Source organism: Tenrec ecaudatus, chromosome 17 (assembly GCF_050624435.1).
Source record: "Tenrec ecaudatus isolate mTenEca1 chromosome 17, mTenEca1.hap1, whole genome shotgun sequence".
Taxonomy (NCBI): domain Eukaryota; kingdom Metazoa; phylum Chordata; class Mammalia; order Afrosoricida; family Tenrecidae; genus Tenrec; species Tenrec ecaudatus.
In genome coordinates this window covers 69,105,912-69,178,000 of record NC_134546.1, presented here as the reverse complement: position 1 = coordinate 69,178,000, position 72,089 = coordinate 69,105,912, and the positions used below count along the sequence as shown (strand labels likewise).

Here is a 72,089-nt window from a genome sequence, read left to right as displayed (position 1 = left end):
CCATCCCCCTTAGTCAGTGTGTACAGTTGTGATCGGAGGAGAAAAGTATTCCCATCCATTCGTGGTTTCTTGCTGTGTAAACCAGAGTTCGAGTAGTGCGCTTGGGGCCCGATGGATTGAGCGCCAGCTGTTTCCTGGCAGCCAGCTCCAGTGAAGCTTTGCATTTGGTCCTTTTCTGTGTGGCCCTGATTAATCTTCAGACCTGGATATAACAGTTTCTTGGAACCGAATTCTAAGTGTGTAATTCTTTTTATCCTTTTTATTTACTTTTTTCATATGTTAACTCTTTCTTCAATTTGTTTGCATTTGCTGTTCAAGAACTGAGTCCTATTAATAGCTCCTCCTTTGAAAACTTGTGTCATGATTATTTCTAATACAAGGCAACCTCCAGATATATAACTCTTAAATATAGTAAGATAACATATTATTTGAAATAAGATACCATTTTCTCTATGCCCTACTGCATGGTAATGCTTGAATGTTCTAGCCTTTTATCCACGTGTTCTTGATCAGAGGCTTGTTTTGTCCACTGCGCTACAGTGGATCCTGTGAGTGATGCCACAATACCTTACACTCCTCCTTGGGGTTTCTAGGCTATAATTGTGTATTACCACATGGCCACCTCATGGAACACAACTGCTTTCATTTCATGGAGCTGCCAGTCCTTTAACTACTGGAGCGGTAGGGCTTCTTCACGGACTAATTTAGATAGGCCACACTGACATATTGTTCATTATAGACATGGTGATTCTTAATGGGAATTATGTTTATTTCTGATTTAGTTATATTTTCAACACAATATCCGTGTGCATACAGAGACATGATATACACTCATCATGCTCAATTTCCCCTTTGGTTAGGTGTCATGGAGTTAGTTCCATCTCATGGCTATGTCATGTGTTATAGAGCAGAACAGTTCCATAGTGTTTCTGGAGCATCATGTTTGTGGAGGCAGATCTGTTCTTCCACAGTAATGCGGACCCTATCAATGTTTACCCCATCAAGCCTCAGGAGAACTGTCTAGTGCAAGCTGTTTGTGCCACCTAGAAGCATTGATTGTCCCTAGTCCCCAAAACAAACTCATTGCCACACAGTCAATTCTGACTCAGTGTTCCTCCATAGATATCTCACATCACAATCTATACAGAAGCAACCAGCCTCATTTTCCTTTTGCAGATGTCCTGGTGGGGTTGAACTGCCAGCCTGCGGGGTAGCAAATGAAGCCAGAATTCATTCCCCGCCCTCCCCCCCCGCCCCCAAGGAATGAACCAAATCAAGCATATGCCATCAAACCCACACCAACTCCTGGAGACTCCATGTGAGTCAGAGCACAGGGATGTTGCAGAGGGGCTTCTGTGACTGGTTTCTCAAGTGCATCACCCAGGCTTTCTTCCCTGGAGACTGAGTAGACACAAACTTCCAGCCTTTCCATGAACACCTATCCATGTTAACCATTATCATGCTCAGGGACATCAAAAACTAAGCAAGACATACACGCATGCATGTACACACATGTCAGAACCTATGTAACCTGGCAATCTTTTGAAGAAGGAAAATTCAAAACTATACAATGAGGTTGAGTTTCTAACTATAACATGAGAAACCACACAGTTGAATTTTTAAAATTTGCAGAACACAGAAAAATAAAGTCATTCTGTAAATTTTCAGCTATCAAATTTTTATGTGAATCGTATAGATACACGGTAACCTAACTGGTATCTTTACTACAGCTAGAGAATAAAATTAATATCAGTTTTAATAAATGTATATGAGAGATGTTATATGTAAATAGCTTAATATTCTTTCTGACACTAATGTGATGGGGATCTGCCTTAGGCTGGGTTCTCTAGAAAAATAAAACTATAGACACTGAAATATGCATATGAAAGAGCTTTTCATCAAGAGAACATCCCAGCCCAGTCCAACTGAAGCCCATGGGTCCAATGCTACCTAGAGCCTCCATGACTCAGTGTGTTCAAGTCCCCAAACTTCAGTTTTTGGGTGAGCATCAATCCTATCTGCTGTCCAGCTTAATATATGTGTGTGTATCACATACATATATGTGTGTCTATATAGTCACTCTAATATTATATGTGCACACGAATGCCTTGGTTTAGTTTATTAATTCATCAGTATATGAGGACCTTCAACACTACAGAAAACTACAGGACTCTAAGTCCATGCTTTCATCACAAAATGGGTGGAAACAAATTCCCTGTTTCAGGGTTTTAATCTGAGTAAGTTTGCACTTCCTTTTCTGTAAGATAAATGCTATAATTTTGATCATGCTGTATTTCTTTTTTTATTAAATCACTTTATTGGGTCTTCTAAAACTCTTATCATAATCCACACGTCCATCGTGTCAAGCACATTAGTACATTTGTTGGCATACTCATTCTCAAAGCATTTTCTTTCTACTTGAGCCCTTGCTGTCAGCTTCTCATTTTTATTCCCCCCTCCTCATGAACCCTTGATGATTTGTAAAGTATTATTTGTTCATCTCTTACACTGACCGATGTCTTCCTTCACCCAATTTTCTGTTGTCCATCCCCTGAGAGGGAGTTATACGTAGATCATTGTGATAGGTTCCCTCTTTCTCCGCCCACCTTCCCCTTCTGATTAATAATTAATAGTTAGGGAGTTAAGTACCAAGAGTTATTTCAGCGTGTTTAAATGTAGCCTACAATGTTTTAGCATTTATTAGCTATTCATGGCATATTGTGAATATTTTATGGATATGATAATTAAATTATGATTAAAGGAATTTTTTATGTCTTTTTGGAAGCCTCTTCTTCCTTAAAAAAAAGTTAACCTGGTAGCTCTAGTTAGAACATACAGTCAATTTTTAATATCACTGGTAAAAGTGGACATTTATGGTTGTCCTTTTTCTGACGTGGGGTGATGTTTTTTCAAGTATGACTTTTTCTTTTTAGGAATGTATATTAGCATATTAACATATTGAACTATATCTGTTTTGTGTTAGATTTGTAGAGGTATTTTTCCTTAGCATGAAAAGTCTTTGACTTTGTTTAATAAGTTTTGTGTCTATTTAGATTATTAATTCTTTTTTACATTAATTGGTATATATTACAGTGCTCATTTTCTTATATTAAATCAACTTAGGATAGATTCTAATTAATTATCATATGTAATTATTTTCATGTGTTTTCTGACTCTATTCCCAATGTTTTCAAGAACTTTTTCATGTAGATCCATTATCAATATTGCTCTACAGTTTTCTTGAAGTATCATTATCTGACCTTGTTAACAGGTTATTACTGGTCTCATAGAAATATTAATAAGGTTACTCTGACAATCATTGTTATGTTTCACCCAATAACGTGAACTTAGACAAAAAGAATAAAGTGTTTATTCATATTGCCTGAATACTCTGCTGTATAGCTGCCAGAATCATCAACTTTAATCTGTCTTACAGTTAGCCTTGAAGTTTCTCATGGAATTGAATTGTGATTCAGTTGATGGTAAACTTTCTGAAAATCCTGAAAACCACTCGATTCTCATAGATCTCTTGCTCTGGCTGGATCCTCTGGCCTTGCAGCTGACCCCTCAGTATAGAGTGATAAATGATTTACACTCCTCCTGACAGACAAATTGTGACTCATACCTGAGACTATGGATGGGACATCCTTGAACCCAAGCCAATAAGCCCACTACTACAGTGTGTGTTGTTTGCCGTCAGTCAGCATTACCTAGAAAGCTTGGAATCCAGAATTTAGGTGAAGATGACAAAATGGTTTGATCAGTCATCTCTTTTCTGGATCCATCTTGCACTTTTAAGCTTCTTCCCTCACCTTGGCTCTTACCATGACCCCTTGCCATTCCATGACTGTAAGCTGCAGTCTTTCCCAAAGGCTTTAAAATCGGACATCTGTAAACACAAGAGCTTAAGAGAGTAGCAAATAAGGATTCCCCTGGCTTGTTTTCTTGTTTAGAATATCTCTATCTTGGCCAAGGTACCTCTAGGATGTGCTATTGGTATCCCTCTGTCTCCTGTTGTCCACCTGTACAAAAACTTTCTCTAGTTACTACACTATTGTGCATAAATGGGCTACCCAACCATAGGGATTTCTTCACACAATAGATATTGTAAAGAATACCCAGGATGCAAGGGGATTGGAGTAGGTTTTACTTAATGAGAAACTCAGCCTGAGTTGGAGTGGCATATATGAGCGTGATTCAGCTTGATCACTTTCACCAGATATGTCAAGGGTTTTGGTCTGAGGTGCAGTATGGGCTTTTAAAGAACATTCTTCATAAAATATTCTGTTCTTCAGTTAGATTGCTGGTGAAAAGAAGATATTTACCTTCAATGGAGCTTGAGAAATTTGAGGCCTTAAATACTTTCACTTTGTGGATCCAAAGTTGATCATGATATTTGGGAAATTAGTAAAATTGCTCTGCAAAGATAGAGTGGACCCTTGTTTAATGCAAACCCTCAGCTTTGAGCAGGATTTTGATCCCAGGTGGTGGGGGTGGTCACTATTTAGCGCAAGAAGTACAGGCCAAGAACATGATATGCCTTTTTCAACATTGCCTCCTCTTCTGTTTCAGAACAAAGATTTGCCACAGAGAAATACAGTCCAGTCTAGGGAGCTAGAAATCTGGTACTAGTGTCTTGCACATTGAAGCATGACAAGGAAGGATTTCAACTTCTGACTGGGTCGTGAACCAAATCCACTCACCTGACTCCAAGCAGGGTGGGTATCCCTGGGGTTCCTGGGGTCAGCACTGGGCAGAGGAGTTTGAGGGGAAGCAAGAGGGATCTGAGCTTTTTGGGTTCTGAACCCAGGAAACACCAGTGTACAAGAACCCAGGCTGCCCCACTGGTCAGGGTCCGAGCAATTTGCGCATCTCCCGGAATGATAGAATTTACTGGTAATGTAACCGTGTATAATTGTATTAGGACATAAATTGTGAGCACTCCAATTTGCAAAAGGCGGGTGGCATAGTGGATACAGATTGGACTGCTAACTGCAAGGTCAGCGGTTCAGTATTACAAGTCACCCCTGAGGAGAAAAACAAGGTTTCCAATCTTGGAAAGAGTTATCGTCTCAGAAATCCATAAGGGGCCATTCCACCTCCCTTTAAAGGGTCACTGTAATCAGAATCCACTCTGTGGCACTGAGTTGGGTTTAAGCTTTGCGTTGCTGATGACAACTCTGTCCATTTGATGCCTCCCCAGTTTGATTGATTAAGCTTCCATTGAATTCCTTTTGGTCATTAACCAAGAATGTAGATCATCTTCCCCTTGCGGAGAATGCCTTACAAAATAGATTGCCTGCACTCCTTTCCATCCATCCCCCTCCAAGGGCCTGCCTAGATGTATCCCACTGCTCTGTCTCAGGCTCTTGGTTCTGCTGCCACCATGTCTCTGTTGCTGCTTCTCCCCTTCATGTCCATCTTGTGTCACAGCTGCCTGTCTGCTGGATTGAAGAGTTTCTATGCAAGAATCTGGGATCCAAAGGCCCCTACTCCTGCTTCTTCTTCCTTTTTAAAAAGTCATTTTGTAAGGGACTCATACAACTCCTAGTACAATCCATACATACATCAATTGTGTAAAGCACATTTTTACATTCGTTGCCCTCATCATTCTCAAAATATTTGCTCTCCACCCAAGCCCCTGGCATCAGGTCCTCATTTTTTCTCCTCCCTCCCCACTCCCTCCTAACTCATGAGCCCTTGATAATTTATAAATTGTTATTTTGTCATATATTTCTATGTCCCATTTTTCTGTTGTATGTCCCCCAGGGAGGAGGTCACATGTAGATCCTTGAAATAGGTTCCACCTTTCCAACCCACCCTCCCTATGCCCTTCCAGTATCACCACTCACACTACCAGTCCTGAGGGGATTATCTGCCATGGCTTCCCTGCATTTCCAGTTCCCATCTGCACCAGTGTACATCCCCTGGTCTACTCAGACCTGCAAGTCAGGATTCAGACCATGACAGTTGGAGGGGGGGAGGAAACACCCAGAAACTTGAGCAAAGTTGTATTTTTCATCGTTGCTACATCACACCCTGACTGTTTCATCTCCTCCCCAAGACCCTTCTGTAAGGGAATGTCCAGTGGCCTACAAATGGGCTTTGGGTCTCCACTCCACACTCCCCTGCTGATTCACTATGGTAAGATTTTTTGTTCTGATGATGCCTGATACCTGATCCCTTGACACCTTGTGATTGCACAGGCTGGTATGCTTCTTCCATGTGGGCTTTGTTGCTTCTGAGCTATATGGCCGCTTTTTGACCTTCAAGCCTTTAAGACCCCAGATGCTATATCTTTTGATAGCCGAGCACCATCAACTTTCTTCACCACATTTGCTTATGCACAAATTTGTCTTCAGCGATCATATTATGGAGATGAGCGTGCAATGTAATGACTCTTCTCCATCTATCTTGATCGTTAATTTGGCTTGGTAGCGTATTCTTGGGTTTGCATTGTTTTCCTTCAAATTTTTGAAAATGTTACTCCACTCTCTCCTCTTCTTCATAGTTTCTGCTGATAGGTCTGATCACATTCTTATTTGGGAACCTTTATATATGATTGTTTGTTTTCCCCTAGCTGCTCTCATGATTTTCTCCTTTTTCTCAAAGTTGGATAATTTAACTATTATGTGCCTTGATGACTTCTTCTTGGGATCCAGTCTTGCTGGGATTCTTTCAGCTTCCTGAATGGTTGCTAGGTTTTAATTCACTAAGCTGGGGAAGCTTTCCTCTAAGAATTCTCTCACTACTGTTGCAGATGACTGCGTCTTCCTCCAGTAAGCCAATAATTCTAATGATGTACTGCTTCATAGCATCAGACATAGCTCTTAAGTTTTCTTCAGCTTCTCTGATGATCTTATTAGATTTTTGTTCTCGTTTGTTGAAGTCTGCTTGGCTGTCCTCCAAGTCACTGATGTGGGTCTTTGATTCTTCCAGTTACTTGTTGAGGTCCATGAGTGTGCTACTGGTTTTTGTTATCTCCTCCCCAAGCTCCTGAATTTCTCTTTGATTTATGGTTTTTACCTTTTCTATAATTTCATCTTTTTTCTGTATTGTTTCCCTCATATCCCCTGACTCCAAGTAACATTCTGAAAATTTCTTTCTGTGGCAGCTCAATGTCTGCTTCCTCTATGCATGGCATTACGTTCAGGACATCTTCTGGCTTTGCCTTTTGTTTCTCTCCTTTTTTGGTTGAGGTTGTTGGGGCTGATGGCTGCTTGTGTTGCGTTGTTTTAGATGAGCCAGGTGCCATTTTCCAGGGAGTCGAAGAGCACTGGCTCTCTCTGCGAGACTTTGAACTGCCTATAGCTTATTTCACTATGGAATTAACCTACCACTTTGTCCTCCTGTGGCTTTCCTCTCAGGGGAGTGACCCAGAAGGGTTGCCTGCTTTGGTGTTGCAGAGGTTGGGCAGAGGCTCCTGCAGTAACTTTTGTTGAGGAGTGTTGGCCGAGCTGCCTTATGCCCCCTAGGCACAAAGGCAAGAAGGAGTTCCCCAGTCAGAAGTTGAGCAGAGTATCCCCTGTTGGGGGTCAGCAGGTATTTCCCCAGCCTCACTAGCTACACAGGGTGGAGCTCACCTAGCTCAGTGTGGCTCAGGTGTAAATGCCCTAGGCTAAGGAGAGTGGTCTGGAGTTTAACAGTAGAGTGTGAGAGACAAAGAAAGAGGAAAAGAGGAGAAAAAAAAGTTAAAAAGCAAGCCAAATGAGCCCGTGAGGGGCGGGGGAGGAGGAATATAGTGAAGCGATGGATACAAAGCAACAATGTAGCTGAGCCCTTATCCAGGCCAGAGGAGCTGCAAGGGTTTAATCCTTGTTCAGAGGTGGTAGCAGCAAGCTGTGGCTGTGTTGAGAAAAGGCCGCTGTACAGCCCTCCAAGACTGATAGGGTGACAGAGAGGAGATGCAAAGGTCTAGTGCCTGCCCCAAGCCAGGTGGTGGCAAACTGTGGCTGTTTTGAGACCAAGCCGCCCTACAGGCTCCAAATGGTCCTGGCTCTGGCAGAGACAGTGGCGGGGCAAAGGTCAAGCCCTAGCCGGCCTCCACTGAAGTAAACCAAAAGCCCCCAGCCCCTCAAAACCCCATGGGTCTGTGCCTACTTGTCTTTATGATGCTCCTCCTGCATTCTAGCAGTGTTCAATTATCTCTAAGTAACTCTCCTGGGTTGAATTCTGTGGAGTCCCTCTGGTGTTTGTTACTCCTTCGCCATCTTGCCGGAAGTCCCCCTGGTTCTTCTTTTTTGTTGGTAGTGAGATCCCACTACTACTGTTATGAATCAGGCGACCCCTGTGAAAGGATCCTTCGACCCCCAGAGGGGTCTCAACCCTTAGGTGGAGAACCACTGATCTAACTGCATTAGGTACTACAAATAATGATACATTAAAAATGTTATCTCTATTGGGATTCAAAAGTGCACTCATTATTGGGGGATATATACTTCTTCATTTACATTTATATGTAATTTATATATGTATAGATATAAATTTCAATCTAATAAATGTCATATAAGTGTTTATTATGGAGCCCTGTTTTTGACATGTGTTAAGTGTTGGACTTCTATCCTCAAGGTCAGAGGTACACACCCATTAGCATCCTGTCATGGCTTTAGAATCTTGGAAGCTCTGTACAGCAGTTCTCCTGTGTCCTATCTGCAGCTTAGATGTCTAACTCTACTTGATGGTGAGTTTAAAAGTGTTTCTAAAGTGATTTTACAATTTATAGTTCTTCTATAAAATAATCTTTAGTTTATAATAGCTCTTTATATAGCCCATGTAAAATGTTTCCAGATGCTTTAATTAACATACTCATCTTAAAGGTTCATTGATTTGTCATTCTCTTTGAGAGTCACACAGTAAGGAATTGGTAGTTTGTATGCTGTGAGGTAGGGATCCAACTCTTTGTTTATTTTTTATATTTATATTTGATTGCCCAATCTCTATTTGTTATAAAGTAATCTTTTATTCACATGTATGCAAATTATGAGTTTTAGATTTTATTGCTCATGGTATAAGCATGTTTCCCATTACTCAATAAGGGCACCGTTAACAGTATTGGGGACTTTGGGTGTTAAGAAGAGGGAAAGAACAGTAACAGCATCTGGACCTACTGGTTATGTGTTACTTACACTGTATTCTCCCATCAGCCTGCCGATGGTGCATCACCAGCAGCTTAGAGGAAGGAGGAAGAGTGCCTTGTATTATTACTTTTGGGATTTCCTCACTAGAGATTGAAATTTGTGAGCATCATTAGAGCTGATCCAGATAAGACAGAGCATCCCAGTTGCCTGTAGTGTCCTAAGGACCAAAGAAAATGGCCAAGGCTCAGGTGCTTCTGATGTGTTTTATCCTTTTCTGTATTTCCTACTGGAATTGTAGGAGCCTGTATAATACTGATTCAGTTCATTGGAAAAGCAGAATTTTGAAATAGTAGAAGTTAGAGCTAAACTTTTACTCTGATTTCAACATTTGGCTGGAGAAGATTAGGAATATATTGATCATAGGATTAACAATAAACTATTGACATTGAACATAATATACCACTGAGGATTCTTTGGATGACATTATCTTCCAGCTCATAATTATTATTCTATGGCCAGCATATCATTCAAATGATATGCTATGCATGGTTTTTAAGGAGAAATAAAATCACTTCTTTAGGAGAGTTCAGCAGTCCATGGGATTTTTGTTTGAGTAAGTTTCTTTAATGCTTCTTTCTGAAGGTGATGTCCAATATTCTCCCACACAGCAGCATTCTCATTAATGCATCTAAAATCGGCCTTGTAGCACTAGTGGTTTAAAAATGGTTGACAGCATCTCAACTCCTCTATTTATAGATGCAGGAAAGATAATCAACCGTCAACATCAGCTCTGATTTGTATGAGGTAGAGCTAAACAGACCTGCACCTTCCAAGGGTTTTCGAGTTCTGACACCAGTATCTGTGCCACACTCCTCTCCTATTCAGCTCATTAATTTTTTGCAGTGGCCATGGACTAATTACAGTCCAGAGTCACAGGTACAAGTTTTATTCAGTAACAGAGTGTAATTTGGTATGAGAATCAATAGGCTACACATTGACTTTCATATTAAAGAACCATGTAGGCACATTTCCTCTTTTTCATGGAAGGCCTGTTTTCCCTATCCCCTATCAAACATTTTTCCTTCTAAAGATAGGCTCATTTCTTAGTTCCATCTTTATATGTTCCTCTCAACTCCTTTTGAATATCCTCTTTTGATATTGCCTTCCTGTCCCACTATCTTGGCTGAAAAGCCCTTTCTGGACCTGTCACCATTGGCTCTGTCACTGTGTCCCTTCTGCCCTAGTAATTGTCTCCTTTGGTGCAGTTCTTGACCCATGAATAGTACAGTTCATTTTGCAGGATTAGCTGTAGACCAATCCCTATGAGGTAGAGGTTCTAGATTGTCCATAATTTTCTCAGCAACATCTCATAATACTCAATAGTCATCAAGTAAATAAATCTCTCTTCAAGATGTTGAAAATGGTGAGTCCCAAATCTATATAGAGGTCAGGAATCAGTCTGAAGGGTTCTCCTCATTGATGTGTTTGCAAAGGCTGATGAACCAGATCATCAGGTCAGACAACAGTGCAGTGTCTCACAAAGTGAAGTTGTTGAATCTGGTCAGATAATAGTTTGCAGGGGCTGGGGAATATAAATGGGAAGGTCAGACAGCAAGCTGTTGACTCATGGAGTGGAAGAAACTCTCAAGTAAGTTCACACAGGTGGCTCGCAGTTGTCATTCAAAGAAATGGCTCATGAATTTCTGGAAGTTGCAAATCCCTAATCCATGGTTCATTCTGAACTGTGTGGCTTCAGGGGCTAATAAAACCAAATCAACAGTTCAGATGACAGGCCAGTGTCTCACTGTCTCTTCTCAAACCATGCCTGCAGGCAATTCTCTCTCCCCCTCTTAATATGATGGCTTCTAGGTCCAACCTAGCTCCTTCCCTGACTAGACAAGATTAGGAAGACTCCAGATGTCTACCCAACAGAACTAGGAGGGGCCCCTTGGGGAGCATGTGGTGAAAGATGGCAGGTTCAAGAGGACCTTGCAAGTAAAGTTAAGGTAATTCGGTCCAAAGGTGGCTGAGGAGAATTTGTCCTAAGGTTGTCAAGAGGAGCTTGTCCTAAGGTGGCCATTAAGAGCTTAGAAAGTTGTTCTGCACTCAGGAAGGGAGATAATGTCTGTGAACATTCTGATCTTGGTTCTGAGTTATAGCTTCTTGTTCCTGATCCCGAGTTGTACCTTGTTCATTAATAGACCACTTTGATCTATTGAGTGTTGTGAGACAACAGCAACAGATTATCAAACCCAGAAGTGAGACAGAGTGGTGTAGAAGGAATGACTTGTTTTAGAGTTGACAAAAAAATGTTGCAGAGTTGAGGTATGTTTGACCTCCCCCATCTGCACTGTTCCCAGTACTTACTGCCACTGAAGGTACTGCGCCTCTTATACTGGTGATGCTGGTAGAAACCCTTATTCCATTTAATAACAAATAGGTGTTTATCTACTTTGTGTGATTATAAAGCTGAGCTATTTCTAGAACATTCAGATAATGTCACTGGAACTCAGAATTCTCATGTTATGAGTGGGTGCATTATTTTCGGGCACTGGGGTCCCCAACACTCCAAAAGTGATCCTCAGGAGTGACATTGCAATTGTGGCAAATATTAAAAGACAGAGAGCAGACAGCCGGACACAGGGGCTCTCTTCCCATGTCAGGACTGAAAGAGTGAATATATTTTCCAATGGGTATGTATAATGGAGCTTACAGATCTTTCCATAAGGCGTTTATGTCATGTAGTTAGAATGTACGGAGTTAATGGGTCATATCATAAGTGGGTAAAATTCTAAACAAGCAAGATGCTGAGTTACCATCTCAACCTTGTGTTAATTGACTTCAAACCAGCCCTGTGCCCTCCCCAGGCGTTTGCTACATTTATGTTGGGATGGCTCTAGAACTTGATTGCTCAGATATACAGATAACCTTCAGGCATAGTGAAGTAGCCAGGCACAGAAATGATTCATCTACTATGGGAGCTCCTTTAAGTCTGCTCCTTAATGTAGAGCTAGCTATTGTGGGGGGCACATTATTTGACCTGGAGAATGTGTATTTGAAAACATTTATTTCTCAGAACACTGGATATCTTTCTAAAAATAGGGCTAGTTTTCTGGTTCGATGGTCGTGAATGTAGAAACAAGGTAAAATATTTTCTACCAAGTCCTCAATTAATGACACATTATGTAATGAACTACCACAATAGTTTTTATTACTGTTTTGCTTTCTTTACTGTAAGATATTTAAAAAAAAACTTCAAATGGAAAATACTTCATTAAGTAGACTCCTCTTACTACAGGAACCACTGACATTCAACGATGTGGCTGTAAAGTTCCCCCCGGGAGGAATGGCACCTCCTGAACCCTGCTCAGAAAACCCTGTATCAGGATGTGATGTTGGAGAACTATCGCAACCTGGTTTCCATTGGTGAGGAGAATTCTCAAGTCATTGACCTCGTCACTTGCTTTTCCTATCTTATGTGTTAAAAACTTTGCGGTGTTTGTGGTATTCTCAAAGAGGTAGATTCTCATTGCATTGTCTCATCCTAGGTTAGTGGGTTAGGTCTCCTACCCTTGAGAGAACACTATTTAATTTTTTCCTTTAAACATTATTTTCCTAAAAATACAAAATTCGGCAGGCTTTACAAATGTTACGTTAATGTTTGTGTCTAAGATTCTGTAATTTCTCATAAACAGGTTCTCTAGTTGTCACCCCAGAAGCTTTCTCTCAGTTGGAACAAGAGAACTGTGTTTGGTATTAGAAGCAAGCTATAAGGGAATTTTCCCAGATGCATGGTCAAAATACCTTAAGGGGAATTGGCTGGGGTAGTTGATTCAACAGGGAGAAGGCCTCCTATCTATGATAGGTGTCCAAAAATGCATAAAAGTGTGTGCTACTTTGAATATGAGAGTTCACTTGTCCTAGATGTTGGGGGAAGTATACCTGTAGCTCTTATGAGATTAGATTTCCATTTTCTTATTTTACACTATTGTATGTTTGCTTCCATAATTTTCTTTAACATTCTGAAATTTTCCCTTCTTTTATGTTTCCACTTTACTAAGAAAATCTGTCTTGTGAGCCTCTCTCCAAACAGAGAACTCTGAATTTGTAGCTGTCCTCTGAATACAGCACATTCCTCCCCTACTGAGTAAGAATGGATTGCCATTTGCAGTATGCAGTACCATCTTGCATCTTGAGCTCCCACCATAAACGGGTCTCTTTTGTGCTTCCTTAGCTTCCCCCCTTGGAGTGTCTCTAAAGATTTGGTGTCCATTTTCTCATTCGTTATCCTGTTCCTTTAAAGTTTTCTTCATGCAGGTGATATCAGTTCTTTCTGTTTTCTTAGAGAGATGGTCAAATTGCCTTTTCTGTTGAAATTCTTTAACAGACATGTTTCTCCATATTTTATTCCTCTTGTTGAAACACATTTAAGACTTCTGCTATTTTTAGCTATCTAAAATTATCTTCCTAGCAAGAATATTGTTATCAGCTTAGAAAATACTTTACACACTGTACCTTCAATATTTTTGTACCTGTAAGATTTTTATTTTAAGTTGTCTCTTCCTCCAATAATTTTCTAAGTGGAAAGGGCATTTTTAATATCTTATATTCTTGCTTTTTTCATTAAGCACATGTCTGCCGTAGATTCCTTAGTATACAGTGTGCCTTCCTTAGGCCCACGATTTCTTAACAGGTCCAATACATGAAAGATTACCTTTGCTGCTCTAAAGAACATTTTTGCAGTATATTCCAATAGATTTTATTGCTGTTATTCAAACAATGCACAGTATATTCAATATTGCTCTGTTTTCTTTTCTGTCTTTTGAGTAGCCTTTTCGTTTCCATATGTAAGTTGGCTTTCATGTCATCCCACATCCCATCTGTTCTCTGTCATTAGACTTCAGTCAGACTTTTATTCCTCAAGATTATTCTTTACATAGTCTCTAAGCTTTGTGCTTGCAGGCATATGAATATTAGTCTACCACTGACAAAATTATACATCAGGGAAAATATTGAAGTGGTTTTTTTTGGATAATGAATATGATGCCAATCTTCTTGAATTTGTCAATCTCAACCTTATAAACCACTTGATTATCTAATTAAAAATAGCCAGTACCAGTCTATTAAAGTTGAATAATGCATACACTATCAAATTTTACCATTCCATTTTGTTTAGACAACTTGCAGATTTTTCATGATAACATTGCATATATGCCATTTTCAATTACTAGAGGATATTTACAGCTATTTTTTCTCATTTTCAGTCATGCCATGTCAAGCACTGAAGGTCCCCAAAGCTCTTCCTTTATCCACATCATTACTGTTGACTGTACTTTGAGGATTTAGTACATCTTCAGTGTTATTTCATTGCCATTAAACCTGAGGGGTTCATGTACCAGAAGTCGATCACCAAGTCTTCCTCCCAGTCCCTATTTTTGGAGATTCCACTAAGACCTGTGCACCGTGGGTGGTCCTGCTTGTATTTGAAACACTGGGTGGCAGTGCTCCTGGCATCACAGCAACCTGCACGCCACCACAGGACAGCACTGTAAGATGAGTGCTGTGAGCTAGAATACAGGCTTCATAAAAATAAAGAATGTGTTTCTGTACCATAATCCCTTTCACATATACCTGTAAAAATGGTTTTCTCCCAAGTAGAACATTTGGCATGTTTCACATTCCCAACTTTGTCTAGTACTTAGTTGTTTTTCAGTTAGATTGATGCAATGAATACATCTAACCTCTACCAACTGGAATTAGCAAGTCTTATCACTCCTGTGGTCTATTGGTCTCAATGTCTTCCTTCTGTTATGTTTGTTATATGTTTTCATGTACTTCTTTAAGCAAATATCAAATCTGTGTCCATTCATCACTTTCACATCCAACCTGATATATATAATAACTATTTTTATCATTTGGATTGTTTACATGATTGTATTTCGTCCAATGGGTAACAAAAATCAAGCATAATGTTTTATTTATATTCATATAAGAGGGTTGTCACTAAAGATCTACTTTGTATCAATGCGTATTTTAAGGGCTGCATTGTAAACCAATTTGTTGAAAAGAGCCAATGTTCTGTTCTTTTATAGAAATCCAGAAAGATGATGATCATTTGCTTGAGCACTTGCAATGTGAAAGACGCGTGGACAGAATAGAACAATGCTATACATTTAATACATATTCTCAGCATAAAAATAATTTTCCTCTAAAGGAAACTTATGAGATGTTTTGATTACATGAACAAATTATAAAATCAGATTTAATCATTGTAGAATTAAATCAGAACAGAAGAAACAAAATACAGAAGTCAGTTTTGCTCAGTGAAGATGAGAAGGCTTTTTTCCACATTGAACAAGAGCAATTTTGTACTGAAATGAAATTCCCTGAGTGTGAACCACCCAGGCTCATTAAGTCACAATGCATTCAGCATCAGGAGTCTGATGAAATTGAGAAAACACACACAGGTAATAAATGTGGGACAACCTTCACTGATGACTCTGTGCTCTATGAGCACCAGATTATTGATATACTAGATAAGACCCATGAATGTAGTCAGTGTGAGCAAAATTTCAAGAAAGTGTTCAAACTCAATGAACATTATCAAAAAAGTCATGAAGGACAAAGCTATATAAATGTTTGCAATGTGGCAAAACTTTCCACAGTGTGTCATACCTCAAGGGTCATCGAGAACCTCATGTCACAGGAATGTCCTATGTATACAGAGAATGTGGGAAAGGCTTGACCAGGAAGAGTGATCTCACTGCTCATCAGCAAACTCATACTGGAGAGAAACCCCATGTATGTGGTGAATGTGGCAAAGGCTTTATCCAGAAGAGTTCTCTCACTTTTCATTGGCGAACTCATACTGGAGAAAAACCCCACATATGTGGTGAATGTGGTAAAGATTTATCAGGAAGAGTATGCTTAGTGTTCATCAGCGAACTCATACTGGAGAGAAATCCCATGTATGTGGTCATTGTGGAAAAGCCTTTCTCAGGAAGTATGGTCTCACTGTTCATCAGCTAAATCATACTGGAGAGAAACCCCATGTATGTGGTGAATGTGGCAAAGGCTTTATCCAGAAGACTTCTCTCACTGTTCATCAGCGAACTCATTCTGGAGGGAAACCCCATGTATGTGGTGAATGTGGCAAAGCCTTTATCCAGAAGAATGCTCTCACTGTTCATCAGCTAACTCATACTGGAGAGAAACCCCATGTATGTGGTGAATGTGGAAAAGCTTTTATCAGAAAGTGCAAACTTACTGATCATCAACGAGCTCATATAGGAGGGAAACCCCATGTATGTGGTCAATGTGGAGAAGCATTTACCTTGAAGCATGCTCTCACTGTTCATCAGCGAACTCATACTGGAGACAAAACCCATGTATGTGGTGACTGTGGTAAAGCCTTTATCACGAAGACTCATCTCACTATTCATCAGAAAACTCATACTGGAGAGAAACCCCATGTATGTGGTGACTGTGGAAAAGGCTTTATCCAGAAGTCTACTCTCACTGTTCATCAGCGCACTCATACTGGAGATAAACCACATAAATGTAGTAAATGTGGCAAAAGCTTCATTCGTAAAGGAAGTCTCAAAAGTCATCTACACATTCACAGGAGAAAATCCGTATGTATGTGGTGAGTGTGGCAAAGGCTTTATTCAGAAGAAAAATCATACTGGTGAGAAACCCCATGTATGTAGTCAATGTGGAAAAGCCTTTCTCAGAAAGGATGGACTCACTGTTCATCGGAGAACTCATACTGGAGAGAAATCCCATATATGTAGTGAATGTGGCAAAAGCTTCATTCATAAAGGAAATCTCAAAACTCATCTACAAATTCACAGGAGGAAAACCTCTATGTATTTGGTGAGTGTGGTAAAGCTTTCAGCCAGATGCAATGCCTTACAGCACATCAGAGATCTCACACAGGCTAGAAGCCCTTTGCATGAATTAAATGTGGAACATCTCATATGTGGACGTCAGATCTCATTAAACATGAGAATTTTCAACAAGAACACCTTTCATTGGTGTTAGTGTAACAAAGTTTTCAAAACTAAGGAAGAGGTGCTGGAGTTTGGCCTGAGCCAAGTGTGTGAACGGACAGTTGTGGCTTTCCACATGGGTACCCATGTTCTGTGTTGCTGTCCCTCTACTGACATGGCCCCCCATTTTGGGGTCAGATGACTTTCCAGACTTCCACAGAATGTATGCTCTTCCAGCTTTCAGTGCCTGAAAGAGAGCTGAACCTGGTGTTTCTGGTTCACAGATGTACCAACCAGTAGAATGCCCACCTAGTTGCCAGTTGTGCCTGCCACACTTGCATTCTCTTTGTTACCTCCCGCTCCCACCGGAGACAGCACAGAAGTACCATAAAATAAAAATAAAGAAAATAGAAGATGTGTGGGAACAATTCATCCTGGGGATGAATGGACCACAGTGAGCCTCAACATCCACAACCCTGAGAGAAGAACTAGATGGTGCCCAGCTTCCACTGCTAATAACTCTAAAGGGATCACAAAAAACGGTCCTGATTTGAGTGGGAGAAGAAAGTGGAACAAATCAAAATCATAAAATAGATCAGGCTTACTGATCTGATGTAGACTTGGAATCCCCAAATTATGGCCTCTAGTGACTCTTCTCTCTTGGACCTGTATTCAATCCTCTGACTCAGATTTCAGCCCAACAATATACAGGCTTAGAGGGGAAGAATTACATCTGAGAGGTATACACTCCTTAGAAAACTCAACGATTGTAAATCAAAAGGACAGCATTTGCTTATGGATAAAAACTTTTGAAAACAAGAAGGAATAGGAAAGAAGGATGAATAATATAAAAACACAAGGAGGGCTGAAGTGGGAAGAAGGCTGGTATGTCTTGGGAATTACAATCAATGTATGAATGTGGCAACCACATACATGGGGTTTCTCTTCAATTTACTCTAAAGTTTTAAATCATAAAAAATTTTTTAAAAAATGAAGAGCTCATGTCTCATCAATGCTTTCTTGTAGGGTAGTTACCAGGTAGCTGTAATGAGTGTGGGTAACAAATTTTTACCTGTGTTTCTAAGTTTTCTTGACATAAATCTACAAAATTTAAAAGCATTAAATTCAGTCAAGATGGGAAACTCTCCACGAGTAGTCATATGACATCACATACCAGTGATGTCATGCAGAAGGAAATCTCTGGCAATATAGTGACTTTGCAAATACCCTCGTTGGTATCTCTCTGTCAGTAAACTACATTAGGATTTTAACCACTAAGTCTACTGCACTTGGAAAAAGTAGCAGAAAGGGCACAAGCTCAAGGAAGTATAATCTACAGACATAGCTATTTACATAGATTTTGATATTGAGATATATGCCACAGTAAAATACTGGTAAAAATAATCTGGCTCAAAGACAATAAAGATATTCCACACGGTTTAGGCTGCATTCTTTACAGAGGAAAGGGCAAGTATTTAAATCAGGCTATTCGGAGGGCTTACTCTACCTGAACTTTGAACATACTATACGGCCACTGTAGTCAAAACAGAGTGGTACTGGCATAATGACAGATATTCAGACCAATGGAAAAAAGCTGAAGACCCAGAAATAAAAACATCAGCATACAGGCAAGTGATCTTTGATAAGGTTCCAAAAAATATTAAATGGGAAGCAGATGCCATCTTCAATAAATGGTGCCAGAAATATTGATATTATCTGCAGAAAAATGAAGCAAGACCCTTACCTCACTTTGTACTTCTTTTTCTTTTGAATTCATTTTTTTTGAGAATTTGTTAATATTTGTTTCCTAACAACAGTATTGGCATAGACAATATTTTCTAGGGTGTTCTAAGGAAATTATTGCACAATGTGCACTAGTGAGTATTCATTAGAATGAAGAAATTCAAGATATATCTGAGGGTGTGGACAAAGTTTGAGACGCAACGTGATCATTTTTTTACTGCATTAAATATTTCTAACTTTGACAACAAATGGCAGTAGGTAGTATCTGAATTGTAAACTGAGGTCTGAACAATACATAGTGCTCTGAAATCTGCCTGGTGAAAGATGGACAAACCCCATTCCAATGAAATGAAGGCATGGTCAGATGCATGAAGGTTCCCTAGACTCTATGCACGGTGGTCCCTGGAGAAGTGCTGACAAGGTGGGGAAAACACAGCTTCTGAGAGGAAAGCCTCACTGCCTTCATTCTCTGCCTCTGCTGAAACTGAGTTTGTGTCTGTGCTCACACTGACTTCCCATAACCATGTCTCTGGCACAGTAATACATGACTGTGTCCTCAGGATTCACAGAGCTCAGTTTTAAATACATGTTCTGGGAGGTGTCCCTTGTGATGCTGACTCAGTACTGGAGAGCTGGAGTATACGTTGTGCCCCCATTCTCCCATATTATCCCAATCCACTCCAGATCCTTTCCTGGAGCTTGGTGGACCCAGATCACATGACAGATGGTTAAAGAGAATCTAGAGACAAAACAAGTGAGAGATAGGGTCTGTGAGGGCCTCACTAGTCCAGGGCCTGACTCTTGTAGCTGCACCTTGGCCTGTACAGCTGGGGATAGAGAGAAACCCAGTGAGTTGTGCTCGGATGCTGCACTCCCAGACTTCATGTCTGACTCCCTGAACCACTCACCTCCCTGAGTTGCCAGAAAGAGGAAAACCCACACTTGCTTCATGTTCATGTGGATAAGATTCGTGACACCCAGAAAATGCTCTCCCGGTGAGAAGGAATATGAATTTAAGTCCATGCGTGCTGTGGTTTCATTTGGGTTCTTGTCAGGCATTTGCGTGTGGGAGGTGCATGGTATGTAAAGGTGGAAAGGGCTGAATGGGGCCCCTGCCTCTGGGACTCACTAGAAATCGATGCTGGTGGAGTCCTTGGAAGAACACAGCCCTCTCTCTGAGGTCTTCACTCTACCAATCATGCAGAAGCTGTGCAGATTTTAAGTTTAATGTAGCTTTACATCCACTACCATCAGAAGTACACAGATGATCTGGTGAAATTAAAGACAATCTGTATCCTTAGCATGCAATGGAATCAAGACTAGGCCTACCTGAATCTTGTCATTCCTTTGACCACATAGGGAAACAAGTATATGTCATCCCTAAAACTCCTTTCCCCTATAACATTTCAGAATATTTGGGAAAGGATAAAAGATACTCTTATATTCTATATTTAATACTGGAATAAAAGTGTTTCCTGACAACAAGGTTATTTCTGGGGTTACAGGAACCCACAGAAATCATAAGAAGGTCATTTTTCTTCCCATGGATTAGTACCCTCTGTGGGTGATGGGTGTTCTGAGCTTCCTGCTGACAGCAACCCATCACATACAGGAGAGGTGTTTCCTGGGCTTACACTGTCTTCCAACTTCTGTGGGGCACACAGTAACATTTTCTCTGGTCATAAGCATTCAGACTGTTGGTCAGGAGTGTTACCTGGAGTTGTCTCTGCAGATTTCCAAACACAGGCAGTGGAGCTACCATAGTGGTCAGCACAGCAGCTCTAACTGCAGTCTGTATCCAGGCTCCCGTGGGTCCTTAGCACCCCTGCAAGTCAACTTTCTCCCTGAGGTTATTTTTATCTCTGGTCCCTCAGTGGGAAAAGCTTTAGAGGTAGAGTGCTACAAGTTGCAAACACTGTGAGCTGGATACAGTGAAAGGAAGTATGATCTGCAGACATACTATTTATACAGATTTTGATATTGAGATATACGCCATAATAAAATACTGGTAAAGAAAATCTGGCTCAAAGACAAAGATATTCTACAGAATTTAGGCTGCATTCTTTACAGAGGAACGGGGAAGTATTTAAATCAGGTTTCTATTTAAAATAATAGAAACAGGAACTTTTTAGTTAATTATTCGATGTTAAGGGGAAAGTTTCTAGTCAGAATAATTTTGGGGGTGGTATTCTGTTATGTTTGATAGGAAATTTTGTAGATGTTGGTAATTGTTGAAAACAATAATCTAGTGCACTGAACCACACCTGAGAAGAATGTTGCAAATAGTATTTTGCTGCATGTTTCATGAGAAAAATATGTTCTAATATATGACAGAAAGTTTTACACACATAGCTGGAAACTGATGGAAATTCTTTCCAGTACAACATTTCAAAAACTTTAAAATATTGAACAGGAAAAGGGATTATGATATAAACCAATAACTGAATTTACAAGAAAAAAATTCATAATGAAATAGTCTATGTTTATTATTTTATTGTTTGTTTTTTGCCCAACCCATCTTATAGTTAGCTGTGGTCGTCATATAATCATTTGTCAATTTGACAGGATTAAGAGTGAAGGGGTGGAGTCTAGCCAGTTAATCAGATCATAGCCAATGTGGCCTCTGTGTTGGCATGGCCTTCTCCTGAGGATTCTGGGAACTCCTGCATTCCTCCTTGGATGTAGGACTCTATCTCTGTCTCTGTCTCTGTCTGTTGACTCCCTGGGAGACATTGCAGCTGACAAGACACATGGAACTAGGCGAGTGCCCTCAGCTGGAGAAACCACGTGGACCCATGCCAGCGCTGAGATGCTTACAATGCCACCGGATCCAGAAGACTTCCCACCCACTGGCCTGTGGTCTTCCTGTATTTGGCATCATTGTATTTGTTCTGTGAGTCTGAAGAAGACTTTAAAAATAGGTATCGGACATGTGGTCTAAGATTGAACTTAAGGACTTGATCTGGACTAGGCTGGGGTGTTTTCTCAATATTTGATTGCTCTTGTATATAAAGCTATTTATTTCTCAAGGACATGAGTGTCTATGAATTTGTTTTTCTAGTCTACCCAGAGTAACACACATACCATATCATTTACAGTTCATTCGCATCAAGCAGTATTTTATGATTGCTACTACAATCAGTATGAAAACATCCGCTTCTTTCTTGAACTCTTTAATATCGGCTCCCTTTTACCCTACCCCCTGCCCCACTGTACCTCCAAGAAACCCTTGTTTGTCTTGCTGCCTCTATACTTTCATCAATTCTGGGTTCATATACTGTTAAACCAAAAAACACATAACAAAACTCTAGAGTACTACCCCCAATTACAAATTACATCTGAGATGAACCCCAATAGGATTAGAAGTTGAGGAGAAGGCAGTCTAAGTGTAGTCTTCTGTCCTTCCCTGGAGTCCAGGACTGAGCTAGATGTGTTTAGGATCAATTATGTCAGTCTGGCTCCTGGCATGTGGTGACATTGCGGGATAACTGCCTTTCCAGGGCTTCTGAGTTCAAACATACTCTTTAGGTCTGGTGTCCTACAGCCTGCCCCTTCTACCTTTGAACACATGCTAACATTCCCCAAAGTGATTGTTAAACATATTACATGGAATACAGAAGACAATGACAAAACTAACTCCCTGCCTTCCAGTAGATTCTCCCTCATAGCACAGCTCTATTTTGTCATCTTTGCTGGTGAGGAGGGAATACTGTCCTTTTTAGCAGCACAAACGAGGGATGCTTACAAACCACCATCCCTGCACTGGCCGCAGAGTGAGAGCGCTGGCTGTGGGGACTGGGACCCACTCCTGATGATGAGCTGGCTCCATCTCTTCTCTGTGTTGCATGCAATGTCTGTGGGTAAACTGTGCTTTTGCTGGCGATGGCAGACAATGGTTTAACAGAATTATGCTGTTAAGTTGACCTTACACTACAATAGAGGGGAATACTGTTGGAAGGAAGAATATGGATATTTTTATACATCTACCTTTAAATTGAAGCACAGCAAGTGAAAAAATATATTTAAAAGGAAAGCCAAGTGTTGGATCGCCCCTGTGAACAGCTCTCTGCTGTGGAATTGCCAAATTTGCGGGTAGGTAGCTGGGTTGGGGGACTGGGATATAATGACGGGTGTCCTTTGTATTTGTTTACCCATAGAGAGCACAACTGTGCTCTAAATCATTGCCGTCCCAGTTCACAGCACCTTCCTGTGATTTGCTTCCCTTGCAGGTGCTGTGGCAACTCCCGGCTGAGCTGTTGATACTTCGGGAGCATCCCACAGAAGCCTGCAGAGACAACTGGAGGCTTGATGCTGAACCGCAAGGTTCGCAGAGGGAGGAGAGCTCCCACTGGTGATAATCCCTAGCTATGCCCAGCTCCCTGCTGCAGATGATTAGACCAGGCCACGTGGTGAGAGGCTGAGCACTGGGGAAACCGAGGAGTGTTTGGAATCTGCCAGGAGCTGGGCTAGGTGTCGGTGGAGGTGTTTCTATTTTCTTTTGAGAAAGGAATCACAAAGCTCCTCATCCTGCTAGTAGAAATGGGACCTGGCATTTCCAGGTTGCTCGGCAGTTTTCCTGCACAGGACAGGTACCTTTCAGAACTGGTGTCCAGACTCTAGCCTGATCCACTTCTGAATGTACACCCCTCCTCCCTGGGCCATCCACTATACTAGAAAATTTACACCCCAGCACCACGCATAAACAGCAGATAATTCTGAGCTGTATAGGAAACCACTGTTATAAGCACAATAAAAGTGCACTCTTCTAAAAATAATACAGAGAGTCCATAAGGGAGTCTAGTAGACTGATTATACTCCTTCCTTGACCCAAACCACAATAACCTCTGCAAATACAGACCAGTATCTCTCATGAATGTAGGTGCAAAAATTCTCAAAAAAGTCCTGGCCAATAGAATCCAACAGCATATAATTATTTTTTTTAAAAAGACCAATATTCTCAGACCAATGAGTCAGGTAAGAAAACCCAGCAATGAAAACGTCCACATATAATTGATTTTACAATGGCCCAAAAGACATTAAAAGGGAAGCAGGTGCCTCCTAAATAAACGGTGTTGGAAAATCTGGATATACACCTGCCGAAGAATGAAATGAAATATCTCATTCCATGCACCAAAATAAACTCCAGGTGGATTGAAGACCTAGATGTAAAATCGAGAGCTAGCAGGATCATCAGTGAGAAAATTGTGACATTGCTAGGAGGCCTAGTTCAGGGAATACATGGGCTGGCAGAATTAACAAAAGAAACATACTCCATAGAAGGTAAAATAGATGAATGGGACCTATGAAAAAGGAAACACTTGTGTAAATCAAAAGAGTTTATTTAATAAAAGTAAAAAGAGAGCCCACAGACTGGAAAAGGATATTTAGTAATGACACATCAGATAAAAGACTAATTACTAAGATCCACAGAATTTTACAAGGTTAAAGCAAGAAAAAAACCAAACTTTTTATAAGATGGGCAAAAGACCTTAACAAACAATTCACACAAGATGACACTTAAATGGTTAATAAACACATGTGGAAATGTTCCAGGTCTGTAGTCATCCAGGAATTGGAAATCAAAACAACAATGTGATTCCAACTAAAGCCCAGTACTGTATCCCAATTTAAAAACAAAACATAACTGAGAACAAATAAAGGATGGAGAGGGCCTGGTGGGATAGGGACTCTTATACACTGCTAGTAGACATGTAAATATGTACAGCCGCTATGGAAGAGATATGGCAATATCTAAAACAGATGGAAATTGAACTACCATATGACCCACCAATACCCTTACTGGACATATACCCCAAAGAAATAAGGAAGAGATGACGAACAGACATGTGTTCCCCCATGATCATTGCAGCACAGGGTACAATAGCACGAAGCTGGAAACAGCCTAAATTCCCATCAAGAGAAGGTGGATACATTTTTTTAAAAACTCTGATACATACTCACAAATAAATAATATGAATCCCTAAAAAGCAGCAATGAAACCTCAAGTCGGGGAGGGATCTGGAAGACATGCTGAGTAAAGCTAGTCAAGAACAAAAGGACAAATGCTATCTAAGTCCACTGCACTTGGAAACAGTGGCAGAAAGGGCACAAGCTCAAGTTTGCAGGTCTTCTTGCTGGGAGCTAGATCGCCTGGGAAAGAGCTGGACCAGTGCCATTAACCACAAATCCTCTGGTCAAGGTAAGCATAGTGGAGATCATTTGGCCAGAGGCCACTTCCTTACCTGATAGCTGGGATCCATTGGTGAGGGAAAGGGGGCAGGATGCTGAGTGGTAGCAATATGGATCTGGGGTGAGGTCCCCTGGAGAGGGTGGTGGCCTCTCAAAGGGGTGAGGCTTAGTGATGGTAGGGGTGGGCAGCACTGAAGAGGGGAGATGGAACAGTCAATTTTGGGTGAACATAAATGTGTGTCTGTTGGGGTATGGGAAAGGAGAGCTGACAGCCAAGTGGGGGAAGGAGGGACTGCAGGTGCTCTTGGGATCAACAGGTAGGGAGGGTATTTCATGACTTGCACTCGGAGAGCAGAGCTGACCTAGGACTCTGGGTTTACCTGGGAAGCCAGGCCAGATGTCACAGAACAGTGGGAAACTGAATCCTGACTCTCAGAGTACAAGTCATGCTGCAGAGCTGCATCTGTGAGATCCCCAAATGGGAACTCCATTGGGAGAACTGGATTCTACCCCAGACTCACTGTAACCTGGGGATTTAAGCTGGAAAACACATGGTGTCTGGGGTTGAAGAAAACAGCTGTACCAAGAGCTGTGTACTATTGGTTGTCAAACAAGCAAGTCTTGGTACAGCGAGTGTGCTGTGTTAAGACATAATATCCTGGCAACCCTGTGTGGCTGTCCTGTTGCAGTCTGCTTATACTCATCTACATTAGACTGTGTCTGAGAGGTGTGCCACCATTGGACTCACCGTCTTGAAGTAGTGTGATTTGTTTTATTATTTTTCAGAAAATGAAACCTAGGGATGTTGAGCTCACAGGGAAAGAAAGTATAACAAGGGCTTAGGGTGCTCGAAGGGTGGAGGAGACAAAAGGGAGATGATTTCCAGAAGTCTAGGAAGGAACCTTATCATTTGGAAAACATGTAGGAGTATGCAAGAAATTGCACAATTAGTTTTGACGGAATTGAACTAGAACAATGTGACCTATACAGTGGTTCCCAAGTTAAATCATTTTAATTTTATCAAATAAAAGGAAATATAGGAATAGATCAAGCAATAGGTTTGGAGCTTGCACTAAATCCTATCCCCAATTTAAGAACAATCAGTTCTTACATCATGGCCCTGCTTGATCCTCAGCTTTATGAAATGATCACTTGATATAAGGGTGATACAGCAAAGTGGTGAAGAAACCATATGGTGACTGACTATCAATCAGAACAGTGTCTGCGGTCTTAAAAGCTTGCATTCAAGCAAGCAGCCATCTAAGCAAGGGGTCCGCTGACTACACACTGAGAAAGCACAGCAGCTCGTGTGACCCAAAGATAACAATTACAAAACATCAGTACAGTGAGAAGAGCATCGGAGCACCAATTGTGAACACCCAATTTGTGGAGGCCTATGGGGATGGTGAGAGCCCCAAACCCATCTGCAGAGCATCTGGTCAGACTGAGCCACTGGCAGATGGCTCTAGTCACAGGCAAGAGTCTCCATCAACCTTACTATCAGACAGAGACCACGGTCGTCCTGATTATGCAAGGTTGAATTCAACACTTGGCCAGGGGACCACCAAACAGACGACACTTGAATTTTTTCTGGGCGCAAGCATTTCTTACTGGTTTTATGACTGAAACCTCTTCCCTGGCTTTTAAAATATTTTTGGTGGTCTTTTCCTTCTTACACATTGTTTGTATGTTTGTCTTTATACTATTATGTTTTTCTCTGACCACCTTAGCGCATTTTTGTTTGTTTGTTTTTGTTGGGTCTCCCAGGAGTGAAGTACAGGTAGAGCGGATGCATGTTGATAATAACGTCCACAAGGGCCTATAGGAATAGGTAGGGGGAGATCGGGAGGGAAACGGGATTTGGGGAGAAACTAATGATGATGGGATGGGGAGGGAGCACCAGGACAGATTGTGATTGCATAAATCATCTTAGAGGCAATTTACTTTTGGCGGGGCAGGGGATGATGCTCTAAAATTGATGTGGGCCGATTGTAAAATTCTCCATGACAGGAGTGAGTAAATAAAATATAAACAACGTAAACCATTAACATCTTAATAAAGATATTATAAATAATATCATAAGTGATGTCACAGATGAAAGGGCATAATTAAAATAAGAATACCATGAAGAAAATTCTGTGGAGACTAAGATAATGGAAAAATAGAACAATTCCTGACAATAATATTAAATACGGTTAAACAAAATACAGAACACACAGAAAACAAACTACTGGAGAAATGCAACCAAAATAAGATACAAATTGTAAACACAATTTCCATAACTCACTGGCACCAAGTGGAACCACACTCACAGTGACCCTCTAGGACCAAGGAGACTGCTCCTTAGGGTTGTTTCAGCCACCAGAAATCTTTTTATTTCATTCAGAAATGGACATATTTTCCTATGAAATATATATTATATAGTATTATATAAATTTTAAACTCTCTTTTGAATGTGCAACTGTATTTTATAAAAGTAATTTTAAAATATTTTCAAAATAAATATGTTCTAAAACATTTGTTTATCGACTAAGATCCTTTTATATTGTCTTAAAAATATTTTATGAACACCTATTTCAAACATCATGCTATTCTATAGTTCAATCATATTAAGCAGTGTTGTAAAATCGCTACCACAATCCGTTTCAAAACACTGCCTTCCTTCTTGAAATCCTTTATGTTAACTTCCCTTTGCCTGCCACATCCCCTGCCATAGCCCCCAGAACCCTTATTCTAATTATTGTCTCTGTAGATTCACCCATCCCAGGGTTCAAAAATTTCAAAATATAGAAAAAGACCTAACCAGGAGTCAAAAAGATTACCAACAATAACCAAATACAATAGCAATAAACCTATATCTGGAAAAACCCCACTGAAAATATTAAAAACCAAATAAAGCACAAAGGGTATCAAAAGGGAGATCAAATGATAACGTTTTAATCATTCAAGTCAGATTTGCCATTTTAATTTAGTCCCTTCTCCAATGCTCTCAGTGTGAGCACCAGGTTATTCCCATTCCTCAGTTATGGCTCGAGGGAAGTTTCCGGAGGCTTATAAACTGTAAATCCTGTAAGTGTTTGGCGTTTTCACTGTCACCCACAGCATTCTGCATACCAGAATCTCCCAATTTAAGCCATGATACTCTTCCCCCCTTTGGATTTTAATGATATAATTTACAATCCTGGCACATCTTTTCAGAGCCTTATAGCTCTCCCTTGGATTGCATGTGATTTTGAACTACTATTCTTGTACTTAGTTAGCATTCCAATGTAGCATCCACTATGGTATCAGGGAGAGTATATTTATATATCATCTTTATTTATCATGTTTATTACTTATTTATTACACTTTGTTTTCCTAATTTTTGATAGTCATATAGTTAAATTTAATAAGAATGGTATATGTATTGAATTTTATATATTAAATAATTTATCACTTTCCAATATAAAAAGCTATCATATATAGTTATTTTAGTTAATTACTGGGCTAACCAGAATTACTCTAAATGTTCTGTACCTCACTTCATCAGGGATGTTGTTCGGTGTTTTTGAGTCAGATTTACTCACAATAACTGTGTACCAGAGAACAAACACATAAACTGCCAAGTCTTGAACCATTGTCACATGCTCCTGAGTTTGAGACCATGTTTGCAGCCACTCTGTCTGTGCATCTCACTGAGCATTTTCCTTTATATTCCTTACACTCTACTAAACAGGATATTCTTCTCTCCGGACTGGTTCCCCAATAACATGTCCAAAATATGTGAGACATCTCACTATTGTCAATTCTAAAGAGAATTCTTAGATATTAATCTGGAATTTCCTCCTCTTGTGATGCAGTTGCTATTTTTTCAATCAAAACTGTCCTTCCAAAGATGTGGACTCTTTATGACTCCAAAGAGGAATCTCACAAAGGACTCCTCCAAGCAGGTAGGCCACACCGTGCACCTGTTCCCGCTGTCGAGGGTCTCCATATGCTTTGTTTGTGCATCAAGGGAGACAATGGGTAGCAAGCATCCCTGAACACATGCCACAAGTTTAGGCCCACAAGTCACCACAATAATTTTCTCAGACCTAGAGATCTTTAGTCAGTCACTACCCACAGTCCACAGGGAGCAATGCAGAGAGACATCTCCAGAGACCTGACCCTTCAACAAACTTAGATTAAGAGATAGGATGAGAATGACCATGTTAACCTGTTTGTCAAGAAAGAAAAAGGACCATTGATGACAATGAAGGATCAGAGTCAGGTTTAATATTTGTACTGCCACAGAAAATGCTAATTCCTTTTTTCAAGCCTTCAGTGAGGAGAGAATTTAGAGAAAAAGAAAAACCATCCTTGGGGATGCTGAGAGCTAAGAGAGGAATTCCAACAGGAAATCCTCCCTGTCATCCATCTGGGCTTGTCTAGGGCTGGGTGTCCGTGCTTTGAGGGTCCTGTGTGGCCCTGCTGCCCACTGTCTTCCTGCAGGGGAGGTTTGTGTCTGGGCTCACACTGGCTTCCCCTCACTGTGCTCCTTGCACAGTAATAAACGGCTGTGTCCTCAGCAGTCACGGAGCTCAGCTGCAGGGAGAACAGATTCTTCTATGTGTCTCTGGTGATGGAGAGTCGGCTTTGCAAGGACGGGTTATAATATGTACCACCATCATACCATCTGTTTCCCATCCACTGCAGCCCCTTCCCCGAGGTCTTGCGGATCCATTTCCAGCTGTAACCACTGCTTGTGATGGAGAAACCAGAGATAGTGCAGGTGAGGGACAGCTTCTGGGAGGGCTTTACCACTCTTGGACCCGACTCCTGAAGCTGCACTGGGACGGCACTCCTGCAAGCAAACACAGATGGTCCCTGTCAGTCACTTGTGCTCAAAAACATCCACATAGACCCAGTTCAGATATCTGAATCTCCCACCTTGGGGGACTGTCACGAGGCACAGGAGAACACAGACCAATAGTATCTTTAGATTGCAGCCGGGCTTTCCCAAGAGACCTACACCCATGTGTGAAGAGAACTGTTAGCCTTCCCAGGCCAATGGTGAATTTGACCTTAGTGCCGGAAGAATAATTTGCATGTGAGGGAGCCCTGCCCTTATAAGCTGAAAGTAACGGAGATCAGACTCCCCTCTTCCTTATGAGCCCGTTGTAGGGTAACTGCTTTAACTCATATGCATGTTAATCTATAATGAAAGAAGGTTTTTCTCAAGAGGTGTGTGGGAAAGGTCAAAGAATGCCCAGAATTTCTGAGCCCAGTGTTCTCTCCTTCCAGCCCCTCTTTGCCCCTGCCCTGCCTTGGCTTTCTATATGACGTTTGTTGAAAGCATCTTCAGTCTTCACAGTCTCCAAGACCCATTTTTTCCTGTACACCCTGACACTTCTTAATTAACCTCCTCATAGTCCCTAGTAGTTTTCCATGTGTGAGAGTAACATCTTTTAGAAACACAAATACCAAATTTGTTCCAAGGATTGATAATGCCCCAAAGGTCCAACTCTTCAGTGAAGCCATTCAGCTCCAATTCCCACCCACTCCACCCTTGAGGAGATCCCCTCAGATTTCTGGGTTCTGAGAATCACTGCAGTGTCCAACAGAAAGTCCTGAAAGTTTGAGGAAATGAATCGCAGTGGAGGGTTCTGTTCAGTAAAAATTCTGAGATTCAGAAAAGGGTAAGCCAGATGCTGGTCTGAAGAACAGTCTCCACTCCTAGCTTTGCATTTTATTTATGCACACATGAGCTGAAGCCTCTGACAGAATGTTTCAAGTAGGAGTTGTCCTACTAATCTTATTTAGCCAGGATTTTTCTGACCTTGGGCCATGGTCTTTACCAACCCCACCACTCTTACAAGCAATATCCACACTACATCCCATAGCCTGATGAATGAGGTCAACCTCAATGTAAGTAAAGAGATTCAAGTGCCATAGGGTCTCAGGGAAGAACGTGCCACCAAGAAAAGTTGGTCTTCAGACAAGTTAATATTTTAACTCTGTAGTCTCTAAAAAAGCAAGATTCTGAAAAGACACCCCCCCCCACAAACACACACATACACACACCTTTGTTTGCTGGAATATCCAAAATGATGCGCAATAAGTTGTGCCTGATTTCAAGTATAAAGATTCAGTAGAGCAGTAGATGGAAAATAATCATTTCAGAAAATAATCAGAGTAAGAAGAAAAGCCAAGTGCAGTATTTTAGATCTTCAACAAAAAGACATTTTCTTGAAACCCAGTAGGCACTTTCCACTAAAATTAGGTTCATCCATACAACAAAATTAGGTTCATCCATCCTCAAAATTTAGAGAATGAACTCAGACACTCTTGTAAATGTCCCTTACCCAGGGGGCTCTGGTTCAATTGAAGTGTGAGCATCTCCAACCAAGGACAGCCTCTCCATTTGTGCTCTGGACACAGCCCCATCACACTGCTCATGGAACTCACCTTACATTTATTTCCTAAACTCAAGGATTGTCTAATTTTTGAAAACTGTTCATATTACTGACTCTAGAAGCTGTGACACTATCTCTAACCATGCAGTTTGAGAAGAGAAACTCCTTCAGATTCTTCCTACATAATGTTGCAGGTTTAAATAAATGACAGCCACTATAATGTCTTCATAATTTATAAGGGTATTTATTTACAACTGGACTGATAGAATCTAAAAGTGAGTCCTTGGTTGAAGTCCTAAGTCCACGTTTCAGTCCATCTTTTAAAGGCAAAAAACTCCGTTATCATTTGTATAAGACTTAAGCAAATATGAATAGAAGCAGAAAGCAAAGTTAATGTTACTATTCTTTAGGGTTAGGGAGCCTTACAGGGTACAGCATTGATTATAACATTCTGGTAACTTCAAGAAGACCAAGTATGCATTACATAGTAAATTCCTCATCAGAAAGAAACAATACCAAAATTGACTATAACATCCTGGTTACCATAACAAGATTAACTACACCGTCCAGATTATCACAGGGAACAATATTGAGTCAGACCAAATGATATATTGAAGAATATTCAAAACTAATTGTAGTGTCCAGAAGCTGGGAACACATGGAAGCACATGCTAAAATTAATCACCAGCAGAGAATTTCCCATAAGGGGAGGGAGAACAAGCAGGTCAACTAGCAGTCAACTTTCTGAGATGGGAGGGAGGAATGGGCAAGTTACTTAGCAGCTTACAAAAATGGAATTTCTTTTGCTAGTCTGCCTCAGTAACAAAGTTTAAAATATTGTCCCCAGGCTAAGGTTTGACAACACTCATTTACTGAATTAGAATCTCGTTGTATCTCCAAATTAATATATATTTTTCAATGGGGAAATCCAAGCACTCAGTATGGGTCACTGTCAGGGGAAACCAGCCCCTAACACATCATTATGGTTCCGGTAGGTGCAATTGTACAGCGATAATAAGTAAAGATCCTTTTGTTTTCCTCCCCCCCCTCCTCCACCATTGTCTACATGGAAAACAAAAGGATGAATATAAGGAAGAAAAGGGGAATGGGGGCATGGGGCATTAATCCACACAAGGGGCGGGTATTGTTTATATCTCCACAGGGAAAGTGGGACCAGACTTCAACCCAGTGCCGCAAGGTGTGAATGCAATATCCCGGCATGGAGTAGGGAACCAGTGGAGAGGTCTGGGAGGCTGGCCCCAGTCCATAAATTAAGTGGATTCCTGCCCCTCCCCTGAAAAGAATTTGTTCCAAAGGACGACATTGACTCTGCAGCTCCGGGAGATGGACATATCTGATCAGAGCACACGGGAGAAGATGAAGGGGCAGGAGGAGAGAGTGGAACACAGTCTGGCCCACCAGGCCGTGAGGATGATGTTCATGAGTAGAGCTGCCAGCCCACAGAGAGAACAACATGGCTGGCCCCACTATGAGAAATGATGCCAATCAGTGACTAAGGGCGATACAGAAGACAGCACCGGAGACACAGTGTGGGAATTGCACCTGACCTGATCCCACCACTCCTAGGCAAAGCACTGGGGCAGTGCAGCGGAACAGCAAGGGAATGGAGTGGGCAGCGGGGCCACACAGAACCTTCAAAGCACGGACACCCAGCCCCAGACACTGCATTCCCAGGGAATGCTGAAAGTGGACTTTGGGGCCAGGGCGTGGTGCCCCAACAGACTGGACTGGAAAACACTCCTAAGGGCCAGCAAACGATCCTTGAACTAACTACAAGCTTTTTTTTGTGAAGTGTTTTGTTTTGTTCTTTGTCAGTGGTTTGTTTTTGTTGTTTTGTTGTCTGGTTGTATACTGTTGCTTTGTTTTCCTCTGTCTTGTTTTCGTGCATGTTAGTGTCTCCACAGGTCTGTCTGAATAGGACAGGCTGGATGAACTATCTGGAGGAAAAACAACGGGACTGACAGTTCTGGGGGGACTTGGGGTAGGGGGCTTAGGGGGGCTAAGGAAGTGGTGTTAAATACAGGGACAAGGGAACAACATGGGACCCAAAATGGTAGAGAGGGGGGAGTGGCAGGCCTGGTGGGGAATGATCAAGGGTAAGGTTGCATAGAGAAGAGATATAGCTGTAGCCCAGGTGGTGACGGAGCATGGTAGTGGGGCAGGAGGAAAGTCAAGGGAGATGGAGGAAAGAGCTAGGAGTCAAAGGGCATTTATGGAGGTCTAGACAAAGACATGTACATGCAAATATATATATGAGGATGGGGAAATAGATCTATGTGTCTATATTTATAGGTTAAGTATTAAGGTGGCGGAAGGACCTTGGGCCTCTACTCAAACACGCCCTCAAAGCATGAATACGTTCTTTTATTAAATTTGCACTCTATGGTGCTCACTCTCCCGACACAACTGCTGAAGCCAAAGTGGGTGAACAAGTAAATGTGGTGAAGAAAGCTGATGGTACCCAGCTATCAAAAGAGATAGTGACTGGGGTCTTAAAGGCTTGAAGATAAAGAAGCGGCCATTTGCTCAGAAGCAACAAAGCCCACATGGAAGAACACACCAGCCTGTGTGATCACGTGGTCCCGAATGGATCAGTTATCAGGCATCAAAGAACAAAAAATCATATCATTGGCTGCCACCTCCATGATAGGATCGCTGAAGACAAATGGGTATATAAGGAAATGTGGTGAAGAAAGCTGATGGTGCCCGGCTATCAAAAGAGATAGTGTCTGTGGTCTTAAAAGCTTGAAGGTGAACAAGCGGCCATCTAGCTGAGAAGCAAAAAGCCCACATGGAAGAAGCACACCAGCCAGGGAGATAACGAGGTGCCAAAGGGTCCAGGTATAAGGCATCATGCAGGAAAAAAAGATATATGTATATATATGTGTGTGTGTATGTATATATATACCATATTGAATGAAGGGAAGTGCAGAGTAGAGACCCAAGGCCCAAGTGTCGGCCACTGGAGATCCCCTCATAGAAGGGTTTAGGAGAGGAGATGGGTCAGTCAGGGTGCGAGGTAGTACCGATGAAGAACACAGCTTTCCCCCAGATCCTGGATGCTTCCTCCCCCCAACTACCGTGATCCGAATTCTACCTTGCAGGACTGGATAGGGCAGAGGTTGTACACTGGTGCATATGGGGGCTGGAGGCGTGGGGAATCCAGGGTGGATGATACCTTTGTGACCAGGGGTGTGAGGGGCGATGGTGGGAGAGTCGAGGGTGAGTGGATTGGAAAGGGGGAACTGATTACAAGGATCCACATGTGACCTCCACCCTGGGAGACGCACGGCAGAGAAGGGGGAGAAGGGAGACTCCGGATAGGGCAAGATATGACAAAATAACAATCTATAAATGATCAAGGGCTCATGAGGGAGGGGGTAGCGGGGAGGGAGCGGAAAAAAGGACCTGATACAAAGGGCTTAAGTGGAGAGCAAATGCTTTGAAAATGATTAGGGCAAAGAATGTATGGATGTGCTTTATACAATTGATGTATGTATATGTATGGATTGTGATAAGAGTTGTATGAGCCCCTAATAAAATGTAAAAAAAAAAGATATCAGTGTTGTGAAAAAGATTAACAAGAGCCCATAAGATTAGGACATATCTCTACAAACTCAGATATTTTTCTAGTGTACAGTGCCTATTTTCTGGGGGTGGGGGGGAATCCTTCCTTGCCTGAATGGTCCTAAAACAGTTCAAGTGCTCAGGGCTTGAGGAAACTTAGTAACCATTGGATGCTCTTCATTTCAAGGCCAGGGAATTGGTTTCTTAGGGTTTCAGCTCGAAGAACCTAGGGACAAAGCAAAAGGGGTGATCAAATGTAGATCAGTTTCCCGGTGCTGGGCGATGAAACACCCTATACTGTCTGTCCACTCATCCCTCTATAATGTCTTGTCACAAGGAGATGACCACAACTCTCTGCCCACATACAAGCTCTAGACCCTCTCTGGACACCTGCCCCTCTATTTTCACTCTGGACCCCTGCTCTCTTTCTTGGACTGTCTCCTCTTCTGTGAGTCAGGCACCTGCTTCTTATTTTGCAACATGAGCCGTGGGTGCACTAATGCTGGGAGTCCTTGCATGCACCGAGAACTGAAGTGAATTGGCATATCAAATGCCATCCGAAATCTAGAGGAGGTCTATTCAGATGGGAACAACTGTGTTCTGCTTACCTGAATCAGAAGCTACCAGACACACGCTTTTGATAAAACAAAACAAAAACGTAAATTAAAATTTTATAAATTTCTAGAGACAGTACTGTTTACTGAGACAGTGAGAAAGTTCTGGGGCCAGTCATTAGTGGAGCCCCAAACTTTGTGGACTTTGACTATAAAACCCCTCCAGATTTTCAATTGAACATTCAAAATAACCCTGTGTTTCAGACACTGGAGGGGGAGATTTTTATCAACTCAAAAGATTTCTCACCAGAGAAAGGACAATTCCATTGACTTTTCATAGTTGGAGGTGAAATATTTCCCCTATCAACCAGACACCCCTTATTCTACCCATGAGACCTAAATGTGAGGGTATAGTGAACAGTTATTAAAAGATCAAACATAAAGGAGATTTTGCAATGAAGGAAAGGAGCATGGACAGGCCAAGTTATAAACTACACCCCAGGCATGAAGGTTAGAGCCTTACTGCCCAGGTGCTATAAAAGGTTCAGCCTCAATCAGAAGAACACACTGAAACTCCCTGTTCTCCCACTTCATCACCATGTAGATTCCCAGTATCACAATCCTGCATTACAATTTAGAATGGGAAGAATCTGCTCCTCTGAGGAGAAAAAAACAAAACATATAGCAAACACTGCTATGGTCTAACTCTTCCAGATTATCATGAATCCCCATAAAACGTAGTTCTGAGAACAGGGTGAAATATGTTCATACCTCGAGGAAACACTAAATACTAAGATAAATTGTCATTTATCTGAGTACACCCATCTCATTTGTAGACTGATTTTCTTTGTTGCCTACCTCAAATTTAACTCATTATTATTCTGCAAATGCTTGGCCCATTATCATATAGAAGCCATAGCTGGTTTTATTAAAGGTCACCCAGTTATTCCATGCCTGAGAGTTAACGTTTAAACAACTAGGGCTGGCACCCACACATAAAGGCAGAGTTTCAAATCCCAGAGTGAAATTAAAATCGCTGCCCTCTTCATCGGGGTGTCTGGCTATTCCATTTCCCCAAAGCCCTGGGGTCTATACTGAATCATTTACAAACACGACAGGGCGAGCCTGGGTCCACTCCACGATTACTAGTAGAGGGGGATGGGTGACATAAGCCCAATAAACGTGATTGGCACTTACCTCCATGGAGACAACCGACATGACAGCAAGCATTGCCAGGAGCACACTCTCACAGGTGACAGGCCTGCCAGTGTTGGCTAGTGTTGTTCGTGCCTCCTCGTTCCAAGCTTTTATCTGTCCCCAGTTAGGGGGATGTATTGTAGAGCATTTGATCCTACAATGTCTCTTACTTATAGAGGGGGCTGTCATCTCCTTGACTGGGACAGAGTCAGGGTTGGAGTGGCTAGGTGGATTCTTCCTTTTCCTTGTTCCTCTCAATCTGTGGTTGGATTCTTCTAAGGGGGATCCAGCTACTTTCTCTGCCATCTGAAAGCATATAAGCATAGACCCTACCCCTGGTCACCAGCAAGCCTGGTTTCCACACCCCGTCGTCGTTTCTCCACCAGATTTTCTCCCGGTCAGCTTTCTCTATGGAGGTAGAAAAGTATTTCTCTGCCCTGGTTACATTAGAGTCCTTTGGTAGTGAGAAGAAATTTAGAGTCAATAGGGTCAAATGGAGTCTATTGTGTGCTGTCTCACCTTTCATTTTCCCCTTCTGTTTAGAAAATTGTGTTTTTATTGTGCCATGTGCCCATTCAATGAGGGCTTGGCCTTGGGGGTTGTAAAGGTATACCTGTTATGTGATGGATGTTCCAATCTTTGCAGAAATTGTGAAATCTCTTGCTAGTGTAGGCAAGGCCATTGTCTGTCTTTAAGTGTGTAGGAGTGCCCATCACAGCAAAACAGGCTAGCAGGTAGCTGATGACATATTTTGTGGACTTGCCAGCAATGGCTGATGCCCATAAAAATCCTGAGAAGGTGTCTATGGTAACTTGCACAGGTCCTAGACGATCAAATGAAGGTATGTGAGTAACATCCATTTGCCAGATAGCGTTTGACTGGCCACCACGTGGGTTGACTCCGTCAGGCCCTTCTCTGAGTGAGGTGTGATGGCAGTGAGGGCATTCTCTGACAATCTGCCTGGCCTCTGTCCATGTCAGGTGAAATCTATTCCTAAGGCTAGCAGCATTGTTGTGTAACCTTTGGTGTTCTGCTTGCGGAGGCTCTAGGGTAGTGAATGCCTTTTGTGTTAGCATGTCTGCATTGGCGTTTCCCAGGGAAACGTATGTGCTCTCGTATGTCCTATGAAGAAGGGATGAGAGCATGCTCTTACCTGTTTCTGTAAAGTGAGGAATAATTTGCCGATGTCAGAGTGTGGATCTACCTTCAACTTTGTTGTCTCAATAAAGGAAAAGACCTGCACTGTGTAGGCAGTGTCACTGATTATATTGATAGGTTGCTTTGCCTCCTTAAGTAATAAAATGATAGCAAATATCTGTTTTCTGAGCAGAGGTGTAGCCAGTTTGAAAAGCATGAGAGGAGGGACCCCAGTAGGCTGCCATGCCATTGCTGGAGCCATCTGTGAAGTAAGTGGGCGCTCCTGTAATCGGCTTGTGTGAGAACACTTTGCTGAGGGTCCAGTGAGTCTGCTTTAGAAAGCCCCAAAGCTTCCCTGGAGGATAGTGACAGTCTAGCTTACCATAAAATTCGGCTCGGGCTATCTGAAAATCCGTGGCAAGTTCTAAAAGCTTCCTCACTTGAGCAGGAGTGTAAGGCAGAATTATGACAGCTGGATCAAAACCACACAGCTGCTGGCAGAGGAGCCTGCCTTTGGATAGTAGCTTAGCTACTTGCTCCCAATAAGGCCAGATGACCTTTGGACCTGTGTTCCCTAAATGTATCCACTCGAAAGGCTTGTCCTCTTGGGCCAGAGTTGCAGTGGGAGTGACTGGAGTGTGAAAGATAATAAGGTATATGCTCTTGTCAGGATCGACATGATAGATCTTCCCCTGGCTGAGCCTCTCCTCCCCCAAATGTAGTTCCAGTAGAGCCTCAGGAGTGAGCTCTCTGGGACTGTTCAACTGAGGGTCCCCCTTTAATATGTCAAATAAGTGTTTGAGTTCTTCTGTGGGGATTCCTAGGTAAGGCCTTACCCAGTTTATCTCTCCTAGAAGCTTTTGGAAATCATTTAATGTTCTAAGGTGGTCTTATCTAATCTCAAGTCTTTGTGGCTTTACTGTCCTCTGATCTATCACTGTACCAAGATAGATGTGGGGATTGGTAGTTTGAATCTTATCAGGAGCAATTACTAATCCCGCCTGAGAGACTGCTTCATTGACGTGCATATAAGTCTGCCTCAACATGGCACTGTTAGAACATCATCCATATAGTGTATTATATACGCCTCAGAGAATAGTCCTCTGACCGGCTCCAGCACCTTCCCTATGAAGAATTGACAAATAGTAGCACTATTTACTATGCCTTGAGCCAGAGTTTTAAGGTGGTATCTCTTATTCGGAGCTTTATGGTTTAGTTCAGGTACATTGAAAGCAAATCTTTCATAATCAGCAGGAGCTAACTAAATAGTGCAAAAACAATCTTTCAGGTCTATCACAATCATATCCCAGTTTTTTGGAATCGTGCTAGGCGAAGGGAGGCCTGGCTGCATAGTCCCCATAGGTTGTAAAATAGAATTAATAGCTCTCAAGTATATGAGCATCCTCCATCTGCCTGATTTCTTTCTAATGACAAAGACAGGGGAGTTCCGGGGGCTAAGAGTCTCTGCAATATGACCCTCTTTCAGCTGTTCTTGTACTAGATAATGTACAGCCTGCAATTTTTCATTATTAAGGGAGCACTGCTCTACCTATATTGGGTCATCAGACTTCCAAGTCAGCTTGATGGGTGCAGGCTTTACGACAGCGGCCCCGACTAAAAATTTGGATATCCTAGGCCATGACGGTCATTTTTGGGAGTCACCTCAATGGGTCATGGATCTCCCTGCTCATCCTTTCCAGGTCCATTACCTTTATATTCCATATTCCTCATGATATTCTGTGCTGCTGAATCTTGTGGAGGGTTATATAATCTAGCTCCCACTGCTGTAATAGATCGCTTCCCCACAGATTAATGGGGGCGAGAGTTACCACCGGTTTCATGAGCCCAGATTGTAAAGACTTTGGCCCCTGAGTCCAAGAGTCCTGAGAATTTCTTTCCTTCAATTGTTAGCTCCATAAACAGACACTACTGCTTATCTAGAACAGGGCTCCAAAATACCTCCTGACTCCTGGAGCCACCTGTCTCTCCCTCAGCAACATTATTTTCATTTTTGGGAGCATAAGGGAGTAGCAATAGCTGCCCTAAACTGTCTCCTTTCCTTATGACCCAGGGCATGCTGGATCTAACCATCACTTTAATTTCTCCATCATGATTCTGATCAATCACATCTATGATAGCTTGTATACTGAGTGCATTTAAATCAGATTTCCCTAACAAAAGCCCAATTGTGCCCTCTGGTAAGTGGCCTCCAATTCCTCTTTTGACTGCACTAGGCTCATTATTGGGTAAAAGCTGGATGTTTACCTGACTGGTCAAATTTAGTGAAGAGTTCCCTTTACTAGAGGAGGAGAGCCAAATATCTGATCGGCGCTGGAAGGAGTGGACATCAGACTGAGGATCCGTAACACTTCCAATGGAGCCCTGCATCTGAGGATTATCTCCTGTGCTCCGTTTAGAGGGGCTCAGAGCACGCCCCACGACACGTTTTTTTGGCTGGGCGTTATCTCCTTGTACATGTCCTTTACTGTTAAGCTTTAAACAACAATTCTTTGCCCAGTGCCTGCCTCTATTGCAGCAAGGGCAGAGTCCGGATTCCTTTGAGCTCATCTCGGGCCCTCTGCCTGGGTCCCTTCTGTTGTAAACTTCCCTGTTCTTTTGCGATATCTGCCTGAAGTCTCACTGGTAATTTCCCTTGCTCCACATGTAAAGCATCTCCCTTTAGGTCTGGCATAGCTTGCCAAAGCTGTAGCCATGAGGTTGGCTCTTTGCTCATCTGTCCCTACGTCTTTGCAAAGCCTGATATAATCTAACAGCTTGCTCTGTTCTTTGAAAGGGCCTATGGCAGGCTGACAAGTAGTATTCGAGTTCTCTGTGACGCTGTGCCCTGTAACAGTAACAGGCAGGCCACCACCTGGTCAGGAATGGGTGCCCTGTAACAGTAACAGGCAGGTCACCCCCAGGTCAGAAATGGAAAAAAAATTTAAATTGCAGCCTGGAACAGGTGTAGCCCACCCCAGGATGTTTACGCTCCAAAGCAGCCTAGCCTAACTACAGTATCAGTTGGCAGACCACTGGGGACAAACTGACCTTAAATGTAGAACTTGCTTTGTTAGACTTAAAAACTGTCTTGTTTCACTATCCTGAGAATGTTTTACCAGTTTCACACAAGAACTTGCCTTCCCCCTCCCCTTGTTTGGCAAGACGCCCCACAAGGAAGTATAAAACCTTCTGCTTTAATGCTGTTCAGGGCCTTCGCCTTACAGACTGAGCCTGTCTCATTTGCGGGTGTGGGCCCAGATTCGAATCTGTCTGAATAAAACTTTACTGTTTCCATCTCTGTTTCAGTGAGTGGTCTGAGTGAGGGTCTCGCTCGCTAACATTTGGAGGCCCCAGCGAGATTCCCCAGACCCCAGGGACGGGGTTCCCTGCCTGCAACTCACTCCTGGAGGGTCCTGACCCAGCAGCCCAGTTACTGCCTGCACAGTGCCGTTAAGTCAGGCCTGTTTTCATTCCTGATTCCTGGTTAGGAGCGCTCCACAGTGAGACTTACAGGGAACGGTATGCCGTCGCAGGCCCCGGAGTCTGACTGAAACAGTGACGACTGTGGAGGTCCTGGTTTATTGGAAATTCCAAATTTTGAAGTGAGAGTGAATGTGACCGGCCGAAAATGCTGATAGGAAGTTTGTGTATGTTTGTCTAACTGGAAGCTTATCATGTTTGTTATTAGAATTGTACGTATTATTTGTCTCTTTAAGCTTAATTATGGGCCAGGAAAATTCTAAGGGTTCCGATAATGCCTCCGAATGTTTAGTCCAGGGCTCGCCCACCCCGCTTGAATGTGTGTTAAAATTTTTTTTTCTGATTTCAGGCGCTGGGGGGACAGATAAGGTGTTTCTGTAAACGCTTTTAATTTGACAAAATTCTGTGAGTCTGAGTGGCCCACATTTGGAGTGGACTCGCCCCCGGAGGGCTCTTTTAATCCCCTCCAAGCTTCATTGGTCCAGCGGATTTGTTATAGCACTCCGGGTCACCCAGATCAATTTCCCTATATTGATATCATTTATGTTAGCCCTAAGTATTTAAAAGCTTGTGGGTGTCCACCGGACCCAGCAAACCGTTTAGACCACCACCTGCGAAGGCCAGTCCTTCTGGCCGGAAAACTGCCGGGACAAGGTCGGGTCTCCAAACCAGTCTTGCCCTCGCCCCCAGAGGAGCCCGCTGTTGCCCACCAGGACAGACCTCCCCCGTACACCGATCCAAGACCGGCTACACTGGGAACCCCTACACCAGCCACCACCACCAGAGCCGTTTCCCCCGACTCCACCCAACCCGATCCCCTTAGTCCTCCCCATACCTGGTCAGGAGCCCCTTTTGCCGACAAACCCCCAGCTGCCCAGCTCCCACTACGTGAGGTTGGAGAAGTTGATAGCCGTGGGCGCAATTTAAGAGTCTATGTCCCTTTTACCACTTCCGACCTTTATAATTGGAAAAATCAAAACCCCCACTTCAGTGAGGAGCCCCAAGCCATGAGGATTCTCCTAGAGTCCGTCTTTTACACCCATCAGCTCACCTGGGATGATTGCCAGCAGCTCTTAAACATCCTGTTCACTGCTGAAGAGCGAGAAAGAATTAAAATGGAATCTAAGAAAAATGTTTAAGATGAGGATGGAGAACCCGTCACTGACCCAGCCCTCATTAAGGCCGCATTCCCCTCCACCCATCCCGAATGGAACCGTTACACCTCTGCGGGGGAACGGGCTCTCAATCGCTACCGCCGTATCCTACAAGAGGGGGTCAAGGGGGCGGATAAAAAGCCCATCAATCTTTCAAAGATAGTTGAGACCAGGCAATGACCTACAGAGAGCCCAACAGCGTTTCTAGAAAGGCTGTGTAAGGCCTATTGGACTTACACCCCCATCGACCCCACTGCCCCGGCAAGCCAGGCCGCCCTAGCAGTTCAGTTTGTAGCCGTCTGCCCCAGATATTAGAAAAAAGCTCCAGAAATTAGAAGGGTTTGAAGGAAAGTCTTTGTCTGCATTATTGGCCATAGCTCAGAGGGTTTTTGACAATAGAGAAGACCCCAAGGAAGCCACTCACACGCTTACTCAAAAGGTGGCCCGAGTATTGCTTGCCAGTGACAGACCTTCACAAAATTCCTAACATCTGCCAGCGCGAGGCCCCGTAAGCCGCTTGGGAAGGACCAATGTGCCTATTGCAAAAAACTGGGCCACTGGAAAAAGGACTGCCCGGAGAAGCCCCCGGCCAAGAAAGGACCCCCAAAAGGTGTTGACCCGGTCCTCCTCGAGGACACTGAATGAGGACGTCAGGGCTCCAGCACCCCCGGGGAGCCCCGGGTAACCTTAAAACTGGGAGACCAACCAGTAAGTTTCCTCGTAGACACCAGGGCTACTCACTCAGTTTTGCTCCGACCCCAAGGCTCCCTTTCAAAATAAAGGACAAAAATAGTGGGGGCCACAGGAAAAGTAAAAGCCTACCCTTGGTCTGAAGCCCGCATCACCAACTTGGGAAAGGGGACCATCACTCATTCCTTTTTGGTCATCTCTGAATGCCCAGAACCTCTGCTAGGATGAGACTTGCTACATAAACTCCAGGCCACCATTTCCTTTGAAGAAAAGGTCCCTCAGGTCCACACAGGAGAAGGCAAAATTTTACTCACCTTCCCAGCTCAGGAGGAATACCGGTTACTAGAGAGCCCAGAGAATGCTCCAGAAAAAGGTTACTTGCTCCAAGAGTTCCAGAAAGAAATACCCATTGTTTGGGCAGAGACTAACCCACCTGGGCTAGCGAGCCACAGGCCCCCGATAGTTGTCCGGTTGCTCAGTTCGGCCACTCCGGTCCTCGTCCGACAATACCCATCAGGAGAGTGGCTAAGGCTAGCATAGCCAAGCACATTAATAGGCTCCGAGAGGCCAGGATCCTAGTATCCTGCCAGTCACTATGGAATACACCTCTGCTCCCGGTGCAAAAGCCAGGCATCGGGGACTTCCGGCCAGTCCAGGAGCTAAGGGAAGCAAATAAAAGAGTGGAAACCATCCACCCCTCTGTGCCTAAGCCGTATACCCTGCTAAGTGACTTAAAGCCTGAGAAATGTTTTTTATACTGTTCTGGACTTAAAGAAGGCCTTTTTCAGCCTGCCCCTGGCCCCACAAAGTCAACCCATCTTTGCCTTTGAATGGGTGGACCCTGAACGGGGGCAGTTGGGCCAACTCATGTGGACGCGCTTAGTTCAGGGTTTCAAAAATTCCCCAACTTTGTTTGCTGGACCTTTAAGCCAGGACTTGGAGGAGTTCCTGACCCAGCACCAATATGTGGACGACCTTCTCCTATCCTCCAAGTCCGCCCAGGAGTGTAAGGATGCTACCTGGGACATGCTAAAAACACTGGGAGCACTGGGCTACCGAGTATCAGCAAAGAAGGCCCAACTATGACAGGATAACGTCACATCCCTCGGATACCAGATAACAAAGGGGACGCGGATACTGTCCAAAAGCCGAATACAAGCGGCGCTGCAGCTCAAGACCCCCACCACCAAGAGACAGGTACGGGAATTCCTTGGGGCAGTAGGTTACTGCAGACTCTGGATCCTCGACTTCGCAGAGATAGCCAAGCTACTGTATGCCGCAATGGGTGGAACAAGCAAAGAACTCAATTGGGGTGAGGATGAGGAAAAAGCATTCCAGGACCTCAAGTCAGCACTGGTAAGCTCCCCCGCCCTAGCGCTCCCCATCTTAGATAAACCTTTTCATTTATTTGTGGCCGAAGCCCGAGGAGTGGCTAAAGGAGTGTTAACTCAACAACTGGGGCACTGGAATCAGCCGGTGGCCTATTTATCAAAAAGACTGGACCCAGTGGCCGCGGGGTGGCCAAACTGCTTGTGTGCCATCGCCACCACTGCCATTTCGGTGAAAGAAGCCTCTAAGCTAACTTTTGGGCAGGACCTACAAGTCACGGCCCCACACAATGGGGAACAACTGCTGCGCTCACCTCTGGACCGATGGCTCTCAAATGCCCGCATAACCCAGTACCAAGTCCTTCTCCTGGACCCACCAAGAGTCAGCTTCCTTAAAACAGCAGCCCTCAATCCAGCCACACTCTTCCCTGACCCAAGTGAGGAAGGTGGAACATGATTGCGTGGAGGTAGTGAGTTCCCTCACATCTCTCCGAGCCGATTTGACTGACTTACCACTAACAAAGGCAGAAGAGACTCTCTTTACAGAGGGTATCAGTTTCGTAGAGGACGGGGTCCGGTTTGCAGGGGCTGCTGTGGTGACTCTGGAAAAGGTAATCTGGGCCCAACCCCTAGCAAAAGGGACTTCAATGCAGAAAGCTGAACTCATTGCCTTAACCCAGGCCCTGGAATGGGCTGAAGGAAAGTGGGTAAGCATTTTTAAAGACAGCCGGTACGTGTTCTCCACGGTCCATGTTCATGCAGCGCTATACAAAGAGTGCGGCCTTCTCACAGCAGGAGGCAAATATGTTATAAATTCACAAGAAATTCCGCCATTGTTGGCGGCTGTCTGGAAACCCGCGCAGGTGGCAGTCTTTCATTACAAAGGCCACCAAAAGGAGGACACCCCAGTGGCCAGAGGACCCCGGTATGCTTACGAAACTGCCAAGCAACCCCAACTTGCAACCACTCTAGCGCCGGTCATCCTTAACAATGAAAATCATCAACCTAAATATGATCCGCAGGACACTAAGGTCCTGCAGCAAAAAGGAGGAAAATTTTGAATCAAGGCTTTGATTCTCGGTCAAAAGAAGTGGGGGATTTGACACTGTGCCCTGTAACAGTAACAGACAGGCCACCGCCTGGTCAGGAATGGGTGCCCTGTAACAGTAACAGGCAGGTCACCCCCAGGTCAGAAATGGAAAAAAAATTAAATTGCAGCCTGGAACAGGTGTAGCCCAGCCCAGGATGTTTACACTCCAAGAAGCAGCCTGGCGTAAATACAGTATCGGTTGGCAGACCACTGGGGACAAACTGGCCTTAAATGTAGACCTTGCTTTGTTAGACTTAAAAATTGTTTTGTTTCACTTTCCTGAGAATGTTTTACCAGTTTCACACAAGGACTTGCCTTCCCCCTCCCCTTGTTTGGCAAGACACCCCACAAGGAATGATAAAACCTTCTGCTTTAATGCTGTTCAGGGCCCTCGCCTTACAGACTGAGCCTGTCTCAGTTGCGGGTGTGGGCCCAGATTCGAATCTGTCTGAATAAAGCTTTACTATGTCCATCTCTGTTTCAGTAAGTGGTCTGGGTGAGGGTCTCGCTCGCTAACATTCTCAAACACTAATGTAAGAATAAGATTATCCACTGCCCCTTTTTCTGTTACATTCTTATGGACAGCATCCTGCAACCTGGATATAAAATCTATGTAAGGCTCATCATTTCTTTGCTTTACTGTCACGGAACTTGGCCTCCTGCTTCCTGATGGTATTAATCTCTCCCAGGCCTTAAGACAGATTTCTCTAACTTGAGCAAATGTCTGCTCATCAAAGTTTAATTGAGCCTCAATTGTGGTATAATTCTCATCCCCTAGCAGTTGGTGAATCTCTATATCTATGCCCTCTTCTGCATTTTTGCGTGCTAGTGCAAGGGCTGCCTCGTCCCATAGCATCTGATATTGCAAAGATTATGAAGGGGAAAGGCACACCTTCGTCAAAGCTTTACAGTCTGCTGGGATCCAGTATTCCATATCTGCCATATTTTTGACCATACCTATTACAAATGGTGAATCTGGACCATAACTAGATACTGCTTGCTTGAGATCTTTCAGTAGCTTAAATGGAAAGGCAGTATATTGCCTTTCTTGATTCCCTTCGGGATGCTGCTCGTAGGGCTCCCTGTCTATAATTCTAAGAGGATAAGCCATTCTGAATTCTTTTTTTTTTTAACAATTTATTGGGGCTGATACAATTCTTTTCACAGTTCATACATATACATACATCAATTGTATAAAGCACATCTGTACAGTCTTTGCCCTAATCATTTTTTTCTCTTTTCTTCTTTTACATTTTATTAGGGACTCCAACAACTCTTACCACAATCCATACATATACATACATCAATTGGAATTCTTTTTTTTTTTAAAACATTTTATTAGGGACTCATACAACTCTTATCACAATCCATACATATACATACATCAATTGTATAAAGCACATCTGTACATTCTTTGCCTTCATCATTTTCAAAGCATTTGCCCTCCACTTAAGCCCTTTGCATCAGGTCCTCTTTTTTCCCCTCCCTCCTTGCTTCCCCCTCCCTCATGAGCCCTTGATAATTTATAAATTATTATTTTGTCATATCTTGCCCTAACCGGTGTCTCCCTTCACCCCCTTTTCTGTTGTCTGTCCCCCAGGGAGGAGGTTACATGTAGATCCTTGTAATCGGTTCCCCCTTTCCAACCCACTCACCCTCTACTCTCCCAGTATCACCCCTCACACCCTTGGTCCTGAAGGTATCATCCACCGTGAATTCCCTGTGCCTCCAGCTCCTATATGCACCAGTGTACAACCTCTGCTCTATCCAGACTTGTAAGGTAGAATTTGGATCATGGTATTCGGGGGGAGGGGGGAGGAGAGGAAGCATTTAGGAACTGGAGAAAAGCTGTATTCTTCATCGGTGCTACATCGCACCCTAACTGACTCATCTCCTCCACTAGACCCCTCTGTGAGGGGATCTCCAGTGACCGACAAATGTGCTTTGGGTCTCCATTCAGCACTTCTCCCTTCATTCACTATGGTAAGATTTTTTTAAATTTTTTATGATGCCTTATACCTGATCTCTTTGAAACCTCATGATCGCACAGGCTGGTGTGCTTCTTCCATGTGGGCTTTGTTGCTTCTGAGCTAGATGGCTGTTTGTTCACCTTCAAGCCTTTAAGACCCCAGACACTATCTCTTTTGATAGCCATGCACCATCAGCTTTCTTCGTCACATTTGCTTATGCACCCATTTGTCCTCAGCGATCGAATCATAGAGATGTGCACCCAATGATATGATTTTTTGTTCTTTGGTGCCTGATAAGCTATTCCGAATTCTAAGTCTGCTTCTTAAGCTATACTCTACTCCACTCGTGAGAGCAAAGATGCTTTCCTACTCCCTGACTCTTTGCCTCTCACTTTCCCAATTAAATCTCTCTATTTGCATTTCTTTGGATCTAATCTCTTCTCTCCAGCACTGGATGGCTTGATAGTATTGTTATTCCCTTCACTATACTCTGCTGGGGCAGATGCTTCTACTCTGCTATCTCCTGATTCAAACTTCGCCTTCTCAGCTACACTTAAAATCTTTTCATCTGCCTGAAACTCATTCTGTCTGCTTCTCACCTGATTTAAGTCTTCATAGCTTAGAGGTTTCTCACTACTCTGCTGGTCTTGATCTTTCATTCTCTCACCTTGCAGCAGCTCCAACACTGCTTTAATCTGCACCCACAGATCCCAGGTCTCCATAGGTATGCTCTGTCCTTCCCTGTGAGCTTTTCTTAAATTAATGGCTACCTTTTCCCAGATCTCCATATCAAAGGTACCTGACTGGGGGGTGGGGTGGGAGGGGGTAAAGAAGGATTACATTTCTTTACCAATTGAAGAAACTCTTTCATTCTCTTATTCTTTACCACTACATTTTGATTTTTCAAGAGGTGGCAAAGAGTGACACCATACTCTGTATCCTTGCTCTTTGCCTGACCCATATCTCACTCGGACTAAAAAACACACTTAAAAAAATAAACCAAAAAAGTGTCCCGATTCACCCTCACTGTCCGATTGAGGCCGTACAATTATTACACGGGATATAACTCAAAAGAGTTCTTTTCCTATAGGGCCCCACGTAATGGGCGCTTTATGTCCGGGGAAGCCAGCCCCTAACACATCATTACGGGTCTGGTATGCGCAATTGTACAGCGATAATGAGTAAAGATCATAGTAAAGTTATAGAGAGCATGAGAGACAGAAGTGAAGTATTGAAATAAATGGAGTCAGTCATGATGCATGGTAGCATGCTCACATCAGCCCCGCTTGATGGTCCACGTGGATGGAGAGAGAGAGATCTTTAATGCTAGTCCAGGCTTTTTATATTCTCTAGGGGCATGCAAGCCCCCTAATTACAGGTGAGTACAAACGTCACAGAAAGGGGTTGTGCTATAGGTAATACAGTAACGAAAGGGGGTGGTCTAGGGACATACGTGCAATAGTAGGATGGGGGATTGGGGGCATACATGTGTTAAGATGGGCGGATAACTTAACATTGGATGTCATAGAGTCAGTATGGCCTGTTCCCTGACTCAAATGATAGACATCATTATTGGTAGGGTGAGAACGCTTGGTTGCAGGCCTCAGTGAGGAAGTTTATTGTACCCAGTAGCAGGGACTGAGGCCTGCCATATAGTCTGGTGACTAACTGCCCTAGAGGCCTGCCCTCTAGTGTGGTGACTAATTGCCCTTGGGGAGGATATCTGTAAGCGTCTGACCTCTCCCCGCACACTTATCCTTTATATAAAACTCTCTCTCATGTACATGTGAGTTTCTATGGGTTTGTTTCTCTAGTCTACCAATACTAACACAGGTACTTTTATCAAACAACAATTTTAACTGCGCTGGAAATTGCATATAACTAATCACAAATGGTATCCCGAGTATATTTTCACAAATTTTGACAGTAAAAGTCTTGCAGGAGTTAGGTTATTATCAAGCCCCAAGGGAAAACATCATAGATAACATAATATGCTGACGTGAATGGTCATCCTGAACCTGTCCATCCATCCACAAAAAGTAATGAGTCATACAAAAGAGTAAGAAAAGGGTCATAATTCATACAACATCAACATGAGATTTACACTTTACACAAAAATGGGTCCCATAAAGTTAAATATGAAACTCAAACTAAAGATCATGATTATGCTAACAAATATCAAGGAAAATGTCATTACATATGTTATAAATAGTATGATAAACAAGTCATAAAGAAGATGATATAATAAAAAGAGAAAAATAGAGTGAGGGTTTATTTTTTTAGAGACAATTATTATAGAAAAATAAAGAACGTGCCTAGACAATAATGTAAAACATGCTCAAGGAAAACAAAGAATTCACAGAAGAGAAAATCATGGAGGATTGTGCAGCTCAGACCCTTTTCTTCACCTGGAGTTCTGGAGTCACACTGCCTTCTCCTGGCCTCCTTTCATAGTGATGCATGACAATGACCCACACAATAATGGAGATCATTATTCAATGAATTTGACTCTAAAGGGGTCACTTGGGGTGTGCACTCAAGACATCAGGGTAGGAGCATAGTCTGTACTTTCACCTCTCTCTACTATACAGACTCATAGCGGATTTAAGAGGATCCAGAGACATAATGGGGCGGGGGGTGGGGGCAAATATCTGTGAGTTTTACAAATCCTGGTCCAAACCCTGCAGCTGTACCTGGAGATACAAACACCTGAAGGTACATACCTGAGGCATGTGATCAGATAAAACATTCCCAAACCTTCACGTTTTAATTCCTGAGCTACTCACCTCAGAGAGCTGTCCCATGAAGAGGAAGAAATGGACATATCTCGGGAACGAGTCCCATGATTTCAAGGTGTGCTACACAGAGTGAGTGAGAACTAAAATGATGCATCATGAGACTCTAGCTGGTGACTGATGGGTTCATCTGGGATGAGAATGTTTACTGTTTCCTCAGAGAATACAGTCCTGTCCATGACTTCTCTATTCACCAAGGCCAACGTCCAGTTTTTCCAAGCCACAGAAAGTGATGAGGAAGATGGTTGAGGAGGTAGACATGGCTCAGGATTGAGGATGACTTTGGGAATAAACACAGTGGTCTTCTACACTCAGTGATTTGGATATTTATAAGGCACTCACAGTGAATGCAAGGATATTTTAATTGTCAGATGCACATTTTCTCTTTTGCCTTAGATTATGGTAACATTATTAGATATTTAAAAGCTTGAAGGTCAGTTAAATCTACCAATCTCACTGACTTTACCCAAAGTGTCTCCAACTCAATGTTTGCTGTAAATAGGAATGGCTTTTGTAAGTCACTAAAAAGGAACAGCTTTATTTCAACAACTACACTGCTATTTCTACTCGAGAGTCATAGTAATGGTGAACGAGTACATGTCACCCTAAAGCAATTTACCTCTGACACAGGAAGATATTTTGTATACATAAAGTCATCATAAATAATGTTATTTATATATAAGAATACATTTCATACCAAATCTTATACTGAAATATGTGAAATTGCTCACTTAAGGCTGTGGGGCCCTAGAAACTGGGAATGTTACAGATATCATACAATAAATTAGTAGCAAAGTCACCAGAAGTAGGCTGAGTGGATTAAAAGGACAAATGTGGATCTGTAGCTGAAACCAGAAACAGTGGGTTGACATTCTGTGGGATTGTGAAAGTGGAGATACAACATCTGACATGAATAACTAAATGATCTCATTTAGTCCTAGAGATCTCCCTGAATCGTGAATTTGCACAGATAATTTAGTGTCTGTCTTGGCCAGCATGAGCTGAAGGTTCTGAAGTATAGAGAGATACAACATATTAGCCCCCAGATAATCAAAGACAATTGATGAATATATTTGCTTGCACATGGGATTCCCAAAGTGAAAGTCTAATTGGAATGTATTTATACTGAAATACGGTATTTCTCTGAACTTCATGAGGAGTCTGATACGGAATGCCTGGCAGAACCATTTCCTGTCCTTAGGGACAGGCTGTTTGTTGTTATAAGACAGACTATATTCTCCTGTTACAGTTTTGAATTTATAGGTATCAGGAGTAGGCACAGAATTATTTTTAAATTAGATAGAGTTTCCTTAGGGAAACTGTTTTAGAAGAATCCACAAGTCCCCACAGGAAACCAGCCTTGAAGCTCCAGCTGTACCTGTTCCTGGGCGTGAGTCCTGTGCTCTGTGGGTCCTGAGCACCCTCTGGAGACCAGTCTCCTCCCTGCAGGAAAAGTTTGTGTCTGGGCAATCACTGACTTCACCTCACTGTGGCTCTTGCACAGTAATACGTGGCCGTGTCCTCGGCTTTCAGGCTGTTCATTTGAAGATAGAGGGTGTTCTTGGAGTTGTCTCTGGAGATGGCGAACCAGCCCTTCACGGAGTCTGTGTAGTATATGTAACTACTACCATCACCACTAATGTAGGCGACCCACTGCAGGCCCTTTCCTGGAGACTGGCGGACCCAGTTCATGCCATAGCTACTGAAGGTGAATCCAGAGGCTGCACAGGAGAGTCTCAGAGACCCCCCAGGTTTTCTCAGATCACCCCCAGACTCCACCAGCTGCACCTCACACTGGACACCTGCAAACACAGAGGCATTGTGATTAGGTGGAACACATACAAACTAAGGCACTTACAATTACACACACACACACACACACACAGAAGGGTGTACCACAATTACCATGTAAAATGGCCAAAATGAAAGCCAAGGTTGATACAAAATTCATTATGTGTCGCTGACCTATCTCCGGGATACAAAATGGAAACAGCAGAGACTCCAGAGACTGGGAATGTCCTCTGAGATGTCCTGCATCAGGGCCGGTTTATGAGCAGGCGGAGAGCTGCATTTGCATGTCCCCTGGCATTTAGAAGCAGCTGAGTAGAGAATATGAGCACGAGTTCTCCCTCAGACTCAGAGAAACATAAGCACTCTCAAAGGAAAACAGAGATTTTAAATATGCTGTTCATGAAGCATTCCTTTAGTTATTATATATTACCAATATTTTAAAAGTAGTTTTCAGTTTATAAACTTTATATTACACAACAATGTTGTGATATTAGAGCTCACAATGCATCCTTTCATCCCCTTTAATATGTGGATACACATGATAATAATGGATGATTCTATTATTTGTTTCTTTCATGAGAACATTTTTCCCTGCCTTCCAAGAATTTCTCCATTGAAGTGATATTTTTATACTGTGGGCATGAACTTATTCCTAAATTATGTGAAATAGTGTCTCCTGTCTGGTTTCCTCCCTCTTTTGTCATGATCAGGAAAGTGGATGTTTCTCTCCTTACTTTATCTGCTGACAGTCAGTCCATTATTGTTTAATCAGCTTACTAGTTGTATTCCTTTAATTTCATTTATTTCAGTTCTTATACTTATTTATTTCCCCCTGCTGTCTATGCTGGGGCATACTCATCCTTTTTACTAGTTTCATTAGATGGAAGCTGACATAATTAATTTCAGAGCTGTATATCTATTACACAGAAATTTGTGGCGATGAATTTCCCAACTAAGTTCTCTTCAGTTGAATCCCACAGTTTGTTATGTGTGCTTTCATTTTCATTCAGTCGAATACAGCCCTGCAAGACATAAAAATAATTGAATACATGTCATAGCTATCAATAATACAAGTAGTGCTTGCACATCTCAATGTGTGTATCACTCACGCTCACTGATCCCCATCGAGCAATGCAGGCTCATAGCTACTGTGTAGGACAGGGGTGACCTGTCCCTGAGTATTTCTGAAACTGTAACTCTTTATGGGAGCAGAAAGCCCAGCCATTTTCCTGTGGAGCAGCTGGTTGTTTCAAACTGCTGACCTTCTATTTTTCATCCAAATAAGTAACCACTATGCCGCCAGGACTCATGTAATTTTGTATATGCATATAATGTATAAATGAATGGATATCATAAAGTTTATTGGATTTTTCCATAAATACTAAGGTGGAGTATATCCATGGAGAAAATATTTTAGATGGAAGGAAGCCCTAGGTCCAAAGAGGAAGCTCCTTGCAACCATGACTCTGCTATTGCCCTTGCCCGAGAAACCTGGCCCTGTGCTTTGCACAACCCATTATTGAAGTGAATGGAATGGCACTGGGTCCTCTGACTGTCTGTCTCATACAGCAATGGACAGCTGCTCCCTCAGTGGTCATTCAGTCAGCTGCAGGAAATGTCCACTCCTGTGTGGACAGTTTTTGGAGCTTTAGAGTCAACTCCTTTGGTTTAAGGGATTGCTGTCTGCTACAGAATCATATCATTAACAGATGTTCCAGCCTCATCTGCAAATTTTGGCAGATCCATCTCTGGTAGTATACAGTCACCAAGATTGCCAAGCTTAAGCAGGCCCCATCACTCCTGGGCTCAAATCACAGGGCAGCTAGGATGAGGGAAAACAGACAATAATGAAAATTTCATTAATGTCAGCCCATTTTTACAATTTCTTGACACCACTGGAGAGAAGGAAACTTCAGCCTGAAAAATATCCAAAGTAAAACCAGGAGCTATGGACAAGGTCTGTAAATGCTAGAGAACTTGGCCCACTATATGATTTTTCACCAAGTTTTAGATTTAACCTGGAAATTGGAAAAGTGATCTGATGTGTGAAGCCCTGGGAATAGAGTGGGGGAAGTAGAGAAGTTTCCAGTCTAATGCCCACCTCTTCTCTGAGATGGGCCTTCATTTATTGAGAAATCAAGATCCTTATCAGAAAAACCGTTGTTCCACAGTGAGCACAGACAGTGTAAATAACATGTGATATCATTAGAAACCCTGACTGATAGTGGACATGTATTCTACCCTATGTTCGCATTTCTCAGCACATTCTCTGGGGAGTTCACTCTTCTTTCTTTATCCTAACATCTCACTTAACATCAATTCTCACAGAACATGTGGTACAGTTTTGAGTCTCAAAATAAACAAAGACTTGAATAGGTACTTTACCAGAGAATACATTGAAGTTGCCAAGAAACACAGACAAAAATATATAACTCAAATTATTCATTGGTTCTGTTATTGTTAGATGATGTCCAGTTGGATTTGCCTTATTCTGATGACACAGAGCACGTCCTGATCGATGGCATTGCCTCAACCATTCTTCTGTTCGAACCCATTCTTATAGAGATAATGTGAATCAATATTTTGGAGGGTTTTCTGTTTGATTCTTACCTGATCCCCTATTTTAGAAATCTCAGCAAGAAAACACAACTGCCTCTCCAGGGACTGGCCCTTCTGATTACATATGCAAAGTATATGGCATGACACCTCCCATTCGGACTTCTAAAGAGCATTCTGGCTATATTGCTTTCAAGACAGATAGATCCTTTCACAGGCATAGAATGTTACTGATGTTCACAAACACCATAATTTTAATCCATTGATCCTTCCTAGTATTTCTTAGATTCCCATAGCCCAGCTCTCTTGTGGGCTATATGAGGCCATTGGAAATACCAGGAACTCCTGAGTTCTCAAACAGATTTTTTAAAAACAATTTTCCTGTACTATATATCCTTTTTGTCCTTTTCTTCTCCTTTCTCCTCAAAGGTGTTTATAAACATAAATTATTATATTTAATACTGTCCCATAAAATTCTTATATTTTATTAGGATTTTAAAAATAGAGATAGTTCTTTTAATTTAGTCTCACAAGAGTTGTCTTCAAGCTCATTGATTCAGACTTCTATTGTTTAAATTTCACTATTTTTATCTTTCAGACATTTATTTCAGCTATCTTTGTGTTTATCTTCTGGGTATGTTTTTGCAGTTGTTGAATTATTATTAAATTTTATCGGTTTTGTTAGATATTTAAAATTTTTTCTTCTACTTGTTTTTGGTTTTTGTTTTATGTAGCCTTTTTGAGATTTTCCTACATTTGTTTAAAGCAGCTGAACATCATTCTTCTGAACTCCATCATGAGTAGCTGTAGCTTTAATCTGAAAAATCTCCAGTATCTGTAACTGACTCTTTTTGCTGGTCATATGGAAATGGACTTGGTAATAGTCCCTTTGCACTGGTTGTAGCTATGGAAAGTTCAGGTGTCATAGCTAGTGTATGTTCAAACTTATTCAGAGAAAGGATTGATAACAAACTAAAGATGGTCCCTAACCCCCTTCAGAGTTCCAGTCTCAGGTAGACTTCTCTAGTTGCCCAGTGGTGGAAGTGAATGAGAAAAATGGTGCCTTCTAAAAAATATATCTTGAAAGAAGGGAGAAAAAAATACCTGAGACAGTCAAACTGCCCAGCAGGCATCCATCTCTGTCCCAGTGGAGGTACTGGAGCTTTTATCTTCACCCAAAAAGGATGTCACATCAAGGCCCCAGTTCCATGTAAAGTTTCCTTCTTTAACGGGGAACTAATGTGTGGCTTACCCACTAATAAACTCTAGGGCTATCTTGGAAATAGTACAACCAGAATGCTCCTTAGAGGCGAGGTTGGGGAAACTTCATGTCCCATATTTTGGACATGTTGTCAGAAAAGACCAGTCCTTCAAGAAGCACATCATTCTTGTTACCATAGGAGGTCAGTGAAAAAGAAGACCCTTAACAAGATGGATTGACATCGAGGCTGCAGCAATGGAATCAAATATAAGAACAATTGAGAGGACAACGCACAAGCAGGCAGCATTTCTTCAGTTGTACATATGAGTGGAAACAGACTGAATGGCCCCAAACAACAACAACAGACATGCAGGCATGTAACTAATCACAGCCTTTCTCATGCTATGTTCAGCCAGGTTTGCCCTCTTCTTAAGGGGACTCTCTCTCAAGGAACAGGAGAGGAAGTGGTTCCACTGTCCTCCACAGCGAGTGGGGGTGGAGGACAGAGCTCACCTCTCTCTTTCAGTCCTGAGGAAAAGAGTGCGGAGTGAGGGATGGTACAGCATGGACTTTTGTTAGACCACCTAGAAATTACCATTTTTTGGACTACTTGAACAAGCTGTTCCTTCAAAAATGACTGGAACTCAAAACTTAGGGTTTTTATTTTTCTCTGTTTTAAATTTTTTTGGTTGTTGTTTTGCAGGAGGTGTTTATTTGTTCTGAGATCTTTATTTGGAATAGGTGGTTACTGAGTAGTGTCTGGCTATGTTTTTCTCGAGGAATTTTGAACTCTTTCATGGAATCATTTCTAGCCTGTATTCTCAGTGCAATCTGTAGTGTGATTTCTCATTTATTTCTTAAATGGATGCTAATCGTGCATGAGAGTAATATAGCATCATTGAGAACTTCACTAGTTTCTCTGTGCTTCATGCTATGCTGAGAAAATAATCTAAGAAGTTGTCCTAAATATGGAATAGCATAAAAATAAGATTGGCTTAAACCTTATTAATAAACTGTAGTGTGCAGATGACATAATACTGCATGCCAAAAGGTAGTATGACCTGAAAAATTATTGATTAAAACCAGGGACTGGTGTCTTAACTACAGATTACAGATCAATGAAAGAAAACCAAAATTCTCACTATGGGACCAATACAAATTGCCATGAACAATGGAGATAGGATTGAAGTTGTCAAGGATTTCTTCACACTTGGATCTCCAGTCAATATTCTCCGAAGTCATAGACAAGTGATGCATTTCCTTGGGCAAATCGGCTGTCCAAGACCTCATTAAAAGTTTAAAAAGCAATGTATACTTGAGGATTAATATGTACCAGGCCCAAGCTATTTTATTTTTAATTGTCTCATATGCCACTGAAAGTTGGACATTGAATGAGCAAGTTTAAAGGTGAAAAGATATATTTAATTATAGTATTTGGGAAGAAATTGATAGGGTGATCCACTATGAGTTGTATCTTGGAAGATGTACAGTTACAATGCTTCTCAAAGTGGATACTCTGAATACTTCATCTTAAGTACATTAGACATATGTTGAGAGATCAGTCCATCAAAAAGGACATCATGATTCATAAAGCATAAGGTCATTGAAAAAGGGATGAACTTCAAGATAGAACATCACAGTAGCTGCAACTGAGAGCTCAAACTTGATAACTGTGAAGATGCAGCAGGATCCATATACATTTCATTCTGTTTTCCTAAGGTTGCTATGAGACTGACATGATTTAATAGGACAAAAACAGCAAAATGCAATGCCAATGACAAACACTTTGCTCAATGGTAAGGTAATGAAAGTGTTCCCATTACATATTGGAACCTGATAAGGATACCATCTAATACTACTTTTATTTAATATTGTACTGCAAGTCTTGATGGCAGTTATAATCAACAAATATCTGATAAAGACATCCAAAATGGTAGCAAAGGTGTAAACTATAATTGGAGAGGATATCACTCTAAATATGGACAATCAAAGACCTTATAAGAAAATATTGTCTCTCATTGAAATGTTCAGAAATTTCACAGGATACAGGTCAATATAGAAAAGTCTATTTGGATTCTGTGTACCAGCAGATAAAGCTTTGGAAAATAAATCAAGAAAATAATACCATTTACAACAGACACCTATAAGATAAAATGGAATAAACCTAAGCAGAGAAATAAACGTCTGTACAAAGAAACCACACACACACATACACAAAACACTATTACAAGATACCGAAAGACATAAATCAAAAAGTTGGCCATGCTCTTGAATAGAGAATTTAACTTTCTGAAAATATCAAACACACCATAAGTGATCTATAATTATAGTGCAATTCTGATTCAGATTCCAGCCTATTTCTGAAAAGACATGGAAAATTTACTCACCAAGTTGAAAAAGAAAGGGAGGAAGTCCAGAATAAGAAAGGTAGAGACTACCCCTCTAAACCTAGAAGCTCTGATGGTGTAGGGGATTATACAATGAGCTACTAACTGCAAGGTCTGCAGTTCAAAACTGGCAGATACTCTTCCAGAGTAAGATGACCCTGTAAAGTTTTACAGTGTCAGAAACCCAAAGGAGCCAGTTATGCCTTATCCTGTAGCAGTGGTTCTCAACCTTCCTAACGTCGCAATATTTTCATACAATTCCTCATGTTTGGTGACCCTAATCATAAAATTATTTTTGTTGCTACTTCATAATGTAATTTTGCTATGGTTAGGAATCATGATGTAAATATCTGATATGCAGGATATATTTTCATTGTTACAAATTGAACATAATGAAGCCATACTGATTGATCACTAAACATGTAATTATATACTGTGAAATATTTATTTATAATTAAAAATAAATTAAATTTTGTCTTTAACCATGGTATAGCATGTTTAATAGTCTTAATATAGTGACAATAAACTATATTGCTACATTTTACGACATTATGCATAAAAAGCCATCCTCAGTGTGAAGGTTGAGAAGGCTTCCTTCTCACCAGATCAGAAATTCTTGGGACAGTCTTTGCAAAAGCACAACGAAATCTACATCTGTATTTAGACTTGATAACCAAAAAGCTGGAAAACACTGTTTCACAGATATGTTGTTGGAAAAGGTATTTTGTTGCAAATGGAAGTAGACACAACACAGTCTCAGACACAACAGTATACGACTGCAAACACCTGATCCAGAGTCTTGTAACTGGCATTGTAGAGAAATCAGTTCTTGCTGTCTCGCTGTTAGTAAGTTCAATAAATTCCTCTTGTACAGTCTCAGGAACATCTTCAAATTTGACTGTGAATGGGCCTCTAGCAAGTGCAAGTGAGATGTCAGGTAGATTTTGAAAGTATGATGAAATTTCATCTGCAAACCTGTGCAAGTGTTCTTTCACGGAAACCATCATTGTCATTCATTTGTCTGGTTCAATCTCATGTTACTCCAAAAAAGCAGATAAGGCAGGCAACATGTAAATTTTATTTTCATTCCCCTCCCCCCCCTTTTTTTTGGCCACCGCTATCATTTCATTTGGAATGATCAGTTCTTTTCAGCCACATCAAGGCATGTTGTTTTTGGCCCTCACAGTGACCAATTTAACTCATTCAAGGTGGCAAAGATGCCTACCAAGTAAGCTATTTTCTGAAGTCCACTTTGAAAAGTTCTTTGAATTGAGGTCTTGCTTTTTGATTAAAAAAGCATTTTGAGTTCATCACAAAACTCAAAATCACATTTTAAAACTTTTCCTCTCTAAATGTCTAGGTATATACCTGACTAAAAGAACCAAAAATCTATATGGGGAAAACCACAGAATACTATTGCAAGAAACCAAGAGCGGCCTCAACAAATGAAAGAATATCCCATGATCATGGATTGGAAAACTCAATATGGTCAAGATGTCAGTTCTGCCAAAGGCGCTATATAAATTTAATGCAATTCCAATTCAATTACCTTCATCTCTCTTCAAAGAATTGGAAAAACTGATTACCAACTTCATATGGAGAGGGAAGAAGCCCAGAATTAGCAGAGAACTCCTCAAGAAGAAGGACACAGTAGAAGGGCTTGCTTTACAGGAATTTAGCACATACTATACAGCCACAATTGTCAAAACTGCCTGGTATTGGTACAATGACAGATACTCAGACCAATGGAAAAGAACTGAAAACACATAAATATAACCACCAGCATACAGACAACTGATCTTTGATAGGGACCCAAAAAATATCCAATGGGAAGCAGATGCCCTCTTTAACAAGTGGTGCTGGAAAAAATGGATATTTACCTGCAGAAAAATGAAGCAAGACCCTTATCTCACTCCATGTACAAGAATAAACTAAAGGTAGATCACAGACCTTGAAGTTACATGGAAATGGGAACAACTTGAGAACTTTGGCATAGGGGATACATAGGCTATCAGAAATAGGGAAGGGAACAAACACAGAGGAGACGCAAATTGACAAATTGGATATATTGAAGATGAAACACCTGTGTACATAGAAAGAATTCACCAATAGAGTAATAAGAGAGCCCAAAGAATAGGAAAATATATTTAGCAATGACACATCAGACAAAGGCCTTATTACTAAAATCTATAATACTGTGCTAGCTTCCGATAAGGAAAAAACTAATTGCCCACCGAGGAGGTGGGCAAAGAACGTAAACAGAAGTTTCACAGGGACAGAAATCCAAATGGCCAATAAACATATGAGAAGATGTTCCTGATCCTTAGCCATAAGAGAAATGCAAATTAAAACAACAATGAGGTACCACCTAACACCCTCAAAGATAACCCAAATTCAAAAAATAAGAAAGCAACAAGTGTTGGAAGGGCTGTGAGGAGAGAGGAACTCTCATCCACTGCTGGTGGACTTGTAAGTATGTATGACCACTATAGAAATCGATCTGGAGATATCTAAAACAGATGGAAATCGAGTTAAGATATGACTGAGCAGCCCCCTACTGGGTATATAACCAGAAGAGGCAAGAAACAATCCACGGCCAGACATCTGTGCTCCAGTGTTCATGTGGCACCAGTTCACAATTGCAAGGAGTTGGAAACAACCCAAATTTCTACCAACTGACGAGTGGATTACAAAGCTGTGGTATACACATATACCAGTACTAAACATTCCTGAAAAGCAGTGATGAACGTATGAATCACATCTCTGCATGGGAAGAACTGGAGGAAATCATATTTAGTGAAGTAAGCCAAGCACAAAAGGACAAGTACAACATGAGTCCACTAAAGTAAGCTTTAAAAAATTTAAAAGGGGCATAGTGAAAAATCTGTATACAAGCATTCCTTGGGTGAGGACCAGGTAATATGACAGGACCACACCAAGTAGAGGGATACATATGGAAGACAACTAAAAAGAATGTGAGGAAAGGAAAAAATAATAAAGAAATGGGTAGCGGGCACACAGGGCACTAACCCATCCAAGGGGAGGGTATTGTTTGTGTCTCCACAGGGAAAGAGGAACCAAACTTCAATACAGTGCTCCAAGATGTGAACGCAACATGCTGGCGTGGAGTAGGGAACCAGTGGAAAGGTCTTAGGGGCCGGGCACAATCCCAGCTACTACATGGACACCTGCTCCTCACCCTAGAATAATTTATTTCAAAGGACGTCATTGAATTTGCAGCTCCAGGAGAGGGACATATCTGATCAGATCACACAGGAGCAGAAGAAGGCGTTGGAGAAGAGAGTGGAGCACGTCCTGACCCACCAGGCCTTGAGAAGTATGTTCCTGATTAGAGCAGATAGTTCACAGAGAGGTCCACATGGCCGGCCCCACTATGAGACATGATGCCCCTCACTGACCCATAGCCCTACATGGGACAACACTGGAGACACAGTGTGGGAATTGTGCCCAAACTGGTCCCACCACACCGAGGCAAAACACTAAGGGGGTGCAACAGGACAGCAAGGGACCCGAGCGGCAAGGTCCCTGGGGAATGCTGAAGGTGGACTTTGGGGCCAGGGTGTGGTGTCCCAACAGACTGGACTGTAAAACACTCCTAAAGGCCAACACACAGTATCTGAATTAATGACAAGCTTTTCTTTCTAGTGTTTTGTTCAGTTTTTTTTGGTCATTGGTTTGTTGATGTTTTGTTGTATATTGTTGCTTGGTTTTCTGTGCCTTTTTTGTGCATGTTATTATCCCCCACAGGTCTGTCTAAATAAGATAGACTGGATGAACAATCTAGAGGAGAAAAGAACAGGACCAACATTTCCGGGGGGACATGGAAGAGGGGCAGGTGGGGTTAAAGGTAGTGGTGTTAACAAACCCAGGGACAAGGGAACAACAAGTGATCCAAATCAGTTGTGGGGAGGGTGTTGGAGGCCTGGTAGGGTGTGATCAAGGGAATTACTGAAACCCAAATGAAGGCTGAGCATGATAGTGGGACAAGAGGAAAGTCAAAGGAAATAAAGGAAAGAGATAGGGGCCAAAGGGCATTTATAGAGGTTTAAATAAAGACATGTACATATGTAAATATATTTATATATGAAGAAGGGGAAAGAGATCTATGTGCAAAATTTATAGTTTTAGTATTAAGGTAGCAGCTGAACATTAGGCCTCCACTCAAGTACTTCCCCAATGCAAGAAAACTTTCTTCTATTAAATTGGCATTCTATGATGCTCACCTTCCCTACAAACCCTCTGAAGCAGGTAAAGAAAGCTGATGGTGCCCAGAAATCAAAAGATGTAGTGTCTGGGGTCTTTAAGGCTTGAAAGTAAACAAGCGGCCATCTAGCTGAGAAGCAACAAAGCCAACATGGAAGAAGCTCACCAGTCTATGCGATCATGAGGTGTCGAAGGGATCAGGTATCAGGCATCATCAGAACAAAAAATCTTATAGTGAATGAGGGTGGGGGAGTGCCCATTTGTAGGCCACTGGACATTCCCTTACAGCAGGGTCTTGGGGAAGAGATGAGCCAGTCAGGATCTGATGAAGCAACGATGAAAAATAGAACTTTCCTCTACTCCTAAATGCTTCCTCCTCACCCTGTATCATAATCCCAATTCTACCTTACAAATCTGTCTGGACCAGAGGATGTACACTGGTACAGATAGGAACTTGAAACACAGGTAATTCAGGGTGAATGGTCCCTTCAGGATAAGTGGTGTGAATGGCAATACTGGGAGGGTAGAGGGAGGGTGGTTTGGAAATGGGAAACTAGTTACAACGATCTGCATGTGACTTCCTCCCTGGGGGATGGACAACATAAAATTGGGTGAAGGGGGACATCGGACAGGGCAAGGTATGACAAAATAATAATTTATTAATTATCAAGGGTTCATGATGGAGGGGGGAGCAGGAATGGAGGGTAAAAATGAGGAGCTGATGCCAGGGGCTTAAGTGGAGAGCAAATGTTTTGAGAATAATGAGAGCAATGAATGTCCAAATGTGCTTTACACAATTGATGTATGTATATATTGTGATAAGAGTTCTAGGAGCCTGTAATAAAATGATTACATATATAAAAAATTTTCCTCTCAACCATCTCACTTCAGTGTGAAATAGCAGAGCATTATTGGAGGCATCCAACTTGTTGTGCAGTTGCAAAAACTGTCAACTGTTTAAAGTGCTCACTTTTACAAAACTGACAGAACTTATGACACTTTTCATTACTTCTTGTAATATTTGCCGATGAATCATACAGTGGATTCTGTTGACTTTTGGTGACTCATTCAGGTCCAAACGTTGAAATTTAGGTTGACATCCTCACATAGCTTGAGCACCATCCGAAAAAAACACCACAAACCTTTTTTCAAGAGTTATTATGCTCTTTCAGAAATGAACCAGCTATGTCAAATACATCACCTGCAGTAGTTGTCATTTCAAGAGATTTACAAAAAAAGAAACTCATCTTTTAAGTTGCCATCATTAATATACCTCATGTAAACCAGTAAACAGGAACAGTTTGAAATATCTGTAGATTCATCAAGCTGGATACTAAATATTGGAAGTGGAGCAGATTTAATTTCCTGGATGACTTGACCAAGAACATCAGCAGACACGTCATCTATTCTTCTGCAGACAGTATCATTAGATAAGGAAATTGCACTCAATTTCATGACAAATTTGTGTCCGATCCTAACTCAAACAATGTCTTAGGCCACTGGCAACAGTAAATTCTCAGCAATGGTGTGAGGTTTCGTAGCTCTGGGGATTCTGAGTGGCACCAAATATGAAGCTTCAATGGCTGCTACGTTTTGTTTGTGGAGCTGGCTACCAGTGTAAAAACTGGATGTCTTGAGTTCATCAGGTTTGCTTCTAAAATAGTTGGTATTCTTGTTGGAAAAGCTCAGGTGCTAGCTATCAAAATGGCGTTTTAGTTTGTTCGGCTAGAAAGATTTGGCTGAAAGAATTTCACAACAAATGACACATTGTGGTGCCTGATGTAATTATTGAGGTAAAACCATATTGTAAAAAATTCTCACCATATTTTTTTATTTCTTAACATTCTTCTCTACATGATCCATTGTCATGGCATGGTTTGCTAATGAAAATAATACATAAGAATAACTTTAGTAATACAGAAGATGATACACAGCACAGTTCTGTCAATGCAGTTCATTATAATTTACTATGATTTACCATCTGTTTATTTTTTAATATACCTGTTACTCTCACAAGGGGGTAGTATTCACATCAAACACAGCTGAATATAAAAAGACTGATCAGCATCGGGATTAAGTTCCCATGATTCAGATATTTACATATATTTGCGGTAGTTGATTTCACATATATTTGCGGTAGTTGATTTCACAGTACGATAATTAAAATTCATGAAATTTCGTTTTACTTCCAATACTGCTGCTTTCAACAAAGTAGCTGCTTTTAAAGACTACCTGCTTTCAACACAGCATCTTCTCTCTACACATGTTTTACTGGTCAGCAAAAGCACATTATGGCACCAACCCTGTCACATACACTTGCATTTCTATGGGTATATGTGATTGGGTTGGTTAGGTGATGTCATCATGACAGTTACTCACATGTGGGTGTATCTTCATGTTGGAGGACCCGCCCAGAGACAAATAGAGGAGTGATGTCTTGGTTACTAAGACCATCAGAAATATGTGTTTTCTGATGGTCTTAGGAGATCCCTGCAAAAGGGTGTGTTAGTCTGGATACTTTTGAGAAACAAATCCATAGAAACTCATGTATAAGAGAGAGTTTTCTATAAAGGTTAAGTGCACATCAAGAAAATATCCCAACCCAGTGCTACCCGAGCCCACAAGTCCAAGATTAACCCTTACATCTGACACCAATCCACAAAGTCCTCTATCTCACAAAATACACACAATGACACCGACTGCAGGAGGAAAGCCAAATCAGAGAACATGTAAGCATCTCTGTGCTGTAAGGGGTCTCCACACATTTGCTCCAGCACCCAGGGCTGTATTGGGTTTGGTCCATGCAGCTTCTCCTTGGGGATGTCTTGCAGGAAGTGAGCCTTGCCAGCTGAAGCAGAGAACTGGCCAAGGCAGCTGCACCCTCGCCAACCATCAAAAAGCAAGAGACCTGAGAACTAGAAAGGTGAGGCTCACTGAGCCATTTATCCTTCGGCCCTTCAATTAACCCCACATGTGTTTATTTGCCAGGTCAGCACAATAAACTACCTTCAGAGTCATTCGACCCCCAAAGGGGTCTCAACCCCCCCCCCCACCCAAGCTGAGAACCACTGCCCTATAGGGTTTCTATCAATCTTAAGTGACTGGACATCAGTGAGTTGGATGTTTGGGGTCCAGCCTCTATCGCTGTACCTGAGATATACCCAAGGGAACAAGGACAATGTGTTCAAGAGGAGCATCTCCACACTCTCATATCTGAATCCCTAAGGCACTCTCCTCTGGAAACAGCTCCCAGAATAGGCTCACTGTGGATTGGTTTTTCTAAATGTAAATCAACCAGTTTTTAGGGAAGAGGCTGAAAAGGATTTATTTCTATGTAAAGCCAATTGTCACAAAACATAATATGGGTCATAAAGGAAAGGCAGATGAATCACTCAAGAGAGATTTTTAAAAGTTTCCCCTTGCAAATTAATGGATTGAAACCTGAGGACACAGGCTTGAATGACTCAGCAAACTATAGTGAAGACAAATAATTGTGAACTCCAGTGATGCTAACCCTACTCTCTACCCCTGGTCTTTCCACCTGACCACTTTTTAGCACTTATTTCGTGGAATATATTTGTTTTCCTCTTTTCACAACTTTTTGCCTTACTCTACTATTTCCTTTCTAAAGCTTTACAACCTTCTTCTTCTTCTTCTTCTTCTTCTTCTTCTTCTTCTTCTTCTTCTTCTTCTTCTTCTTCTTTTCTTCACTACTACTATTACTACTTCTGCTTCATCTTCTTTTTCTTTTACATTAAGAGACCATAGAGTGGTTCCTACTGGAATTCCCACTAAATCTGTTGCGAAAATCCAAATTTTGTTTGAACAAGGTAAACTAAAAAACACAGCAGAACATCCTATTTGTGCTCCCACCTCCACCTGCTCCTGGATCCTGAACTTGTGCTATTTGGGCCTGAGCATACCCGAATTCCCTTCAGCCCAACCCCATCCCTGTGCTGCAGGGTGGTTCGTGTGGGAACTCACATTGAACTCCCTCACTGTGTCTTCTTGCACAGTCATACACAGCCAGGTCTTCTGTGGTCACAGAGCTCAGGTGCAGGGAGAACTGGTTCTAGGATGTGTCTGGGTTGATGACTAGATGATCTCTGAGAGATGGTGTGTATTCGCTAAACCAGCCTTACCTGTAGAAACTCCTCTCCATGCACTCATGGGTTCTCTCAGGGCTGCCTGATCTGCTCCCAAATAGCTCTGGTTCTGGAGCCTGAGTCCCCAGTGATGGTGCAAATGAGAGTGAGGGTCTGTGATGGCCTCACCACCTCAGTGCCTGAATCTTGGAGCTTCACTTTGGACAGGACATCATGAGTCTTACAAAACAAGCATTAAATATCCTATCTGTCATTGAAACTGCTATGACCTACTGCATCTCCCTGCCACTGACATGATTGGAGACCCAGTACCATCAAAATGAGGAAGAGAATGGAGGCAGACATTTCTTTATCAAAGTCTCCCTGGTTCAGCAGACTCTGTACTTCTGCTGCTTCCAGAGGGAAATCTTGAGGGGGGTGGGTTTTTAAATAATAAATCACACCAGGCTTTTGCTTATGAGTGTTACTGGCTGTTATCAGGGGGTCAGAGAATGACTATTTACTGTGTGCTAATTGACAGGGCTCACAGCTCCACACGGAAGCTTCTCCAGAGCTGGTTCTTGAAGCAAGTTGTATGGCAGTCATATGTAAGCAATGACAGTGAGGTGGCCCACAGGCATACAATGAATTTGTACCCTCCCCAGATCCCAATATTTGCAATCATAAAATTATCAGAGTTCCAATGTACCTTGTATTGTTTGATTTGAACACATGCATCCACTAGTGTGTGCATTAATTTATTCATTGTGAGTTCTGAGAGCTATGAATACGTCAGACATTCTTCTGCACTGTGGGAATATCAATAAACCAAGCAACTGAGCTAGGAAATGAACGATCTCTTCCTCAAAAATTAACCCCGCTCCAAGTGCACCTATCTTGATTCATGGGAACCGTATAAAACGGATTAAAGCTGCTCATGAGAACTTCTCTGACTGTAAATAGGTACAGGAAAAGACAGACTCATCTTACTTGGAAGAAATAGCTCGCTGGTTTGCGGTGAGGATCCCAATACTTATCCCACTGTGTCACAGCATCTCTTTATATCGCTATACCAAGAAGCCCATATTAAAGGGTTTTATAAATGTCACACTGATAAGCCAAATGCTGATATTTTCAATATTATAATATGAATATGAGCCCTGAATTATGAATAATGGGGTCCATAAGCAAATTTATGGCCATTCACTTGTCTTCTGGAAAAGAATGTTGAAAGTACCATGGACTGGGCTGTCAATATAACAAACATTTCTGTTGCCAGGGAAATACAGCTTGGGAGTGCCTTAGAATGAAGGATGGTGAGACTTTGTTCCATGTACTTGAACATGCTGTCATGACACCAGTCCATTGAGAAAGATCCATGATAAACCAGGGTATCAGAGAAGAAGGCGATGGTTTGACACAGTGGCTGTAACAATGGGCTCAAAAATATTTATTGTAATTGTGGTGCTGAAGTAGGCACGATTCAGTTCTGTTTTGCATTGAATCACTGAGATGTGAAATGGACTCTGTGGCACCTAACATCATCAAAAGTAAATGAAAAGACACAATATTCTTCCAAGGTTGAATTACAGTGCTAGGGGAAAGGATGTATGTTTTATTTTACTTAGCAAAAAGGAAATATGTAAGAGAATGCATTCTTTATAATTGTTCTTGTGTTGAATTTCACTTTGCCTTGGTTAATTATTGGTAGCAAAAGTCTTGTCTACATATTTATATATTTATATAACATTAAGCATCCAAGGTTGTTTGGGTGCAGGAACATAGTTAAAGACTCGTAGTGACCCTACATGAAAGAGAAGAACCGTCTGAAAGGATTTTCTTTCCTGTAATACTGATGGGATAACATTATGATATCTTTAACCACTGAGTTGCCATGTGGTTTTGAACTGCCAACTTTTTGGCTAGAAGTTGAGCATTTAATCTTGCCCATATAGTTTTGTGGTCCAGGTTCGACTATGTATAATTTACATGCATCTACTTTTACTTCCTACTGGTGAATATTTTTGTGCGTGTTGACTGGTCTTAAGACATTACGTAGAGTTCTTTTAGGTCAATACTATGACTATTGTTTGTTCCTTGAGTATTTAATATGGGATTCTGTCCTAGGTGTTGTGTGATTTTAGTAGTAACCCTGGTCACCATCTTCAGTGCCAGAAACACCTCCCAGAATTGTGAAAACTAAGAGTGACTCCTGTAATGGCCAAATACCCCATAAGACATACCAAGGAATTGGTGCATTTTTGTTATGTTGTGGCTGTTTCATCATCTCATATCAACTTGGGAAGGGATGGAGTCTAGCCTGTAAATCAGGTCTCAGCTTGATGGCTTCATTTGGAGGTGCAAAGGAGATAAATATCTCCCTGGAAGCCAGACTCAGATAGCATCTCTGCTTGTTGAGACATTCCTGTTTACAAAACCACATGGAGCTACACTGATGCAGCCAGAGCCCTGGAACTGGAGGGACCATGTGCAGACCCATGCCAGTGCTGAGATGCTTCCACCACCACAAGAACCACAAGACTTCCCACCCACTGGCCTGAGATCTATGTCATTGCATGTGTTTCATGAGTCTGAAGAAGAATTTATAGACTGGTATCAGACATACGAGCTAATAGTGGACTTATGTACTTGATCTGAGCTGGGATGTTTTCTTAATATACAATTACTCTTTGATACAAAGCTCTTTCTTATACACATGTGAGTTTCTCCCTGGATTTGATTCTCTAGTATACCCAGAATAACACATGGTGTTAGAGAATAATGTTAAATCTGTCATGGGCTGCCTAAAGGACAAGCAGGTCTGTCTTGGAGTAAAGACAACTTGTTTAATTCTTGTAAGAATTCAAATAAGATTGCATCTCAGTTATTTGGGTGTGACATTAAGGGGAACCAGAACCCAGAGAATGGTCTTGTGCTTGGTAAAGTAGACTGTCAATGAAAATGTGAGAGATGTTCAATGAGATTGATTGTCACAAAGGCTGCAATGATGAGTGCAAAGAGAGGGATGATTGTGAGCATAGTGCACTTCTGGGCAGTATTTCATCCTGTTTGTATTAGTCTGGGTACTTTAGAGAAACAAATCCAAAGAAACTTATATATATATGAGAGTTTATTTAAAGGTGAGCACATCAAGAAACCATCCCAACCCAGTCCTGCCCAAGCCTACAAGTCCAACATTAGCCCATATATTCAACACCAATCCACAAAGTCCATTTCCATCTCACAAAACACATGTAATGATGCTGACTGCAGGAGGAAAGCTAGGTCAATGAATGTGCAAGCATCTCAACGCTGGCAGAGGTCTCCACATGGCTGCTCCAGCATCCAGGGCTGCATCAGGGTGGTTCATGTGGCTTATCCTCAGGGATGTCTTGCAGGAAGTAAGCCTTGCCAGCTGAAGCAGGGAACTGGTAAGGTAGATGCAGTTTGGTCCAACCATCAGAAAGCAAGAGACCTGAGAACTAGAAAGGTGAGACTGACTGAGCCATTTATTCCTCCACCCTTCAATTAACACATGTGCTTACCTGCCATGTTGGCACAATAAACTAGCCCCCTCACTGTTGTTTTTGGGATCACTGTGAATTGAAGTCAACTTAAAGATACCTAACAAAATATTATATAGGTTATTCTAAGTTAAAATTATTATATAAATGTATATTTGTAAGTATTCATTGGAATGAAAATATTGGAAATGCATCTGATGAATTGGAGAAAATTTGGGGCTCACATGATTATTTTATACTGCATTAATATTTTTATATGGATCTCTGGTAGCATATTGCTTATGTGTTGGGCTGACATTTGCATTCACCAGTTTGCAACTACCAGCCAATCCATGGAAGAAAGACAGGGGATTCGACATCAGTAAAAATCAGAAACTCACAGTGGCATAACTATAAATTGGCATTGAATCAATAGCAGTGGGTTTAGTTTTTTGGAATATTTCTAACTTGACAACAAAGGGCAGTAGTTAGTATCCTGAATTGTAAACAGATCTCCTGAATACATATCACTGTGAAGTCTGCCTTTGGGTAGATGGTGAAAGATAAGGCCATCCCTATAAAAAGCATGGTCAGGTACCTGGACATTCCCTAGAGTCACTGTGCACAGTGGTCCCTAGAGAAGTGCTCACAAGGTGGGGGAACCACAGTTTCTGAGAGGAAAGCACCACTGACCTAATTGTCTTGCATCTGCTGAAACCATGAACTGATGTACTAAGGTTTGTGTCTGGGTTCACCCTGACTTCCCACTACTGTGTCTCTAACACAGTAGTACACAGCTGTGTCCTCAGGATTCAGAGCTCAGTTTTAAAGAAACTTGGCTCTTGGAGGTATCTCTGGTGATGCTGACTTGGGCCTGGAGAGCTGGATTATAGTCTGTTGTCCCATCACCCCATATATCACCAACCCACTCCAGTCCCTTTCCTGGGCCTGGTGCACATCATAGCTGGTTAAAGAGAATCCAGGGACAGCACAGGTGAGAGACAGGGTCTGTGCAGTCTTCACCAGTATAGGGCCTGACTCATAATTGTACCTTGGACAGGATATCTGGGGATACAGAGAAACCCAGTGAGTCATGTGCTCAGATACTGTAATCCCAGACTTCATGTATGAATCTCTGAAGCACTCACCTCCCAGAGTTGCCACCAGAAACAAGAAAGGCTATACACAATTCATGTTCATGTGGATAAGATTCATAAGGGAATGCTCTCCAGGGTGAGAAGGCATATGACTGTAAGTACCCGTATGCTGTGATTTCATCTGAATGCATATTAGGTATTTGCATATGGGAGGTGTGGTTGCATGTAAAAGGTGGAAAGGGCAGAATGGAGCCCCTGGTTCAGGGACTCACACTAGAAAAGTGATGCTGGTGGTGTCTAGGTGTGGGATCTAAAAAGACTTTTCCCAGCTTTGTCTCCCCAAAAGATATGCCAAACATTAGAGGCTATTTGCCAACTCATGGTGGGAGGTAATTGTTTCCATGGAGAGCCAGAGAAGTGGTCAAACCTGCTCAGTGACATCCAAAGTCAGGCTGCCATCCTGAATCTAGGATCTGCACTTCTTGGCACATGTATACCCCAATCCCTCCCCTTCCTATTACCCATATACCCCTAGATCGTTCTCCTCGCATTACTGTATTACCTATAGTATCACCCCTCCCTGTGATGTGTGTCTTTACCTGAAATTAGGGGGCTTACACACCCCCAAAGGTATATAAGACTTGGTTAGAAATAATCTCTCTCCCCTGGTGCTTTCCTCTGTGGTCCTCGCTTCCGTGTCCCCTCTCTCCTTGTCCTCCTTCCCCTTGCTCTCCTGCCCTCAGGTCTGCCATCTCTATGTGAATCACCAAGAGGGGCTACGGTGAACATGCCAACATGAAATTTGTCTGATTCCTTCATTTTACTCTTTCTTCTATCTCCTTTATTTCTCTATGACTTTACTATAATCTTTCCTTATTATCGCTATAC

General features: G+C 42.0%; 1 protein-coding gene across 1 annotated transcript; it reads left to right on the top strand.

Moving 5' to 3' along the window:
• The first annotated feature begins 15,785 nt into the window (after positions 1–15,785).
• LOC142430482 (uncharacterized) lies at positions 15,786–44,959 on the top strand. Its single transcript, XM_075535572.1, is given in 6 exon segments — positions 15,786–15,981; positions 15,984–16,682; positions 16,738–16,884; positions 16,968–17,022; positions 44,104–44,233; positions 44,291–44,959. Coding segments are annotated over 6 exon segments (1,896 nt in total).
• Positions 44,960–72,089: the final 27,130 nt, after the last annotated feature.